The sequence below is a fragment of the Nycticebus coucang genome, unplaced genomic scaffold (assembly GCF_027406575.1).
Source record: "Nycticebus coucang isolate mNycCou1 unplaced genomic scaffold, mNycCou1.pri scaffold_46, whole genome shotgun sequence".
NCBI classification, from domain to species: Eukaryota; Metazoa; Chordata; class Mammalia; order Primates; family Lorisidae; genus Nycticebus; species Nycticebus coucang.
In genome coordinates, this window is record NW_026515579.1 from 761,172 (window position 1) to 818,289 (window position 57,118).

Sequence of the window (57,118 nt, forward strand, 5' to 3'; positions counted from 1 at the left end):
CAATAACCTAGTTTATACCTTATAGTGTGAAAGCCAAATGTCAGTGGTTGCATTACCCACAACTCTTAGGAACACAACCCTCAGGAATCTAACTCCTTAGGCTGATGTGACTACAGAAGTGGCAAGAAGAAAGGAACTCTGGGAGACAAGGATTTGCATTGCAATATGAAGTGTAGGAGAGTCTCAATGCTGGAAGACTGGATTGAGTTTACTAGAAAAGGAGGCAGTTTGGAAATACTTGATTTTACTTGTGGACACACACACACACACACTTCCTCCCTCAATCTCCGAAGGGAAAAAGCACTGAAGACAAAATGTAGACTCAATGTAGACATCAAAGGATGAGGGGGCAGTACTGACTCTCACCCACAGTCAAGTCTTGGGAAGCTCAGACACTTCCAACCCCAGGGAAGGGCTCTCACCCCTCTTCAATGTCCCTCTGGCCAACACAAGATCCTGGAGGGAAGATTTAGGAAGGGCACTAAAATCAGGACAAGCAGAGAGCCTATGCAACTCCCTATGTCTCCGCAGCACCATGAGAAAGTTTAAGGAAGAGCCAGGTTATCCCTCTATCAGCCACTTGTTTCCAGAGAGTCTGGAAGTGTTCCACTGCCATAAGGAAACACAGGGCCAAATGTTAGAGTGACTTATGCAGGGGGACAGGGAATTCGGAGACATGGACAGAAACACCAGTGCCAGTTCCTGAGTGAAGTGAATGGCTCTTATCGCAGGTACACTTGCTTGGAATCCTTCTACAGAGAACTGGACACCTTGGGAGACCTCCTGCTACCTGGTGGCTGAGTTATTCCGAAGGGAATGTACAAGATGAATTCCTCCTGCCACTTGGTGGCTGTGTTTATCTAGGGAAATCTTATAAGTCATTGCTCAGGTTGCCCCTCCCAACTATGACAGGGAACACATGCCACCCTAACACCCCCAACAACACCTGCACCCCTCTCTAGCCTTCAGAGTCCTAATTGGACAGAGGAGCAACAACACCAGGGATCACCACCTCTGCCCTCTCTACAGTACACCAAGGCCTACCACCCCCTGGGTGGCCCAATTTGGTCGAAGGCAGGCCAAACCTACATGTCCCCATGGTGACCAGGGTCATGATCCTGCACCCACCCTTCCAACTCTCACCACCACCTCCCGGACCTGGAGTCATTTCTGGGCTCCTGCAGTGGGTGTGGGATATCCCCCTTAAATCATACCGTGCAGCCACCAGTGGTCCATCCTATTTCCCAAAGCCCACCACCCACCTTCATCAAAGTTTGCTGTTCCCCAATGGCACGTGCTGCTGCTCTTGACATCTCTGAGCTGGCCTCACTGAGGGGTGGTTGCCCACATGTCACCTTGTAGTTCTTCTCTGGCTGTGGCATCTCAGTCCTGGCCCCGCCCAGGTTCAGTTGTCCATAGGTCAGCGCTGGGATCTTGAGCTGTGGCATCTCCAAGGTATCCACACCAGTGGGAAGTGGTGCACACCTCAACTTAGGAATGGCCCCCACCAGAGGCAAATCTATGTCAGTCCCGCTCAGGGTCTGTAGCACACAGGTCACCTCAGGGATGGCCCCCACTGGGGTCAACTCTGTACTGGCCTCACCCAGGGTCTGTTGTGCACTGATTACCTCTGGGATCCCCAACTGTCGTGTTTCCAAGGTGGCCACACTAGGGAGGAGTGGTGCACAGCGCACCTCCAGGACCTCCTGCTGTGGCATCTCCAAGGTGGCCCCAACAGGTTGGAGTGGTGCACAGGTTATCTCAGAGATGGCCCCCACTGAGGTCAACTCTGTACTGGCCCCACCCAGGGACTGTTGTGCACAGATTACCTCTGGGAACCCCAACTGTGGCGTTTTCAAGGTGACCACGCCAGGGGGGACTGCTGAACAGCTCACCTCCGGGACCTCCAGCTGTGGCATCTCCAAGGTGGCCCCAACAGGTGGGAGTGGTGCACAGGTTACCTCAGGGATGGCTTCCACCAGAAGCAATTCAGTGTCGGTCCTGCTCAGGGTCTGCAGCACACAAGTCACCTTAAGAATGTCTCCCCGTATGGTCATCTCTGTTCTGGCCCCACCCAGCATCTGTTGTGCACAGGTCACTTCTGGGATCTCTAACTGTGGCATCTCCAAGGTGGCCACACCACTGGGGAGTGGTGCACAGCTCACCTCAGGTATGGCTTCTACCAGAGGCAACTCTGTGTCAGACCCGCTCAGTGTCTGTGGCACACAGATCACCTCAGGGATGGCCCCCACTGTGGTCATTTCCATGCCAGCCCCACCCAGGGTCTGTTGTGCACAGGTCACCTCTGGGATCTCCAGCTGTGGCATTTCCAAGGTGGCCCCACCTGGGGACAGTGGTTCACAGATCACCTCAAGAATACTCCCCAATGGGGTCAACTCCGTGCAGGCCCCGCTCAGGGTCTGTGGCACACAAGTCACCTCCAGGACCGCCCCCTCCCAGGGCATCTCAGTGCCAGCCCCACCCAGGGTCCGTGGCACAAGTGACACCTCGGGGATCACAGGCCTTGGCATCTCCAAAATGGCCCCTCCACTGGGCAGTAGCTCATAGGTACCCACGGGGACTGAGGGCTGAGGACAGGGATGGACAAGGGAAGGACTTTCTGGACTCCCACCCCGGCCTGGGCTTCCCCCTAAGGGAGGAACCAGGCTGCGGGTCTTGCTGTTCATGGAGCCTTCAGGGTCTTTTCCTGAAGAAATAAAACTCTCTGGAAGTCCCCAAACTCTCCAGAAGATCACAGTGACTCAAGAAGTAGCGGGAGGGTCTCGGAAACCATGTTGCGGCCAGTAGTGGCGGGAGCAAGAGTGCGGGAAAGTGTCCAACCGACGTGGTGCGTGGGCTGGGAGCCGACCGGTCAACCTCCGCTGGGGCTGCAGGCCCGCAGGTGCGGGAGCTCGAGACCCCAGGAAGGAGGGCACGGGAGGCTGGAAGGATGGCATAGGACTGACAGCGGGAGATGGAGGTTGCAGAAAGAATGGGGCGAGAGGGAGGACGGGAAGGATGGCGCAGGATGGAGGACGAGGGAAGGATGTTCCTGGAGGGAGGACGTGGGACGGTTGTCATGGGAGGAAGGATGCGAGATGGACAATGGGGGAATCACGCGGGAAGGAAGGCGCGAGACTGAGGACTCAGGGAGGATGGCACGGGATATAGGAAACGGTTAGGATGGTGCGAAAGGGAGGATGCCGGAAGGACAAAGGAAGCTGGAAGGATGGAGCAGGACCAACAGCGCGAGATGGAATATGCAGAATGCATGGCACTGAAGGGAGGACGCGGGAAGGATGGCTCGGGACTGAGGACGCGAGATGGAGGATGCAGAAAGGCTGGCTCCAGAGGGAGGACACGGGAAGAATGGCTTGGGACTGTGGACGCCGGAAGAATGGCACAGGACTGAGAGAGCGAGATGGAGGATGCAGAAAGGATGGCTCGAGAGGGAGGACACGGGAAGGATGGCTTGGGACTGAGGAGGCGGGAAGGATGGCTCGGGACTGAGAGAGCGAGATGGAGGATGCAGAAAGGATGGCTCGAGAGGGAGGACGCGGGAAGAATGGCTCGGGACTGAGGACGGGAAGAATGGCACAGGACTGAGAGAGCGAGATGGAGGATGCAGAAAGGAGGACATGGGAAGGATGTCCCTGGAGGGAGGACACCGGAAAGATGGCGCTGGAGGGAGGATGCGAGATGGAGGATGGGGAAGGACGTTGAGGAAAGGAAGGTGCGGGACTGAGGACTCAGGAAGGATGGCATGGGATATAGGAAACGGTTAGGTTGGCGCGGGAAGGATGGAGCAGGACCAACAGCGCGAGATGGAATATGCGGAATGTATGGCACTGAAGGGAGGACGCGGAAGAATGGCTCGGGACTGAGGATGCAAGATTGGGGATGCAGAAAGGATGGCTCGAGAGGGAGGACGCGGGAAGGATGGTGCAGGACGGAGGACATGGGAAGGATGTCCCTGGTGGGAGGACGCTGGAAAGATGGTGCTGGATGAAGTATGTGGGATGGTTGGCGGGGGAGGGAGGATGCGGGAAGGACCACGCGGAAAGAAGGCGCGGGACTGAGGACTCAGGAAGGATGGCACGGGATGTAGGACGCCCTTACGATGGAGCGTGAGGGAGGACGCGGGAAGGACGGCACGAGGACCAAAAGCGCGAGATGGAATATGCGGAATGTATGGCACTGAAGGGAGGACGCGGGAAGGATGGCTCGGGACTGAGGACGCGAGATGGAGGATGCAGAAAGGATGGATTGAGAGGGATGACGCGGGAAGGATGGCACAGGACTGAGAGAGCGAGATGGAGGATGCAGAAAGGATGGCTCGAGAGGGAGGACGCGGGAAGGATGGCTTGGGACTGAGGACGCGGGAAGGATGGCTCTGGACTGAGGATGCTGGAAGGATAGCTCGGGACTGAGAGAGCGAGATGGAGGATGCAGAAAGGATGGCTCCAGAGGGAGGACACAGGAAGGATGGTGCAGGAAGGAGGACATGGGAAGGATGTCCCTGGTGGGAGGACACCGGAAAGATGGCGCTGGATGGAAGACCTGGGATGGTTGTCATGGGAGGGAGGATGCGAGAAGGAGGATGGGGGGAGGACGTTGCGGGAAGGAAGGTGCGGGACTGAGGACTCAGGGAGGATGGCATGGGATATAGGAAACGTTTAGGTTGGCGCGGGAAGGATGGAGCAGGACCAACAGCGCGAGATGGAATATGCGGAATGTATGGCACTGAAGGGAGGACGCGGAAGAATGGCTCGGGACTGAGGATGCGAGATTGGGGATGCAGAAAGGATGGCTCGAGAGGGAGGACGTGGGAAGGATGGTGCAGGACGGAGGACATGGGAAGGATGTCCCTGGTGGGAGGACGCTGGAAAGATGGTGCTGGATGGAGTATGTGGGAAGGTTGGCGGGGGAGGGAGGATGCGGGAAGGACCACGCGGAAAGAATGCGCGGGACTGAGGACTCAGGAAGGATGGCACGGGATGTAGGACGCCCTTACGATGGAGCGTGAGGGAGGACGCGGGAAGGACGGCACGAGGACCAAAAGCGCGAGATGGAATATGTGGAAAGTATGGCACTGAAGGAAGGACGCAGAATGATGGTTCGGGACTGAGGACACCAGAAGGATGGCGTGGGACAGAGGGCGCGGGATGGAGGTCGCGAGTAGCATGGCTCTGCACTGATAGTGAGGAACAGAGGGCCCAGGAAAGAGACCAGGGGGAGGATGGGGAGGGAAGGAAGGCGCTGGCAGCAGCTCCAGGGCCTCCTCATCTCTTGAACCTGTCCACACTCCCAGAGGCTCGAGTCACAGAAGACCAGCCCTGATGGCCCTTGGAGCCTCTTCCTTTAGGACCTTCCATCACCTCCAGCCAGGGAGGGACCTTCACTGTCATGAACACAACTGGCAAGAGAGAAAAGGGTGCTGGTAAGGTGTGGCTGAGGCTCTCAGGACAAGACACAGCTCCAGTGAAATCGGCCTCTTCGGGGACAGGCACCAGTCTGGAGGCAACAGAGCTGTGACTGCCTTTCAACCCTCTGGCCTGTACCCCTGCAGCCCTCCTCCCTTCTCACACTCCTGCCTTGCCAGGTATGATGCTGGCTGAATGCCAGACCCTTTCCAGGCAGCCACAGCTGTGGAAGGTGGTTTGGGGACATATGCTTGAGAAACGGGGTGGTGACCTCAGTCTGAGTGCAGAAGCTTAGCCTTCAGTGTGGAACGGATGGGGCACTGGTTAAGCAGAAGCCAAAACTGCACAGCACTGCCCAGACTCTGAGTGGAGCTGGCCTTGGTTTCCACATCTGCCTTGGGAAGGCAGCCCCCAGGCCCTGTGGTTCTCAGAGGGTGGGTGCAGTCCCTGAGCTGGAGCTCAGAGGAACAGAGCAGGCTCTGGGTTGGAGACCATCCCTCCTCCTATACCCCATAGTCAGAGGCAGGAAATGAGACGAAGCTTCCCCTTCCATAAAAGGTAGAAAGTTCCCTTATACTAGGGCTGTGCAAGCTTTGTGTCTGTGAGCTGGAGCAGCATGGATTGCTAGCCACCCCTTCTCTACTGGGGTGCGGAGGAGGCCCAACTTTGACCTGCCTTCACAGTGCCCCTAGATCCCACCCACCCTTTCTGTGAGCATGGGTGGGTGGGAAATGGCTGGTTCAGGTGTTGTTCTACACCCTGCTGATCACAGAATCCACTTCCTGCATGGCCACCCAGGGCCTGACAATGTCAGCTAGGACACCTTCACTTTCTGTCTGTGCTCTCTCTTCCAGGTCTTGCAGATTGTGGTCATCTCCACACCCTAGTCATGTACCCAGGCCATGCCATTTACTTTTTGGCCCCCTCTTTCAAGCAGAAGCAACAGTGTGCAGCTCCCTCCATAGCTGCATTCAAATCCCTAAGCCATGGGCACACATGCCATCAGTGGTTGGGGCTGGCCAGGGCCAGCATGCTGGGCAAGGAGGAGGCAGAAAACCAGGGCACAGCAGAGTGACAGCATGAATGAGGAGAAGGGGGAGCGCCCAGAGGCCTGGAAGGGATTTCAAGGCAGCTGGGCCAAGCCAGCCCATGCCACAGGACCACTGGAGGCACATCTGGGAGAGCCGTACCCAGCTGAGAGGAGCCACATGAAGATGCCAGCCCTACCTGCAGATCACCACATCTACTGCTTGTTGCAGCCCAAGGCAAAATGGAGTTCCTCCTGATCATGGACTTTATGGTGACACTTACTCCAGTTAAGCCTAGACTATGGTTTTTCTTTTTTTTCCTGATAATTTGTGAACTCTATTTTTAGTACATCTTTTTTTTTAATTGCCCTGTTTTGCTCAAAGTAAATAAACAATGATGTAGTTGAGTAACTTATCTTGAGTATTGTGGTATGAATAGCATTTTAGTCATTCAACACTAATGAAGTACAAATAACATTTTGTATTTATGAATGACAAAAAAATCGAAATAAATATGTAAAGGTCAACCTTACACAAGAATTTAAGATCATATATCAAGAGAGAACATTAAAATAAAACCTTTAACATCGCTCATGAAATAATGGATTTAGGCAAGGATCACCAAGGAATGTTTAAACAGGTAAAAGCTGGATGGAAAACTAAAACTAATTCACGAATCATGTTGAATCAATTGATCAATCTTGCCCATATGGGACAATCATACATATTATATAACCTCTTAAAAAGATGCTTTAGGGCGGCACCTGTGGCTCAGTGAGTAGGGCGCCGGCCCCATATGCCGAAGGTGGCGGGTTCAAACCCAGCCCCCGCCAAACTGCAACAAAAAAATAGCCGGGCGTTGTGGCAGGCGCCTGTAGTCCCAGCTACTCGGGAGGCTGAGGCAAGAGAATAGCTTAAGCCCAAGAGTTAGAGGTTGCTGTGAGCCATGTGATGCCACGGCACTCTACGGGAGGGGGGTACAGTGAGACTCTGTCTCTACGAGAGAAAAAAAAAAAAAAAAAAAGATTCTTTAAGATGTACATACCCCCTCCCTGTGTGAGCTAGAGAAACAATGAAAAGAACAGCCAAATCCAAATCCTAGAACAATGTGGAAAATATCACAAGACACATTTTCTTCAACGAAAAATCAACATAAAAATTAATGGAAGAGAACTAGCATAAACTGTGAAAAATACATAAGACATACTAGCCAGGGCGGTGCCTGTGGCTCAGTCAGTAAGGCGCTGGCCCCATATACCGAGGGTGGCGGGTTCAAACCCGGCCCTAGCCAAACTGCCACCAAAAAATAGCCGTGCGTTGTGGCGGGCGCCTGTAGTCCCAGCTACTTGGGAGGCTGAGGCAAGAGAATCGCTTAAGCCCAGGAGTTGGAGGTTGCTGTGAGCTGTGTGAAGCCATGGCACTCTACCGAGGGCCATAAAGTGAGGCCTCTACAAAAAAAAAATAAAAAGACATACTAGCCAAATGTAAGTGTGTGGATGTCATTTGAATTCAGCTTTGAATAAATAAACTATATATGAAAAATAAATCATGGAAGAAGTATTTGATGATGTTAAGCAAATATTGTTAATTGAGCAAATATAATGATGCCACTCTAGTTGTGTTAAAGGCTTTATTTATTATAAATGTACACTGAGTTATTTGTGGGTGGAATGACATATGGTGGTTGTAAGGAGTGGAATAAAGGAAACCCAATTGGCAAAAGTTGATGGAAATTTAGTACACTTTTGTCACTCAGTTGTATGTGATTGAAAATTTTTATATTCAAATATTAACATACTAAACTATTTCTTTGAACACGCAGAAGACATTTCTATCAAACTGATATGTTAGAAAATGCCATAAAGGACAGATAATATGTTGAATGGCAAATCTGGATTCTAATTGGCCATCATTGTTACAGTTTCAATCCCACAAGATGAGTTTTAACAAAAATAAATGCCATAGCAAATGTTCAGAATGAAAGAAAGCTTACTTCCTTGCAATATATGAGAGAGAACTAACAATGCTGATATGAAAACAGCATCTATGATTGAAGTCATGTTTCATATCGTGGATGCAAACAACTCATTTTTTTTTTTGTTCTCATTTCATAATAACAGGCTAGGATTGCTTAGTTCTACAATTTTTGTTATAAAAATAAACAGGCTTGTAAATTCTATTTTTAAGCTTACCTGTGATGAAACAGAATATATAGGGCAAGGTTTGTGTGTTGTCTTAACATGCAAGTCACTATTCCTCATCAATACTAGCTGTAGTATACTTTGACAACCATGGTGGATACTCAGGTAGGTAGAAGGCTCTGCTGTACAGTGGCTGGCTGTGTTATTCTTATATTTATTTTCCATCTTTTTTTTCTTTTTGTTGCTGTTTTGGCTGGGGCTGTGCTTGAACCCGCCACCCCTGGTATACAGGGTGGGTGCCGTACTCCTTGAGCCACAGGTGCCACCCCTGGCTGTGTTTTATACACACACACACACACACACACACACATATATATGTATATATATATATATATATATATAATCATAGCTGTGTACATTAATGCAATCATGGGGTAAAATGTGCTGGTTTTATATACAAATAGAAATGTTTTCATTTCAATTATTATTATATATATATAAATACATATATATATATATAATCATAGCTGTGTACATTAATGCAATCATGGGGCAAAATGTGCTGGTTTTATATACAAATTGAAATGTTTTCATCAAACTTGATAACATAGCCTTCACAGCATTTTCTTAGTTATTGTGTTAAGACATTTATATTTTACACCTAGTAAATTTCACATGTACCCTTGTAAGAAGCACTGTAAGTGTGGTCCCACCAATTACTCTCCCTCCCCCCTTTCTCCCCCCTCCCCTACCCTCTCTCTCTCTCCTTTTCCCTTCTTCCTGGGATATATTTGGGTTATATAAATAGGTTTTATCAAATAATTTGAGTACATTGTTACTTTGATACAATGAATATATTGGACACTTTTGCTTTCATTCTTGAGATACTTTGCTAAGAAGAATATATTCCAGCACCATCCATGTAAACATGGAAGAGGTAAAGTCTACATCCTTCTTTAAGGCTGCCTAATATTCCATGGTGTACATATACTAAAATTTATTGATCCATTAATGGGTCCATGGGTACTTGGGTTTCTTTTATGACTTAGCAATTATGAATTGAGCTGCAATAAACTTTCTGATACATAGATCTTTTTTATAATGTGATTTTTGGTCTTCTGGATATACACCTAGTAGAGGATGGTAGAATCGAATGGCAGGTCTACTTTTAGATCTGTAAGTGTTCTCCAAACATCTTTCCAAAAGTTCCTATTAGTTCGCATTCCCACCAGCAGTTTGAATGTGTTCCCTTTTATCTACATCAATGCCAGCATCTCTGGTTTTGGGATTTTGTGATGGGGGCTAATCTTACTAGAGTTAGATGATATCTCAAAATAGTTTTGATTTGGTGTTTCTCTGATGATTATGGATGATGAGCATTTTTTCATATGTCTGTAGGCCATGCACCTGTCTTCTTCAGAGAAGTTTCTCTTCAAGTCCTTTGCCCACCCTGAGATGGGATCATTTGTTCTTTTCCTGCTAATACTTTTGGGTTCTCTGTGGATTCTGGTTATTAAACCTTTGTCGGAGACATGCCTACAAATATCTTCTCCTATTCTGAGGGCTGTCTGCTTTCTTGACTTACTGTGTTTTTGGCTGTGCAGAAGCTTTTTAATTTGATCAGGTCCTAGTAGAGTATTTTTGATGCTGTCAATTGCCCTGGGGGTCCTCCTCAGAAAATATTCGCCCAGACCGATTTCTTCAAGAGTTTCCCTGCAATTTCCTCTAGTATTTTTATAGTTTCATGTCTTAAGTTTAAATCTTTAATCCAGTGAGATTCTATCTTTTTTTTTTTTTTTTTTTTTGGCTGGGGCTGGGTTTGAACCCACCACCTCCAGCATATGGGACCGGCGCCCTACCCTCTGAGCCACAGGTGCCGCCGAAGTGAGAGTCTATCTTAATTAATGGTGAAAGGTGTGGGTCCCATTACAGTCTTCTACACATCACCAGCCAGTTCACCCATCACCGTTTGTTAAATGGGGAATCTTTTCCTGAGTGAGTGTTTTTAATTGGCTTGTCAAAGATCAAACAACAGTAAATAGGTTCATCTCTTGGTTCTCTATTCTGTTATATATATATATATATATATATATATATATACTTCTCTGTTTTTGTGCCAGTACCATGCTGTTTTGATCACTATCAATTTATAGTATACTCTGAGGTCTGGTAGCGTAATTCCTCTTGCTTTGTTTTTATTTCTAAGTAATGTGTTGACTATTACAGGTTTTATTCTGATTGCATAATAAAACTAAGTATTTTTTTTGACATCTTTAAAGTATGATAGTGGAGCTTTAATAGGGATTGCATTAAAATTATATATTGCTTTGGGTGGTATGGACGTTTTAACGAAGTTGATTCTTCCCACCATGAGCATGTATGTTTTTCCATTTGTTAGCATCTTCAGTTATTTCTTTTCTTAGAGTTTATAGAGATATTTCATGTCATTGGTAGGTACCCACACAAATATTTCATCTTCTTTGGCACTACTATGAATGGAATAGAGTCCTTGACTGTTTTTCCAGCTTGACTATTGTTGGTATATATAAAGGCTACAGATTTATGATTGTTGATTTTGAAACCTGAAATGCTACTGTATTCCTTGAACACTTCTAAAAGTTTTGTAGTAGAATCCTTGGTGTTTGCACATATACAATCATGTCATCTGCAAAAAGTGAAAATTTGATCTCTTCTGACCCTATATGGATACCCTTGATCGCCTTTTCTTCTCTATTGGTGAATGGCTAAGACTTCCATTACAATGTGAAAAAGCAGTGAAGACAATGGGCAACCTTGCCTGGTTCCTGATTTGAGTAAAAATGGTTTAAATTTAACTTCGTTGAATACAATACTGACTGTGGGTTTGCTGTCGATGGCCAGTATCAGTTTAAGAAAAGTCACTTCTGTACCAATTTTATTAAGTGTTCTGATCATGAAAGGATGCTGGATATTATGAAAAGCTTTTTCAGCATCAATTGAGAGAATCATATGTTCTTTGTGTTTTAATTTGTTTATGTGATGAATTATATTGATAGATTTACGTATATTGAACCAGTCTTGAGACCCTGGGATAAAACCCACTTGGTCATGTTGTATAATGTGTTTGATGTGTTGCTGGATTCTGTTTGTTAGGATCTTGCTTAGTATTTTCGCATCAATATTCTTTAGTTATACAGGTTTATAATTTTCTTTTATTGTTGGGTTTTTTCCTGGTTTGGGGATGAAGGTGATGTTTGTTTCATACAATGGGTTGGGTAGTATTCCTTCTTTTTCTATATCTTGGAAAAGGTTAAGTAATATAGTTACAAGTTCCTCTTTAAAGGTTTGCTAGAATTCTGATGTGAAGCCATCTGGTCCTGGGCTTTTCTTTTTAGGGATACTTTGTATAGTTGATGCTACTTCAGAACTTGATATAGGCCTGTTCAACATTTCCACTTGATTCTGGCTAAGTCTTGGAAGGTAGTGTGCTTCCAAGTATTGGTCAATTTCCTTCGAATATTCATAATTCTAAGAATAAAGTTTCTTGTAATATTCATTAAGGATTTTTTGAATTTCTGAGGAGTCTGTTGTTATTTCATCATTACCATTTCAGATAGATGAAATTAGAGATTTTACTCTTTTTTTTTTTTTCTTGGTTAAGTTAGCCAGAGGTTTCTCTATTTTATTGATGTTTTCAAAAAACCAACTTTTTGATTTATTGATCTGTTGTATAATTCTTTTGTTTTCAATTTCATTTAATTCTGCTCTAATTTTTGTTATTTCCTTTCTTCTACTGGGTTTGAGTTTGGAATGTTTTTCCATTTCCAATTGCTTGAGATGTCCCATTAAGTTGTTAAATTACTCTGTTTATGTTCTCTTGAGGAAGGCTTGCAATGCTATAAATTTCCCTCTTAGGACTGCCTTTGCGGTACCCCAGAGGTTCTGATAATTCATGTCTTCACTGTCATTTTGTTCCAAAAATTTGGTAATTTCCCTGTTAATCTCATCTATGACTCAGTTATTATTCAGCATAAGGTTATTTAGTTTCCATGTTTTTGTATGAGTGTGCAGATTCCTTTTGTTACTGAGTTCAACTTTTATTCCATGGTGGTCTGAGAAGATGCAAGGAATCATTTCTATTCCTTTAAATTTACTGAGTTTAGACTTGTGACCTAAGATGTGATTGATTTTGGAGTATGTTCTGTGGGCTGATGAGAAGAATGTGTATTCAGTTTTGTTGGGATGAAATGTTCTGTAGATGTATGTTAAATCAAAATGTTCAATGGTTAATTTTAAATCTAAAATTTCATTGCTCAGCTTCTTATTGGACGATCTATCCAACACTGGGAAAGGAGTGTTATAATTTCCAACTATTATGGAGCTGGAGGAAATCAAGTTGCTCGTGTCTGTTAGAGTTTCTCGTATAAATTGAGGCACATTCTGGTTGAGTGCATAAATATTAATAATTGAAATTTCATCATATTGAATATTACCCTTAACAAATGTGAAGTGACCATTCTTAACCTTCTTTATTTTTATTGGTTTAAAGCCTATTGTATCTGCAAATAGAATTGCAACACTTGCTTTTTTTCTGATTTCCATTTGCCTGAAATATAGAGGATCATCCCTTCACCCTGAGTCTGTATTTATCTTTTAAGGTAAGATGAGATTCTTGTATGCAGTAGATATCTGAGCTGAGTTTTTGTGTCCAGTCAGCCAACCTGTGCCTCTTTAAAGGACAATTTAAGCCATTCACATTAATGGAGAATATTGATTAGCCTGGTAGAATTTGGGGTATTGAGTTTTTCAATAGTCCAGTGGACATTTTTAATCCTTTTGTCACTGTGGATGTTGGAGTTTGATCAAACGTTTCTGAGTGAGTTTACTTTTGTGGTGGAGGATTGTGCTTGTCATTATGAAGGATAGGTCTGAGAATGACCTTTAGAGCTGGTTTAGTTATGGCAAATTTCTTCAACATGTGAATGTCATTAAAGTATTTAATTTCTCCATCGTAAATGAAACTCAGTTTAGCTGGATACAGGATCCTGGGTTGAAAGTTATTTTGTTTTAGGAGAATAAAAGTTGATGACCACCCTCATCTAGCTTGAAAATTTTTAGCAGAGAGATTTGCAGTCATTCTAATATTCTTCTCTTTGCAGGTTACAGTTTTCTTATGTCTGGCTGCTTTCAGAATTTTCTCCTTCATATTAACTTCAGTGAAGTTAATTATGATGTTCCGGGGGATGTCTTATTCAGGTTGAGTTGTGCTGGGGTTCTGAAACTGTCTGCTATCTGAATTTCAGAATCTCTTGGCATGTCTGGAAAATTCTCTTTCATAATTTCATGGAGAAGAGTCTCTGTGCCTTGCAAAGCCACTTCTTCACTTTCAGGGATTCCTATGAGTCGAATATTAGTTTTCTTCAAATTATCCCAGAACTCTGTGAGAGAATGATTCGTTTTTGCTCTCCATTTCTCTTCCTCTTGGAGAGTTTGAAAGTGTTCAAAAGCTTTATCTTTGATGTCAGAAATCCTTTCTTCTGCTTGCTCCACTCTGTCACTGAGGGATTCTACTGTATTTTTTAGATTTTTGTGGGCTGAAAATTTTTGATTCAGTATGTCAAAATCCTTGGTGATTTTGTCTTTAAATTCCTTGAATTCTTGAGACAACTTTTGAATAACTCCTAGAATTTCTAATTCCAACTTTTCCTCCATTCTATTAATCTTGTTTGCAGTCCAAATTCTGAATTCGATTTCTGACATCTTGGCCGTCTGTTTATGAATGGGATCTTCAGTTCTGTTTGCCATATTTTTTCTTGTGGGGGTTGATCTACTCTGGTTGTTGATGTTACCAGAGTTTTTTTTTTTTTTTTTTTTTTTTGCTGTTTCCACCCCATGATTATTTTACACCATTTGACTAGATGAGTAGATAAAGAGAAGTTGGGTTGGGGGCTCCAGGAGTAGTGATTAACTAGCCCTTTGCCCAAAAGCTGGGACTGGTATCTGTATCTTTTTCCTTGGAACTTTGCCAATGACCCATGTAGTGATATGGCCTGAGCAACTGGGGACCTACTTGCTGTGGTGGGGCTAAGTGACTCTGTCTTCTTTTCAGCTAGGCTCTGTCCTACCCTAGTGAATAAGTTTCTCTGGGTTGAAGTCTCAGCTCTGGAGATATACCAACAATTAAGTCACCCCCCCCACACACACACACACAGGCAACAATTGGAACATGAAAATCAAACCTTCCCACAACCACAAAACCAGGGTACCACTTGGATAGTCCTTGGGTGATTGGCCCAGTTCAAGAGGTCCAAATCAATGTCTCAGTCAGCACCTGTCTCAGGTGGGAGTGTTCAAAAGGTCTCTGGCAACTAGATCGCAGGGGTCTACTGGCAACTCAAATACAACTTGCTCTGGTTCTCTGTGAGATCAGGAGGACCCACCCAGGAAATATATTAGTCTGGATGTTGAAGCCTCCTTCCCCCTCTTGCACCTCTGTCACACTCAGTCACTGATAACCACACAGGGCTTTGACACATTTCCCTCCAATGAGCTAATACTCCAGGAAGTTGCACCTGCCTGAATTACAGGGAGATCTATGTATTCTCAGCCAGGCTGTTGATCTCTGGCAGTATCTGGCAGGTGGAGGTGAGGCTTGACAACCTCGAGTGCTTAATGGAGGCTGTTAACTCAGTTTCAGCCCTGCGCCTGATTGATGTTACTGACAGAAGAGAACAACTTTGCAGAATTTGTTTCTGTCCCACCTATATTCCCCTGCAGAAGAGACACTGTTTGAGTTCACAAAACCTGTGACTCAGGTCCTGTCTGTGCTGCTGCCGTGTCTTGACTGCAGTTTGTGTTGGAGTGGCACAGTTAGCTGTCAGTTTCAGCCTCTGCCTGTCCTCTTTTGTCTCAGCTAATGATCCCCTGAGGGCCGGATGCATCTTATTCACAGTTTAGCAGTCCTCTGGGTCAGCCCTGCCCTGAGAATCTGCCGGCTTTGCATGCAAATATTCTAGTCCCCAGCTCCACCCAGGCTGGTACTGCCTCAGCCAAACTCTTTACTCATGGGGCCTGCATTTCAGTCCCAGATCTGTTATGCCAGTGATTTCCATGGGAGAAGATGCCCAGCCTCCTCTAGTTGCCCAGAAAGACAAGGAATGTGACTCCGGAATATCCAGGGGTGAGCCCAATTGTTGCCACTGCGGCACCTGCTCTGTGCCTCTGGGCACTGCTGCTCCTCTATGGTTCCCTCTTAGCTGACTGTCCTCTTCTTACTCGAATGCTGCAGAATCAGCACTGACCAGCATAGTCCATGCCTTGTCCACAACTCTCAAGAAAATACCCAAGAATCTGGACTCCTGGGGGACATACCTCCAGACCTCTGAGTGAGAGTGGAGGGGAGTGCTGGGAGTTCAGAAGAGGTAATAACACAGATAGAGAATATATACAGTTTTATATAGTTTTATGCCTGGGAGGAGAGTGCCATGGCACCCTAGTTGGGGAAGTAGGTCCAGTTTTAAGAGGGTCTCTCCCGTGGGATGGGAGGACTTTTGAGCTCTACCCGCTTGTTTGTATGAAGTACTGCGAGCTGTTCTCATGGGGAAGGGGACTACCATCCACTTGAAGATGGATTTTATACCTTTTGTTTGTATCCTTGGGGTCACCGCTCGCCTCAGCAGGGTTGATGTGCATTCTTCAACCTTCTCTCTTGGCTCAGCTCTAATCCTCCAGGTTACTTGCTAAACTTCTGTCCTTTAACTCTCCTCTGGATAAGAGCCTCTGTGGAAAGCTGGCTTCAGTCAGCCATCTTGCCTCGCCCCCCGACCCCCAAAGTGAAAGGTTCTTAATGTAAGGAAGAAAGATTATTGCAAGGCACAAAACAAAGGAAAATGGAATCCCCATTCTGTAGAAATCATGTGGTCTTTATTTCCATCAGGATGCAGGTGGGGTGGAATCAAGAAAGGAATTCCACACGTGGATTGTGGTGGAATTGTGGATTGTGGGGAGGTACAGGCCAGTGAATTTTATTTTCCTTTAACTCTCACTTTATTTTGAAAATTTACTCTATTAGATATTAGGCCGGTCTCAGAGACTCACACCTGTAATGTGCTTTATTTTTTTGATCCAGAGTCTCACTATGTCACCCTCAGTAGAGTGCTGTGCATCACAGCTCACAGCAACCTCAAATGTTTGGGCTTGAGCCATCTTCTTGCCTCAGTCTCTATGCAGTTGGGACTACAGGAGACTGCCACAATGCCCACCTAGCATTTCTATGTTTAATAGAGATGGGGTCTCACTTTTTGCTTAGTCTGGTCTTGAACTCTAGAACTCAGGTGATCCACCTGTCTAAGCCTCTCACAGAAGCTAGCATTAAATGCTAAGCCAACATGCCTGGCTTAGATGCATAGAAATGTAAAATGTTAAATTCAAGAGAGCTTCTTCCAGTAAAGTCGCAAGGGCCTCACTTAGCTGATCATCTTACTCTCAGAGCACTGATGTTTCATGTCTTCTCTCCTTTATTACTTCTAGCTTGTTTTCTTCCACATCTCCTTATTCCAATAAATATAATTCCAAAAAAGAAATGGGCAAAGTTTGTTTTCTTTATTTGACTTCTTGATATTTAATTTTTCCATCCTTCTTCCTTTTGGAAGCCTTTCTATTTAATGTTGCTTAGGGATTTTTTGGACTTCTAAGAACATAGTGCTTATGCAGAATAATCAGGACACTCAGTAAATAGGTTTTATAAATAATCAATAAAGATTAGAAAAGCAATAGGTTATAGTTGTTAAGGAAAACACACATGTGGATACACACATACACACACACACGTGCAGTTAGACATTTGTGTTTATACACACAGACCTTCACTGGAAGAATAAATAAACATCAGCACCATGGATCACTACTGCTGACCCAAAGGGTCAAGCCAGAGCATTTAGAAAGGGTAGTCCCTTTCTTTTCTTTTCTTTCTTTCTTTTTTTTTTTTTTTGAGACAGTTTCACTTTGTTGCACTTTGTTGAGTGTTGTGGCCTCACAGTTCAAAGCAACCTAAAACTCTTAGGCTCAAGGAATTGTCTTGCCTAAGCCTCCACAGTAGCTGGGACTATAGGTGACTGCCACAATGCCTTGCCTGGCTGTTTTTTTTTTTTTTTTTTTTTTTCCTTTGTTTAGAGATGGAGGCTCACTCTTTCTCAGGCTGGTCTCAAACTCATTATCTTGAGCAGTCCACCCACCTCAGCGTCTGAGAGTGCTGGCATTACAGATAGAAGACACCATGCTCAGATTTGGGAAGTTCTTCCTTACCATTTTCTTTAAATTTTTATTTTTAACTTGTGGTATAATTTAAGCCTACTTTCATATCTTTTAATTTTATATTTTTATGATGCATTATTTCTTAAAAATTAAAAAATAGGGTGGCGCTCATAGCTTAGTGGGCAGGGCGTCCGTCCCATGTACCAAGGGTGTCGGGTTCAAACCTGGCCCCGGTCTAACTGCAACAAAAAAATAGCCGGGCATTGGGTCAGGCACCTGTAGTCCTAGCTACCTGGGAGGCTGAGGCAAGGGAATCACCTAAGCCCAGGAGTTAGAGGTTGTTGTGAGCTTTGTCACGCTATGGCAATCTACCAAGGGCAATATAGTAAAACTCTATCTTTTCAAAAAAAATAAAATAAATAACAAAAGACCCACAATTTTTCAGTACCAAGGAAGGGCAAGTAAATAATAACAAGATGAAAGCAGGGCCAAGCATTCCCTGGCACTGTGGGCCCCGTTCCTTCAGAACCAAGCACTTTCAGGGACCCTGGGAGATATGCTAATTTAAAGAAGGAAAATACCTGCAAACCAGCTTGGTTTATATCTGTATCTATGACTACGTGTTTGAAAATATGTTTTTAATAATTTTTGAACAGAGGAAGTACCCACAGAGGTAAAAGTGCATGTGACGGTGATATGATTGGTGGAAACTTGGCAGCGGTATAGAAGATCCTCGGTGGAATTGTGCTGAGGGAGAGAATCCTGACCTCAAAAGGTGTATGCCATAGGATACCATTTCTAAATTCTAGAAAATGGAAAGCAACAGGGACAGAAAGTAGATCAGTGCTCATGTAGGGCAGCATTAGGGAAGGAATCTGATGAAGAATCAGAAAGGGCCGTCCAGAGGCCTTTGTAGCAGTGAGGTTCTTTATATTGATTGTGGGAATGTTTTCCAGGGAGCATAAAATACCCAAGTGTGTCTAATTGCACACATTAAATATGGTCACATGATTGTGCATTAGTTATCCTATGGTTAGAAGAGACTAAGAGGGTACAGCCAAGAGAACAGGTATGGAAGCTGCAAACTCACACAAGGGTGACATAAATCTGGGACATCCTGGAATCAGGAAGAGGATGGATGATATGGAACTGCCACCTCAAAACTTCCTTGAACTTCCTTACAAAAAGATTCTGTATATCAAGCTGATAAGGAGCAGGGTTTTCTGTTTCCTTGGGGACAATTTTTCTAGAAATAGATTTCTGTGAATAACAGAAAAGGTGGAGCTTCCACTCCCAGGTGGCACCTGTGGGTTCTGCTGTGTCCATGTGGCAGCAGCAACAGCAGCAGAAGCCACAGGCCAGGCCTGAGCAGCAGCTGCTGGGTTTACACCCTCTTGGGGGGTGAAAAGGAGATTTTTGTCTCACTACCCCATGGGCCTGGAGCACTGTGGGTGCACCCAGGCTGCTGTCATAGGACTGACAGAAATAATCAGCCTCATTGTCACTCTGGAGTCCCGTGATGGTCAGGGAGCCTGAGCTGCTAGACTTGCAGGCAGAGAATCTGTCAGGGACCCCTGACGATCTATTGCTCTTACCATAGATGATGGATTTAGGGGCTGTTCCCTGGAGCTGCTGGTACCAGTTCACATAAATACCACACCCGATGTTGCTGCTGCTTCCCAAGCAGGAGATGGTGACCATCTTCCCCAGGGATCCAGACATCGATGACGGCTGAGTCTGCACAGACTGGGCCCAGGACCCTGGAAGGGTGAGACACAGACATGGTGATTCTGGGTCTGGAGAGAAAAGAAGAGAGCAGGGGCCCAGGGTCTCCCCAGGGCCCTTCTCCTGGCCCATGTCTGGTCACCTGTTCAGTGAGTCAGGAGGGTGAGGAGGAGATGGGACCAGGTCATGGTGGAGACTGTCCTGAGTCCTGATTTCTGTGCCCACAGCTGAGGCACAGCTCCCCCAGGTCTGACTGTCTCCTTTTCATACCTTGAGAAGGGAGGCCCCATTCTCCATGCAAATGATCCCCCAGCTTTCTGATCCCACCCTGGGCTGTGGTCAGGCCCCTCTGCCTGAGTGTCAGGGGTGGGGCTGTTTGGTCCCAGGGGGTGGGTTGGTCAGAACTGTGATCCTGAGCAGAGGGCACCAGGCACACCAGATGGCTGATCCCAGCTCTGCTCACACCCAGACCCCCAATAACAGACCTCCAACTCCCCCTGGTGCCCAGACCCTGCTGATACAGGATCATGTGACAAAGTGATCACAGCCTCCCAGAGCCAACATTCCCCACACTGCTCTGTTCACTACATTCAGGACTTGGCTGGCAGCCTCCACTGTGTCCTCCCCAGTTGCTCAGAGTCTTCATGGTCTACAGGGCTCCTCAGGGTGAATCTGTCTCTGGCTTGCTGGGCTGATTTTTTGTTGGGACTGAGGTGGGGTCTTGATACACAGTCCTCATAGGGCAGAGTCAGGTTAGATCAGTGACAGGCTCCCATGGACACCCTTCCCTGGCTGCACTCCAAGACAGGTTCTTCCCTTTCATGCATTTCCTGTCTGGTGGCCAGAGTTCTCCTCCAGCTTTGGATCCCACAGCAATGAGGACAGCAAGTGATCTTCTCTGTAGGGATGGTAATGTGCTGGGGGCAGCTGAGCATGCATTCCAGAGAGTTCTGCGGTGGAAATCTTCACTGTCTTTACTTCTATTCACTTGAACACAACAATCATCGCTGCACTTTGACTGGTAACTGAGCTAGAAATCTGTTACAAGCAAAAAACACGGTATAAGAGACTAAGTGACATTATTTGAAGTATTTTTTTAGGACCAGTCATGGTGGTAAACACAGTAACATTGGAGATGTTACAAGGTAAATTTTAAAATTACTTGGACCTGGTTCCAGAGGAGCCTGAATCGTGAGAGCCTTTGGGATCAACAGCTCGAGATAGAGAGTGAAGGAAAAACATGGTTTGTACTCAGGAATGAGTGCTGGCAATCTGTTTTTTTTTTTTTTTTTTTTTTTTTGAGACAGAGTCTCCTATTGGCATGCCTGGTAGAGTGCCATGGCATTGTGGCTCACAGTAACCTCAACTCCTGGGCTTAAGTGATTATCTTTCCTCCACCCCACAACTGAGGTTGCTGGGACTACAGGAACCTGCCAGAATGCCCGGCTATTTTTAGACACAGGGTCTCGCTCTGGCTCAGGCTGGTCTTGAATTTGTGAGCTCAGTCAATAATGTATTGCACCCCCCCCCCGAGTGCTTGGATTACATGCGTGAGCCATTGCGCCCAACCTGTCAATATGTGTCATAAGGAGAAAAAATTAATCTCTGTCCTGAAAAAACATGCTTTTTATGTTGTTTTGTCAAAAAAATCCATCTTCTGCAAAAGGATAATCCCATTTCCTAAAATTCTAAGAAGGAACAAATGTTTGTGTATGCCTGGGAAAGTGCTTTCAGTCTATGCAGCAGACTGTCACCATGTTTTATTTTGGGAGGTCACCTGCCTTAGAGAAGGACAGCAGCACTGTCAGCTTGACATCTCCATTGCTGAGTTCATCACACTTTGGTCTCGTTACTGTGATTTTTGTGAAAGTTTTAATGCATGATGTTTTAAAAATAGGTTAATGAATATGTAAAGCACTCACCTAAATAAAATAGGTCCATATACCTACATGAAAAGATTCCTTTTACTTATGTGTGAATGTCGAACACATCAGTCATGGCGGTTGTGTTCATAGGCATAATTCTTGCATATATTTGCATTCATAAGCATAACATGATTTTCAGTCACGTTTATTCTTTTAACAGGAAGTTTTGACATTTGACTGTGTTTAAAGCATTATGAGATATTTTGTGATGTTTTATTCATTATCATGTAGAAACAGGTGCTTGCCACCTGTGTTTCATCAGCATTGCTTTGTCTTTGATGATGCAGTGTGAATTTCCAGTGAATTGTATTGTCCTTTAAATCTCACTTTATTTTTATTTTTAAAATTTACTCTGGTAGGCTGGGCTGAGTGACTCACACCTGTAGTATTTTTGTTTCCTTCTTTCTTTGTTTCTTTCTTTCTTTCCTTCCTTCCTTCCTTTCTTACTTTCTTTCTTGACAGAGTCTCAGTATGTCACACTCAGTAGAATGCTGTGGTGTTATACCTCACAGCAACCTCAAACTTTTAAGTGATTCTCTTGCCTCATCCTCCCAAGTAGCTGGGATTACAGGCACTCACCACAACACCTGTGTTTTGTTGTTGCTATTGTTGTAGTTGTCATTGTTTGGCAGACCTGGTCCAGGTTCTAACCTGCCAGCCTTAGTGTATGTGGCTGGTGCCCTAGCTGCTGAGCTAGAGGTTCTGGGCCTCACATTTGTATTCTTAGCTCTCTGGGAGGCTGAGACAAGTGGATTGCTTGACCTTACTAGTTTGAGAGCAACTTGAGCAAAAGCAAGATCCTATTTCTACTAACAAATATATTAAAATTAGCTGGGCATTGTGGAGGTCACTTGCAGTCCCAGCTTCCCTGGAGGCTGAGGCAAGAGAATCTCTTGAACACAAAAGTTTGAATTTTCTGTGAGCTATGATGATGCCATGGCAGTCAACCCTAAGGCAACAGAGTGAGACTCTGTCTCAAGAAAAAAATAACTCTATTTATTATTATTTTAGAGATAGTATCTCGCTCTACAGGCTGCAGTGCACTGGCATATCATAGTTCGTTGCAGCCTTGAACTCCTGGCCTCAAATGGTCCTCCTGCCTCAGCCTCCCAAGTAGCCAGGACTGCAGGTGCCTGCCATCATTTGTAGTTAAGTTTTTATTTATTTATTTATTTATTTATTTATTGTAGAGACAGGGTCTCCCTGTGTTGCCCAGACTGCTTTAGTTACTCTTGGCCTCAAGTGATCCTCCTGCCTTGGCTTCTCAAAGTGCTGGAATTACTACTCTCACTTGAATAAACAGGGCTTTACCTCAACTGAGCACTCTCTCACTCACAGGACAAGGCTGCCTGTGGTCTCCTCGGAGCCCATGGGCACTTTCCTTACTGGTATTTGCCCTCAGCTGTCCAGCTGAGGACAGAGCGAGGACATGGTGCATGGGTGACTCTCTCCCAGTTCAGGCACCTTCTGGGCCCAGCATCATGTGGCCAGCACAGTGAAAGGCAGGTCTGCTTTTGGCAAATAATTATGAGCACTTATCTTGTGTTTGGTGCTTTGTTTGGCAAAGGATGTATCTTGCTGAACTAGCCAGCCTTGTTCCTGCCTCCATGGGGAGCTGCCTCTTGTGCGGACACATGGGGGTGTGAGTCACTCCTGGGTGTCCCTTCCTGTCCTTCACCCTTATGGGCAGGGTGGCTAGTGGGGCCACTGTGGCACTCAGGGTCCCACAGGGGATGGAGGTTGGTAGGATCACAGGGCAGGAGGGACGAAGGAGCTGAGGGAGTAAGTGTTGGGTTAAAGTGAAGGTGATGAGAACATCATGAGCGATGAGATTTGGCTGGGGGTGGCGATCAGGGACTGAGGGGTTAGGATTCAGAAAGGAGCAGGCGCTGTGCAGGGCTGGTGTTCTAGTAATCCAGGAAGAGGAACTGTCAGATGGGGGAGCTTGCTGACTGGGGGTGCTGATCCACCTTGGTTGCTGGGCTGGCGGGAGGACGTCTGGAGCCCTGCCCTAGAGGGGTGGCAGGAGGAATGCAGGACACTGAGAGGAAACACCCACCTCCCTTCAGGACAGACTGGAGGAGGAGTTTGAGGTGGAGACCTCCTCATTGTACACGCCCTTCTGTGAAATGTCATCAGACACAAACTTGTTAGTTTGTAAATTCCTGTCAGAACATAAACATAATATAAACATAATGTTTTTGGTTTAATTAACCTGCAAGATATCAGCCAGTATATCCCTAACCCATGAAGTTTTCTATTTTTTTTTTTTTTTTATTGTTGGAGATTCATTGAGGGTACAATAAGCCAGGTTACACTGATTGCAATTGTTAGGTAAAGTCCCTCTTGCAATCATGTCTTGCCCCCATAAAGTGTGACAAACACCCCTTCCTCCATCCCTCTTTCTGCTTCCCCCCCCATAACCTTAATTGTCATTAATTGTCCTCATATCAAAATTGAGTACATAGGATTCATGCTTCTCCATTCTTGTGATGCTTTACTAAGAATAATGTCTTCCACTTCCATCCAGGTTAATACGAAGGATATAAAATCTCCATTTTTTTTAATGGCTGAATAGTATTCCATGCTGTACATATACCACAGCTTTTTAATCCATTCCTGTGTTGGTGGGCATTTAGGCTGTTTCCACATTTTGGCGATTGTAAATTGAGCTGCAATAAACAGTCTAGTACAAGTGTCCTTATGATAAAAGGATTTTTTTTCCTTCTGGGTAGATACTCAGTAATGGGATTGCAGGATCAAATGGGAGGTCTAGCTTGAGTGCTTTGAGGTTTCTCCATACTTCCTTCCAGAAAGGTTGTACTAGTTTGCAGTCCCACCAGCAGTGTAAAAGTGTTCCCTTCTCTCCACATCCATGCCAGCATCTGCAGTTTTGAGATTCTGTGATGTGGGCCATTCTCACTGGGGTTAGATTATATCTCAGGGTTGTTTTGATTTGCATTTCTCTAATATATAGAAATGATGAACATTTTTTCATGTGTTTTTTAGCCATTCGTCTGTCATCTTTATATAAAGTTCTATTCATGTCTCTTGTCAATTGATATATGGGATTGTTGGCTTTTTTCATGTGGATTAATTTGAGTTCTCTATAGATCCTAGTTACCAAGCTTTTGTCTGATTGAAAATATGCAAATATCCTTTCCCATTGTGTAGGTTGTCTCTTTGCTTTGGTTATTGTCTCCTTAGCTGTACAGAAGCTTTTCAGTTTAATGAATTCCCATTTGTTCATTTTTGTTGTTGTTGCAATTGCCATGGCAGTCTTCTTCATGAAGTCTTTCCCGAGGCCAATATCTTCCAGTGTTTTTCCTATGCTTTCTTGGAGGATTTTTATTGTTTCATGCCTTAAATTTAAGTCCTTTATCCATCTTGAATCAATTTTTGTGAGTGGGGAAAGGTGTGGGTCCAGTTTCAGTCTTTTACATGTAGACATCCAGTTCTCCCAACACCATTTATTGAATAGGGAGTCTTTCCCGCAAGGTATGTTCTTGTTTGGTTTATCGAAGACTAGGTGGTTGTAAGATGTTAGTTTCATTGCTTGGTTTTCAATTCGATTCCAAGTGTCTATGTCTCTGTTTTTGTGCCCGTACCATGCTGTCTTGAGCACTATGGCTTTGTAGTACAGACTAAAATCTGGTATGCTGATGCCCCCATCTTTTTTTTTTTTTTAGAAAGAACTGCCTTAGGTATACGGGGTTTTTTCCGGTTCCGTACAAAATGCAGAATCATTTTTTCCAAATCTTGAAAGTACGATGTTGGTATTTTGATAGGAATGGCATTGAATAGGCAGATTGCTTTGGGAAGTATAGACATTTTAACATTGTTGATTATTCCCGTCCATGAGCATGGTATGTACTTCCATTTGTTAATATCCTCTGCTATTTCCTTTCTGAGGATTTCATAGTTTTCTTTATAGAGGTCCTTCACCTCCTTTGTTAGGTATATTCCTAGGTATTTCATTTTCTTTGACACTATGGTGAAGGGAGTTGTGTCCTTAATTAGCTTCTCATCTTGACTGTCATTGGTGTATACAAAGGCTACTGACTTGTGGACATTGATTTTATATCCTGAAACATTACTGTATTTGTTGATGAGTTCTAGGAGTCTTGTGGTTGAGTCTTTGAGGTTTTCTAAGTATAAGATCATGTCGTCAGCAAAGAGGGAGAGTTTGACCTCCTCTGCTCCCATTTGGATTCCCTTTATTTCCTTGTCTTGCGTAATTGTATTGGCTAGAACTTCCAACACTATGTTGAATAGTAAAGATGACAGAGGACAACATTGTCCAGTTCCAGTTCTAAGAGGAAAAGCTTTCGGTTTTACTCCATTCAGTAAAATATTGGCTGTGGGTTTGTCATAGATACCTTCAATCAGTTTTAGAAATGTGCCACCTATGCCTATACTCTTCAGTGTTCTAATTAGAAAAGGATGCTGGATTTTATCAAATGCTTTTTCTGCATCTATTGAGAGGATCATGTGATCTTTATTTTTGCCTCTGTTAATATGGTGGATAACATTTATGGACTTGCGTATGTTAAACCAGCCTTGCATCCTTGGGATGAAGCCTACTTGATCATTGATGAATGACTTTTTTGATGATAAGCTGTAATCTATTGGCTAGGATTTTGTTGAGAATTTTTGCATCTATATTCATGAGTGAGAGTGGTCTGAAATTCTCCTTTTTGTTTGGGTCTTTTCCATGTTTTGGGATCAGGGTGATGTTTGCTTCATAGAATGTGTTGGGGAAGATTCCTTCTTCCTCAATTTTTTGGAATAATTTCTGCAGTACAGGAATTAGCTCTTCCTTGAAGTTTTGATGGAATTCTGGAGTGAAGCCATCTGGACCAGGGCATTTTTTGGTTGGAAGCTTTTTTATTGTTTCTTTGATCTCAGTGCTTGAAATTGGTCTGTTCTGGAGCTCTATTTCTTCCTGGCTGAGTCTAGGGAGAGGGTGTGATTGCAAATATTTATTCATTTCCTTCACATCGCCAAATTTCTGGGCATAGAGTTTCTGGTAGTATTCAGAGATGATCTCTTGTATCTCTGTGGGATCAGTTGTTATTTCCCCTTTATCATTTCTGATTGAGGTTACTAGAGATTTTACTTTGCTATTTCTCGTTAGTCTGGCCAATGGTTTATCTATTTTATTTATTTTTTCAAAAAACCAACTCCTTGTTTCATTAATTTTCTGAATGATTCTTTTGTTTTCAAGTTCATTGATCTCTAATTTGATTTTGGATATTTGTTTTCTTCTACTGAGTTTAGGCTTATTTTGTTCTTCTTTTTCCAATTCCATAAGATCTCTTGTGAGATTGTTGATGTGCTCTCTTTCTGTTTTTCGAATGTAGTCATCTAAAGCGATGAATTTTCCTCTCAAAACTGCTTTTGCAGTATCCCACAGGTTTTGGTAGCTTGGATCTTCATTGTTGTTATGCTCAAGGAAGTTAGTGATTTCCTGTTTTATTTCTTCCTGCTCCCATCTGTTATTCAACAGAAGATTGTTTAATTTCCATGCCTTTGGGTGGGGTCGAGCATTTTTGTTAGAGTTGAGTTCCACCTTTAGTGCCTTATGGTCTGAGAAGATACAAGGTAAAATTTCAATTATTTTGTTTCTGTTGATATTTGTTTCATGTCCCAGGATATGATCAATTTTGGAGAATGTTCCATGGGGTGATGAGAAGATTGTATATTCTTTGTCTTTGGAGTGTAGTGTTCTATATGAATCTATCAAGCACAGTTGTTCTAGGGTCTCATTTAAATCTCTTATATCTTTGTTTAATTTCTGTTTAGAGGATCCGTCCAGCTCTGTAAGAGGAGTGTTAAAGTCCCCTGTTATTCTGGTATTATCAGATATCATATTGCTCAGACTGAGTAAGGTCTGTTTCAAGAATCTGGGAGCATTTAAATTGTGTGCATAAATATTTAAAATTGAAATGTCTTCTTGTTGTATTTTCCCTTGACCAATATAAAGTTACCATCTTTGTCTTTTTTGACTTTAGTTGCTTTAAATCCACATGTATCTGAAAATAAGATTGCAACTCCTCTTTTCTTCTGAATTCCATTTGCCTGAAAAATTGTCTTCCAACCCTTGACTCGGAGCTTTAATTTGTCTTTTGAAGCCAGGTGTGTTTCTTGCAGACAGCAAATGGATGGCTTGTGTTTTTTAATCCAGTCAGCCAATCTATGTCTCTTCATTGGGAATTTCAAGCCATTAACATTTCTTGAGATAATTGATAAGTGTGGTAGTATTCTATTCGTCTTATTTTGTGATAGTCCATTGCTTAGTTTTATCTTTTGCATCAGTGTGGAGGTTAGGTTCTGTCCTTTAATTTCTGAGTTCTTATTTTGCTGCTGATCCATTGTGGTGGTCAGTGTGCAGAACAGATTGAAGTATTTCCTGTAGAGCTGGTCTTGTGTTGAATTTCCTCAATGTTTATATATCCGTAAATGATTTGATTTCTCTGTCAATTTTTAAGCTTAGCTTAGCAGGGTAGAGAATTCTGGGCTGGAAATTGTTCTGTTTAAGTAGATTGAAGGTAGGTGACCATTGTCTTCTTGCTTGGAAAGTTTCATTAGAGAAGTCTGTGGTCACTCTGATGGATTTGCCCCTGTAGGTCAACTGTTGCTTACTCCTGGCAGCTTGCAGAATCTTTTCTTTTGTCTTGACTTTGGACAGGTTCATCACAATGTGTCTTGGAGAAGCTCAGTTAGAGTTGAGGCCACCTGCGGTCCGATATCCCTCTGAAAGCAGTGTGTCAGACTCTTTGCTGATATTTGGGAAATTTTCTTTTATAATATTCTCTAGTATGGCTTCCATTCCTCTGGGGCATTCTTCTTCACCTTCTGGGATTCCTATAACTCGTATGTTGGAACGCTTCATAAAGTCCCATAATTCTGATAGTGAACATTCTGCTTTCTCTCTCTTCTTTTCTGCCTCTTTTACTATCTGAGTTATCTCAAGAACTTTGTCTTCTACCTCTGAAATTCTTTCTTCTGCATGGTCTAACCTGTTGCGGATACTTTCCATTGCATCTTTAAGTTCCCTATTCGACTGTTTCAGCTCCTTCAGCTCTGTTATATCCTTTTTATATTCTTCATATCATTCATCTCTTATTTGATTCTGTTTTTGTATTTCCTTTTGGTTATTTTCCACTTTATTAGCAGTTTCCTTCATTGTTTCCATCATTTCTTTCATTGTTTTCAACATGTGTATTCTAAATTCCCTTTCTGTCATTCCTAACATTTGTTTATAGGTGGAATCATCTGCAGAAGCTACGTCATTGTCCCTTGGTGGGGTTGTTCTGGAGTGGTTCTTCATGTTGCCTGGAGTTTTCTGCTGATTCTTCCTCATGAGTGATTTCTTTTATCTGCTTCCTTGCTCTAATTTTCCTTTCACTTCCTCTTTCTCTTTAAGTTCTCGTGCCTGTGGACGTTTTTCCACTGTTTTAGTCCTCCTCTTTAGGTCCAGAAGTCTCTCGCTGACTCCCTGTATCCTCACAGGGGTGATGATAGGCAGATCCCACCAGCCAGAGATGCCTGGAGTCCTATCTCCCCAGACTCACGGTGCCCAGATGCAAGGAAGCTGTTATTCGACTGCCATCTTGCTCCGCCTCCAGTTTGGCTTAATAATTAAAATTCAATAAATCTAATACACTATACATTAACGAAAAAGAAAGGTATATGATAATCTCAAAAGCTGCAGGAAAAGTATTTGATAAAATTCATCTTCCACGCATCATAGAAACTCTTAAAAACTAGTAATAAAATGACATGTCATCAATCACATAGGGCCATCTAAAAAATACCTACAATATATCCTTGGACCTCTGTACTTTTTGGGAAAAGACTGAATGATTTTCTGTAAGAATTGTAGTAATATGAGAGAATGATGGGAAGATGGCGGACTGAAGCCAGCTTTCCACAGAGACTCCCATCCTGAAGGAGAGTTAGGGGATGAAAATTTAATAAGTAACCTGATGGATTCGAGCAACACCAAGTGAAAAAGTTGAAGAACGCACATCAACCCCGCTGAGGAGAGCTGCAACCACAAGGAAACAAACAAAATGTACAAAATCCATCACCAAGTGGACGGAAGTCCCCACTCCCCCACCTGATCAGATTAAGGTCCCCACAAACAAAAGGGCAGAAATCAAAGGCCCTCCCACTACGCTTCACAGGAGAGACCTACTACAAACTGGACATAACTCCCTTACTAGGATGCCTAGGCATTCTCCTGCCAGGCTTAAAACTGTATAAATCTGTAAATATCCTTTGCTGGCAATTCTGAGATCCCAGCACTTCCCTCCACTCTCTCTGAGGTCTGAAAGCCTGTTTCCCAGCATTTCGCATTCTTGGGTGACTCCTAAAGGGGAGAGGACAGTCCCTGAACTGCGGCTGGTCAGCGCTAATTCTGGGGCACGGGAGAGAGGTGAGGACAGTCAGTGGAGGGAGACCCTCACCAGGGCGGCACTTCCCGCAGGCGAGGTGCAGCAGCCCTCCTTGGGCAACAATACAAATAGGCATATAACTGAGTCAAACTCTGTGACCTCACTACCAGCTGCTCTGAGCTCCCTGCTGTTCTGAGCTCCTGGCACAATCCCAGCCCTCGCTGTGTGGTCCGGAGACCTGAGCGCCTGCCATGTGGCCGGGCAGGGAACTGGGGGGAGCGGAGTCTGTTCGCTGCCCAGCGGTTCTGGGCTCCAGCTGCTCCCCCCACCGCACCCCCACTCTGAAACCTGAAGGCTTGAGCTGCAGCGGTACAACTGGGCGAGAGACTGGGAGAAACTGAATTTGCTCGTTGCCAACTGGCTCCCTGCAGCTCTGAGCCCTTGCTGGCTCTAGGCTCCCAGCGCTCCCCCCACCTCACTCTGTGGTCTAGAGACCTGGGCACCTGCCCTATGGCCGGGCAGGGAACTGGGTGGAGCCAAGTCTGTTCGCTGCCCTGCGGATCTGGGCTCCAGCCGCTCCCCCCACCCCACCCTCACTCTGAAGCCTGGAGGCTTGGGCTGCGGCGGTACCGTGGAGCCAAAGATTGGGAGGAATTGAGTGAGCTTGCTGCTGGTGGTTCTGAGCTCCCAGCACCTCACCCCACCCTCACTCTGGGATCTGGAGGCCTGTCAAACTGGAGTCCAGATTCTTGAGGGATTTGTCAGGGCGTGGACAGTGCCCGAACTGTGGCTGGTCAGTCCTGACTCTGGAACACAGGAGTGAGGCTGGGGGAGACCCACATCAGAGCGGCAGTTCCCTGAGGTGGCTGTAGCCATACACCCTGCTTCCCTGGGCAATCAGAGGAGGCCACCCCTGAATATAGGATTTGCCTGAGGTGACTCACAGAACCTGGAAACATCCAGGGTAGGGCCGACTCAGAGAACTGAGACTTCAACCCAGAGTAAGTGCTTCACTGGGGTCAAACAGAATCCAGCTGACAATAAGTCAGAACCACTCAGCCCCACCACACCAGTCAAGGCCCCAGTCTCTCAGGCTACAACACTGAATGGACCCTCAAAAGAACCCTAGGGGAAAAATCAAAGGGAGTAAAACAACCATGGGGTGGAATCAGCGGAAAATCTCCGGTAACATGAATAACCAGAATAGATCAACCCCCCCCAAGGAAAGAAATGGTGGATGTAATTGAAGATCCCATTCATAAACAACTGGCAGACATGTCAGAAATCGAATTCAGAATTTGGATTGCATACAAGATTGATAAAATGGAATTAAGAATCCGAGGAGAAATTCAAAAGTTGTCTCAAGAATTTAACGAATTTAAAGACAAAAACACCAAAGACGGGGGGCGCTTGTGGCTCAGTGAGTGGGGCGCCGGCCCCATATGCTGAGGGTGGCGGGTTCAAACCCAACCCCGGCCAAACTGCAACAAAAAAATAGCCGGGCATTGTGGCGGGCGCCTGTAGTCCCAGCTGCTCGGGAGGCTGAGGCAAGAGAATCGCGTAAGCCCAAGAGTTAGAGGTTGCTGTGAGCCATGTGACGCCATGACACTCTACCCAAGGGCGGTATAGTGAGACTCTGTCTCTACAAAAAAATAAAATAAAATAAAACCACCAAAGACTTAGACACACTGAAGCAAGAACTTGCAGCCCTGAAAGATATGAAAAATACAGTAGAATCCCTTAGTAACAGAATGGACCAAGCAGAAGAAAGGATTTCTGACATTGAAGATAAAGCCTTCGAACACTCCCAAAATCTCAAAGAGGAAGAGAAATGGAGAGCAAATATGGATCATTCTCTTAGAGAGCTCTGGGATAATTCGAAGAAGGCAAATATATAAATAATAGGAGTTCTGGAAAACGATGAAGTGGCCTTGCTGGGCACAGAGGCCCTTCTGCATGAAATTATGAAAGAGAATTTTCCAGACACGCCTAGAGATCCTGAAATTCAGATAGCAGATAGTTTCAGAACTCCAGCACGACTCAACCCCAATAAGTCATCCGCCAGACATATCATAATTAGCTTCACTAAAGTCAACATGAAGGAGAAAACGCTGAAGGTTATCAGGCGAAAGAAAGCCATTACCTACAAAGGTAAGAACATTAGAATGACTGTAGATCTCTCTGCTGAAACTTTTCAAGCCAGAAGAGGGTGGTCATCGACTTTTAATCTCCTAAAGCAAAATAACTTTCAACCCCGGATCTTGTACCCAGCTAAACTGAGTTTCATTCATCTATGATGGAGAAATTAAATACTTTAATGACATTCATATGTTGAAGAAATTTGCCACAACCAAACCAGCTCTTCAGGATATTCTCAGACCTATCCTCCATAATGACCAACCCAGTCCTCTACTACAAATGTAAACTCACTCAGAAACTTTTGATCAAAATCAACTTCTACAATGGTGAAAAGATTAAAATTATCCACTGGAATTTTGAAAAACTCGATACCCAAAATATCACCAAACTTATCATTAATCTCCATTAATGTGAATGGCTGAAACTGTCCTCTAAAGTGACATAGATTAGCTGACTGGATACAAAAACTCAGACGAGATATCTGTTGCTTACAAGACTCACATCTTAACATAAAAGACAAATACAGACTCAGGGTGAAAGGATGGTCATCCATATTTCAGGCAAATGGTAACCAGAAAAAAGCAGGTGTTGCAATTTTATTTGCAGATAGAATAGGCTTTAAACCACCAAAGTAAGGAAGGACAAGAATGGTCACTTCATATTTGTTGAGAGTAATACTCAATATGATGAGATTTCAATTATTAATATCTATGCACCCAATCAGAATGCACCTCAATTCATAAGAGAAACTCTAACAGACATGAGCAACTTGATTTCCTCCAGCTCCATAATAGTCAGAGATTTTAACACTCCTTTGGCAGTGAGGGATCGATCCTCCAACAAAAAGCTGAGTAAAGAAATCTTAGATTTAAACCTAACCATCCAATATTTAGATTTAGCAGACATCTACAGAACATTTCATCCCAACAAAACTGAATACACATCAGCTGATACTTCTCATCAGCTCACGGAACTTACTCCAAAATCAGTCACATCTTAGGTCACAAATCTAACCTCAGTAAATTTAAAGGAATAGAAGTTATTCCATGCATCTTCTCAGACCATCATGGAATAAAACTTGAGCTGAGTAACAACAGGAATCTACATACTCATACAAAAACATGGAAGTTAAATAACCTCATGCTGAATGATAGCTGGGTCAGAGATGAGATCAAGAATGAAATTGGCAAAGTTTTGGAACAAAACGATAATGAAGACACGAACTATCAGAACCTCTGGGACACCGCAAAGGCATTTCTAAGGGGGTAATTTATAGCGCTGCAAGCCTTCCTCAGGAGAATCGAAAGAGAGGAAGTTAACAACTTAATGGGACGTCTCAAGCAACTGGAAAAGGAAGAATACTCCAACCCCAAACCCAGTAAAAGAAAAGAAATAACGAAAATCAGAGCAGAACTAAATGAAATTGAAAAGAAAAGAACAATACAACAGATCAATAAATCAAAAAGCTGGTTTTTTGAAAAGGTCAAAAAAAGAGATAAACCATTGGCCAACCTAATCAGGAAAAAAAGAGTAAAATCTCTAATCTCATCAATCAGAAATAGCAAAGACAAAATAACAACGGACTCCTCAGAAATCCAAAAAATCCTTAATGAATATTACAAGAAACTTTACTCTCAGAAATATGAAAATCTGAAGGAAATGGACCGATACTTGAAGCTCGTCACCTTCCAAGACTTAACCAGAATCAAGTGGAAATGTTGAACAGGCCCGTTTCAAGTTCGGAAATAACATGAACCATACAAAACCTCCCCAAAAAGAAAAGTCTGGGACCAGATGGATTCACATCAGAATTCTACCAAACCTTTAAAGAGGAATTAGTACCTATATTACTCAAACTGTTCCAAAATGTAGAAAAAGAAGGAAGACTCCCCAACACGTTCTATGAAGCAAACATCACCCTGATCCCAAACAGGAAAAGACCCAACAAGAAAAGAAAATTATAGACCAATATCACTAATGAATATAGATGCAAAAATATTCAACAAGATCCTAACAAACAGAATCCAGCAACATATCAAACAAATCATACATCATGATCAAGTTGGCTTTATCCCAGGGTCTCAAGGCTGGTTCAATATACGTAAATCTATAAATGTAATTCAGTACATAAACAAAGTAAAAAACAAAGATCATATGATCCTCTGAATCGATGCAGAAAAAGCTTTGGATAACATCCAACATCCCTTCATGATCAGAACACTTGACAAAATCGGTATAGAAGGGACATTTTTTTTTTTTTTGGCCGGGGCTGGGTTTGAACCCTCCATCTCCGGCATATGGAACCGGCGCCCTACTCCTTGAGCCACAGGTGCCACCCAGAAGGGACATTTCTTAAACTGATAGAGGCCATCTACAGCAAACTGACAGCCAATATCATATTGAACTGAGTTAAATTGGAATCATTTCCACTCAGATCAGGAACCAGACAAGGCTGCCCATTGTCTCCATTGCTTTTTATCATTGTAATGGAAGTTTTAGCCACTGCAATTAGGGAAGAAAAGGCGATCAAGGGCATCCACATAGGGTCAGAAGAAATCAAACTTTCGCTCTTTGCAGATGATATGATTGTATATCTGGAAAACACTAGGGACTCGACTACAAAACTCTTAGAAGTGATCAAGGAATACAGCAACGTCTCAGGTTACAAAATCAACATTCATAAATCAGTAGCCTTTATATATACCAACAATAGTCAAGCTGAAAAAAACAATTAAGGACTCTATCCCATTCACAGTAATGCCAAAGAAGATGAAATATTTGGGAGTTTATCTAACAAAGGATGTGAAAGATCTCTATAAAGAGAACTATGAAACTCTAAGAAAAGAGATAGCTGAGAATGTTAATAAATGGGAAAACATACCATGCTCATGGCTGGGAAGAATCAACATTGTTAAAATGTCCATACTACCCAAAGCAATATATAACTTCAATGCAATCCCTATCAAAGTTCCACTGTCATACTTTAAAGATTTTGAAAAAACAATACTTCGTTTTATATGGAACCAAAACAAAAAAACCTCGAATAGCCAAGACATTACTCAAAAATAAAAACAAAGCAGGAGGAATTACGCTTCCAGTAGATGTCTGGAACAGAATAGAGAACCAAGAGATGAACCCACCTACTTACCATTATTTAATCTTTGACAAGCCAATTAAAAACATCCAGTGGGGAAAAGATTCCCTATTTAACAAATGGTGCCGGGTGAACTGGCTGGCAACCTGTAGAAGACTGAAAGCACTAACCAAGATAGACTCTTACTGGATTAAAGACCTAAACTTAAGACATGAAACTATAAAAATACTAGAAGAGAGTGCAGGGAAAACCCTTGAAGAAATTTGGTTGGGTGAGTTTTTTATGAGAAGGACCCATTGGCGATTGAAGCAGCTTCAAAAATACACTTTTGGGACTTGATCAAACTAAACTGCACAGCCAAGAACACAGTAAGTAAAGCAAGAAAACAGCCCTCAGAATGGGAGAAGATATTTGCTGGTTATGTCTCTGACAAAGGTTTAATAACCAGAATCCACAGAGAACTCAAACGCATTAGTAAGAAAAGAACAAGGAATACCATCACAGGCTAGGCAAGAGACTTGAAAAGAAACTTCTCCGAAGAAGACAGGCGAGCAGCCTTCAGACATATGAAAAAATGCTCATCATCTTTAATCATCACAGAAATGCAAATCAAAACTACTTTGAGATATCATCTAACTCCAGTGAGACTAGCCTATATCACAAAATCTCAAGACCAGAGATGTTGGCGTGGATGTGGAGAAAAGGGAACACTTTTGCACTGCTGGTTGGAATGCAAAAAATACATCCCTTTTGGAAAGATATATGGAGAACACTTAGAGATCTAAAAATAGATCTGCCATTCAATCCTGTAATCCCTCTTCTGGGCATATACCCAGAAACCAAAAACCACATCATAACAAAGATATTTGTACCAGAATCTTTATTGCAGCCCTATTCATAATTGCTAAGTCATGGAAAAAACCCAAGTGCCCATCAATCCTCGAATGGATTAACAAATTGTGGTATATGTACACCATGGAATACTATGCAGCCTTGAAGAAAGATGGAGACTTTACCTCTTTCATGTTTACCTGGATGGAGCTGGAACATATTCTTCTCAGTAAAGTGTCTCAAGAATGGAAGAAAAAGTATCCAATGTATTCACCCCTACTATGAAACTAACTTAGGACCTTCACATGAAAGCTATAACCAAGTTACAACCTAAGAACAGGGGGAAGGGGGAAAACGTGGGAGGGAGGGGGGAAGTGGGTCGAGGGAGGAGGATTGAAAGGATCACACCTGTGGTGTGTCTTACAAGGGTACATGTGAGGCTTGGAAAATGTGGAATGTAAATGTCTTGGAAAAGTAACTAAGAAAATGCCGGGAGGGCTATGTCAACTAATGAGGTGAAAATGTGTCAAATATTCTATGAACCAAGTGTATGGTGCCCCATGATCATATTGATGTACACAGCTATGATTTAATAAAAATAAATAAATAAATAAATAAAAGAATTGTAGTAATATATGTCATAGCTTTTATAATAATGTAAGAAAAAATAAGCATAAAGAATAGAAGGAAATGAAGTGAAATTGTCTTTATTTGATGAAAATATTATTGCAATCATAAAAAATAGAAAGGAATACTTCTATGCTTCTATGGGAAAACTAGTAGAACTAATAAGTAAATATAGTAAAGTTATATAAGAAGTGTAACATTGCAGATTTTATTTAAAAACAATTATCATTCATCACGTTTGGCACACTTTAAATGCCTAGTAATAGATCTTCAAAACCAAAAAGATAGCATGGGCCTCTATGCTGAAAACTACAAATAATTGTTAGAATTAAAACCTAGGGAGGCGCCTGTGGCTCAGAGGGCTAGGGCACCAGCCCCATGTGCCAGAGGTGGCAGGTTCAAACCCAGAACCACCCTGCCCAAAAAAAAAAAAAAAACTGTCAAAAAAAAAGATAATTTTAAATAGATGGAGAGGTAAAATACATTTATAGATTGAAGGAATAAATATTGCAAAGACATTCATTCTCCCTATGAGATCTAAAAATTAAGTTCATGACCTCATCCTAGAAAAAGTGCTACATACCTCGTTGGCGAATATCACTGTGAAGTTCTCCTCTTGGGAATCTGTGCACTGATGCCAGTGCCTACTCCACCCTACAAAGCAATTTTGGAGCTCTTTCTGGAATGGCCATTAGAGCTGACATCCTGTATGTCTTGAATGTCACCAAATGTCTTCCTTTCCATTTTTTTTAATCTTCAGGTAAAGAAAAAAGTCACAGGGAACTATGTCAGGTGAGCAGGGAAGGTGTTAATACAGTTATTTGTTTATTGGATAAAAACTCCCTCGTAGACAGTGCTATATGAACAGGAGCATTGCTGTGATGCAAGAGCCACATCTTTCTCATGCTAAGGTTTTCAGTTCAGATTTTCCAAACTGTAAAAGTGTTCCCTACTCTCTACATCCAGGCCAGCATATGCAGCTTTGAGAGTTTGTGATGTGGGCCATTCTCACGGGGGCACTTAGGTGATATCTCAGGGTGGTTTTGATTTGCATTTCTCTGATGATTAGGGACAATGAGCGGTTTTTCATATGTTTGTTAGCCATTCATCTGTCTTCTTTAGAAAAGGTTTTATTCATGTCTCTTTCCCAGTGGAGTAAGTCTCCCTAAGAATGGATTCACAAGGTGCGGTATATGTATGTCATGGAATATTATTCAGCCATTAAAAAGATGGAAACTTTACATCTTTTGTATTAACGTGGATGGAGGTGGAATACATTCTTAGTAAAGCATCACAAGAATGGAGAAGCAAGAATCCAATGTACTCAATTCTAAAGTGAAGGCACAGATGAGGTAATACAAGGGGAGGAATAGGGGAATGAGGGAGCAAGGAGAGGGTACGAGGGAAGACTGTGGGGTCATGGTGTATGGCATACCTCTTGGGGGTGGGCTAAAATTATAAGAGAAACTTTACCTAACAAATGCAATCAGTGTACGTTTATATCCTCAATGAATACCAAACAATAATAAAAAAAAAAAAAGATTTTCCTAACTGTTTCTCTATTGGTCTTTACTTGGTCTGCTGTGCTTCTCACAGTCAGCTACCAATTTTGATGTACAATGCAACGGATTTTTGCAGTCTTTTCATCATTAGTTCTGCTTGTTACTGGCCACCCTACACTCTCTTCATCAGAGACACTTTTTCTTCCTTCTGAAAAATGTTTAATCCGAGCACTGTGCCATGGAGACATTACAACCACTACAAGGCGAGAAATGTGTACAAACCTGTCCGAGCCACAAATATCAGATCCCAGTTCTAGAAAACTGTAGTCAGAAGGAAGATTCCTTAAAGCCAACACTGACAGAAATCTGGAATCTACATTTCTTTTTGTATTACTCTAGCTCTCTTTCTAAGGGAAAAAAAAAACTATTTTAAGCAAAAGAGTATGTGGGGTAAACTGTGCTCCTGGTAAGATTACTCATTCTGTAGAAGAGGAATTTCCGAACTGACAGTTCTGAGGGGGTCCCGGTGAGGATCAAAGTTATGCATAAGTATGGGGCGGCGCCTATGGCTCAGTCGGTAAGGCGCCAGCCCCATATACCGAGGGTGGCGGGTTCAAACTTGGCCTGGGCCAAACTGCAACCAAAAAATAGCCAGGCGTTGTGGTGGGTGCCTGTAGTCCCAGCTACTTGGGAGGCTAAGGCAAGAGAATCGCTTAAGCCCAGGAGTTGGAGGTTGCTGTGAGCGGTGTGAGGCCACGGCACTCTACCAAGGGCCATAAAGTGAGACTCTGTCTCTACAAAAAAAAAAAACAAAAAAGTTATACATAAGTAAAGAAGTTCCAGACACACACAAATACCAAGGGAGGAGAATGTCTCCCCGCAGTACCCAAAATCTGAGCATGTGGAGTGAGTGGCCGAGTGTATGGATTTCGAGGAGTAAATAAATAACTCTGCTAAGAGTACATGCCAGGGAAGGTGGCCTGAACTTCCCAGAAGGCTCCGCCAGGGAAACACGGAAGGCGCCAGGAGAGGCACAAGGTCAAGTCCTGGTTGAGAATAGACTGAGCAGGAAGCCGCTGGGTAATAGAAGGGGTGTGTCAGGGCCCTGAGAGGCCTGGGAAGCAGCCCCGCCACGGCCCCCCCACCTCCTTTGCCGGCCTTGGACTGAGTGCCAGGGCCTGCCTCTGGCAAACGCTTCATTTCCCTTCCGTCTGGGCCCGCGCAGGCCCCCACATTCGGGGCTTCAGCTTTTGGACACAGCACCACCTGCCTCTGTTTCAGGTCCCCCCGCCCCCGCTTCGGCTTGGCGCCCTGGGACTCCTTCCCTCCAGGGCCTTCAGCCTGGCCCCCTGCCTCCCACCCGCTTCTTTTACCTGCTCCAGGAGCGGGCGCGGGGCGTCCAAGCCCGGGCGTGTCGTCGAGCGCACAACGCGGCGCCGCGGGTACACAACCTTTCCCGTCGCCACTGTTGTCTCCTGCGTGGCGCAGGACTGGCGAGTAGCTGCCGCCACTGGAGGAGACGCGCAGCAAGCACGCCTGGCGGGGAGACTCTGCCACTCTCCGGCTGGCCGTGGGGAGAACATCCTCACAGGAGCCAGCAGGTAGAAGGCAGGTGGGCGGCCGAGTGGGGAGGGGTCTCGAGTTGCAGGCAACGGCTGCCACAAGTCGCCCAGGTAGATGGCCGCCCTCCGCCTCCCCCTCGCCCGCCAGCCGCGCACCACGACCTCTTGTTCGTCTTCAAGCTCTGCCAGGGTGAATTGGCCCGCCCAGAGGGGCGACCCGGGCGACCCGAGCCCGCGGGCAGTCCCACGTCTCCCACTCACCCAGAGGAGCGAGTCCTGGCCTGGCGTACTGCGGCATCGGCCCCTCTACCCCAAAGGCCCGACCAAAAGACTGTCATATCTCCCCCCTTGCGGATCAGAGGGGTCACGAGAGGAGCACACCTCTTTGCTCGATTCTTAGGGAAAGCAAGAGCTGTTTCGCGCTAGTGAACGTTAGCAACAGGGGACCCTGAATTTCTGCCAAAATAAGCGGGACAGTCCATCGCAGCTGTTTCTAGCCCTAGTCACTCTTCCCATCCCAAAATCAAAACAAACACAAGGTCGTACTCGCTGGCTGAGGCGAGGGAGGAAATAAGAGCTGGCGCAGGCCCGCCAGCTCGCAGGGTCCCGGCTGCAAGTTGGGAGCGGACGGCCTCGCTGGAGCTGTTGTCCCCGGTGGCCGAGGGGAGGGCCCGCGTCCTCGCGCGCTGCACTTCCCGCGGGGGCCTTGCAGATGCGCGGCGCGCTGCCCCTCTGCGCGCTCCGGCGGGTGACTTGGCGTGGCCACCTCGCAGCCAGGCGGGCGGGGAGACAAAGGGGCGGCGGCAGATGGAGACTGCCTAGTCCCTACGCGCGCTGCCTGACGTGCGGGCTGAACATGCTGGTTGAAGCACAAAAATGTGTGCGCGTTTGCATGTAGAGCTGCTGGCCTTTGCCCCCAGAGCTGGGGCTTGAATTTTCAGCTGCCAACAGAAAGCAACGGTTTCCTCTTCCCTTTTGCGACATTCCACCAAACTTGCTCCATTCTCCGCCCCCTCCAAACTTTGTTCTGCCAGGTTTATTTGTTCTGTGTTCTGACGTGAAATGTTCAGCGTTTTCTGTGTACACAAATGTTTCACTCTTGCTTTCAAGGGGAGAAAGGTTCCTGGTGAAACGTGTAATGGTGTTGCCTCTATTTGTTTCCTTCGTCTGTAATTACTTTCGCAATTACTTTTTACTCTACTTTCAGTGTTTTTTCATAAACTAGAGAAACAAAATAGCTTCATAACAAAATGGTCCTTTGCATCAAAGACACAGTTCATTTGTCAGTGTTGTTAAAAAAAAAAAGAAAGTTTAATCCATTTGTACACTGCCATTTTCTTTATGGCATTATCCCCATAAATTTGGAATGACATGTCCCTGATTTTACCTCCACTCTTGTTCCAAGTGCACTGAGAAATTTATGAATGTTTGTTGCTGTAATTCGAGTCACAACATTATCATGAGAGCACACAAAAACATGCAACCATAATAAACACTACTCAGCTAGACACTGCCAAATGTCGGTGAGAACACAGCCATACAACACTGACATATCCAAGTTAGGAAACTTTACCAAGTTGTTTTTACAGTGCTGTCAATGTAAGCACATGGTGGCAAGTTTACGAATATAATTGCCAGACCATATGGACACACGGCAAGGCCTATCAAATTTTAGCAAAATATTCTGAAACAAATACAGACAAGTAAATCTGAAGTTTGTATGGAAATATCCAAAAGGATCAACAAACAGCATTATCCAATAGAAATATACTGTGAGTGACATAAAAATTTAAATTTTCTGGAAGCCACGTTATAAAACTAAACCATGAAATTAATTTTAATAATACATTGTATGTAACCCAATATTTAAAATATTATCATTTGAATTAACAGGTGTTCCATATTATAAAATTATTAATGAAATATTTTATGCTTTTCTTTATACTTACACCGCATCTTGATTTGTTGTATTTCAAGTGCTCGTAGCCACACTGTGCAGATGGCTACCCAGCTGGACAGCACAGGTCTCAAGTACACAAATCAGTTTTGAAGGAAAAGGAGAGGAGAAGAAAGAGAACAAGAAAGGGAATGACGAGGAGATGGAGAAAGAGAACAGGAAGGAACAGGAGAAGGAGAACAGGAAGAAAAAGAATGAATGTTAAGGCTTTAAACCTTTCCTTTCTAAGAGTGGTCCTTGCACAAGGAGAGGCAGATAAATTGGAAGAGAATTAAGATTCCAAAAATACAGAAATGTCCCACATGGATCCGTCAAGGGACTTTTAACAAAAATGATAAGTCAATTCAGCGGGAAAGGACAATGTTTTATAACAAATGGTTCTGGAACAAGATACTTACAATTTGAAGAAATAAAAGCCTCAACTTCTACTTTTCTATGCAAGAATTCTTTTGAGATGTAAGACTGCCAGATGTAGACTCGGAGCCATAAAGCTTTCTAAAGGAAACGGAAGACTGTCATCCTGACTCGGAATAGGCCGACATTGCTTGGGCAGGAGACAAAGCAGTAAAGACAGAGGAGGGATGGATAAATTAGACTTTGTCAACATGAAAATAAGCATTGAAATAAAACATACGCTGTTTTGAAAATAAGAAGGCAAACCAAGGACTGGGAATAAATAGTCTCAACATGTTGATGCAACAAGGGATTTGGTGACACTGAGAGGAACAGAAAAAACAGGAGGGAGTAAGTTCTTTCTTTCTCCTCAGCCTTTCTGTCTCCCTGCAGCAATTTCTGCTCAGAGCTCCCAAGACAGAGAAAGCTGGCAAAGGAGAAATACCGGCTCAGTGTCCACCCACCAACCGGACACAGAGGGTCTGAAGCTGTGAGACGAGGGCTTCTACATGTATCCAGCACAGATAAAATTATGGTGCACCCTACATGGGGCAGCAGCTTAGAGTCAATGAAGAAAAGCTGTTTATAACTATATGCTGTCTTGTAATATTGCATTATTAACTGTATGTAATTCCATTACCATTTTCTCCTAGAGGATATACACATAATCATTTTCTTTTTATAATAATCAGGAATAAGGAAAGCACTATAATGTGGTTTAAAAGAAAAACTCAGCATGATATGCAACGTGTAATTCTGCCCTCCACGTCAGAAACAGAGGGGGTTTTCATGAGGTAACAGAACCAGGGAGGGACCAGACAGCAGTCCTATGTCCTGGTTATGTATTTTTATTAACCAAAGAAACAAGGCCCATTTGTCACTTTGGCCGTCCAATAAGCGTCAGTCACTATCTCTTGTTCTTCCCTTCACATTTATTTTCCCCTCTTCTCTACTCATACTTTCTTCTCAGAAATGGCCTTAGGGGTGAACGGAGAGCACACATGTGACTCCTACCGGCTGTGGTTCCCACAGGCTGTGAGTCAGTTTTTTATTAAACCATCTGAATGTGTCTTTCTTTCCCAGAGAAAGCCCTTTGCAGGATTTTAACAGATAATTCCCTATGCAAATATAACTGTGAAACATCAAAACCAGTTATGAAGAAAGGCATGAACATAGTTGGCTGAACATTTTAATCTACCAGTAAAAACAACATTTTTCAGAGACTTCCAGGGAAATGTAAGGATGTGAAAAGCCTTCCTTCATCCTCTTTTCATCCCAGTCAGTGACCCCGTGTGTCTCTCTCCAGTTTCCACAGCGGATTAACAGAGCATTAGAAATGTTGGAGATAATTTAGAAACTAATGATGAAAATATTTGTTAGGGATAAAAGAGTAAAGATGCTTAAAATTACTGATTGGAAAGATAATCTAGGATGAAAAGCAAACAACCCAAGATGCAAAGCAGAGAATGGCATGAACGAGATTAGCAAAGTAGAAAAGTGTCGGATCCAGCAGACTGAAGGGCACAGTGAGTTCGCACTGCCTTGCCTGTCTTTGCAACCAGCAGCAACATAAATACACTAATACAAGTATAAGGTAAAAATATAAATGCAAGTGTCATCTATTCACGTGCAACAAATCTGTCTCATTCCTAAGTTATCATCTGCTAAAAACTTGAGGTGGCATTAGAAATCTTGTCTATTTTTCATGTATTTTAACAGCAAGACATCTGTAATCAAGATGGAGAATTGAGCTGCCATAAAATACCTCCACCCCTACAACAAACATAAACAATTGATAAATGGTATTGTGGGTTTCTTTCACAATATGCAAACACAGATTAAAGTTCAAAAACTGTATATGAAATATCCAAGTGCTGGAAATAGAAGGGTTTCCTCACTCACAAGGGCACTTCCTATGTATGTTTGGGAATTGAAACCAGGCATCTCATAGTCAAAGGAAAAGACAGAACTGAGTTTTCTGTATAAATAATTCTTCAGATATGAATAGAAAGTGGCATTTATAACCATGCAGAACCCTTAGCCTGTGGTGTTCCACAGGTGGAAATTCTCCTTCTTGAACCACCTGTAAAATAAGTACCTAATGTAGAAACCTGGAAAAGACTCCAGGTCTTTATTTAAGAATAAAAGAGTTAAAATACATTTATTTTTATTTCTATTTCTCCCACAAAAAATGCACTAAGTGATTGGGAGTATGTTTCCTTTCATTGTCACTATGTCATAAAGTAAAGAATCCTGAAATAAAAATGGGAAAGGAGATAATGGCAAAAATTTACTAATCAATTAAAGAATTTGAACTATGAAAAGCAGGATTATCGATACTTCTGTTCTGGGAGGGAGAGAGGGAAGAGCTGTTTGTGGGGACAAGAGACCATCTGATTGTGCCACAAATTCTCAAAAATATTCTGGAATTTTCTTTTATTATTTATTTATTATTATTATTTTTGTTTTTTGCAATTTTTGGATGGGGCTGGGCCTGAACCTGCCACCTCCAGTATACAGGGCCGGCACCCTACTCCTTTGAGCCACAGGTTCCGCCCAATATTCAGGAATTTTCAGCAGAAGTTTCTTACTCCTGTTCCATAGGAAGCACCTGCTGGGACCCCACACAGGCCCTTGTGCCAGGGACCCTAGCAGCCCCAGAGGGGACAAGTCTGCAGAGTCCAGAGAGGGAGGGATGGGCCAACCGTGGAGTCTTGGCCAGTTGAGGGCTCCCCAGCTCTGAGTATCTATCCTGTAGAAACTTCTCCCACCGCTGCTTTGGCAACTGGGCAAACTCTTCCTTGGCAGTGGCCACAGCCCGACCTTTATGTCATCTTGGTCACTCTTGTGGTTCAAACATGTGAGATAGATCCCGACTGGGAACAGCAGAGCTGTGATCCCCGTGCAGCCCTTCCTGAGGTAGGGCCACCCTCTGTGGAGTGTTTGGCAGGTAGGGGCAGCCTGAAGGGACGCCTGTCCCAGGAGAGCCTGTGATCTGTTCTGGAGCTGAGGAAAGGATGTCAGCGCAGAGCACAGGGTCTGTGTCTCCGTGCAGGCGGCTCAGAGGAGAGGCCACCTCCTCAGGATTCGGATTGTGAGGGGAGCTTCCTGTGGGGACCAATGCTCAGAGACAGGAAAACAGACATGCAGGGGGCTCAGCCCCTTCCAGAGCCAGGCTGGGAGAGGAGACGGTGGACATGAGTGGGGGCTCCGGTGTGAGATAGGTGTGGTACTGAGAGAGGAGAGAGTGGACATGGGCGCGGGGGCTCCGGGGGTGCGAGGCTGGGAGAGGAGACCGTGGACATGGACACAGGGACTCTGGTGTAAGGTGGGCGTGGGGCTAGGAGAGGATATGGTAGGACACGGACGTGGGGGCTCTAATGTGAGGTGAGTGTGGGGCTGGGAGAGGAGACGGTGGATACATACGTGGGGGCTCTGGTATGAGGTGGGCACGGGACAGGGAGAGGAGACGGTGGACGCAGACATGGGGTCTCCGGTGTGAGGTGTGTGAGGGGCTGGGAGTCCAGCGGGATGATGTGCGGGGCCCTCGGCAAACGCTTCTACTCACTGGAGATGCTTGCTCCTGGCTCGCCTGTCCCCGGATCTCCTATGGGAGACTCGGGTCTGGGGAAGTTCTGGGATAGAACTTGAGACACAAGGACCAGGGTGTGGACATTTGTGGGCAGCTGGAGAAAGACACAGTGGAGGAAATAAGACAGTGTTGGAATAGCATGTGAACCTGGGGTGGGACACAGAAGACTGGACCCCAGGAAGTGTAGAAGGAGGAGACAGTAGAGGGTGCCGTGGGTGGAGTCTCTGCAGAGAGGCCGACATCCTGCAGCTGACACAAGGGAGGCTGCCGAAGAGCAGGTCTGGGGGCTCATTGTGCACGTGTCACATGTGACCCTGGTTGATGGTGTGGAAACAGGTCAGCACAGCTCAGATGATCCGGGACACAGGGATTCATTTTCGTCTTCTAGAGGAATATTGGAGTGCAGGAAGTAATCACCTGATGGGAGACTTGGGAGGAGTCCTTCATTCATTCACTTAAAAAATATATGGTTAGGTGGGGGGTGCCTGTGGCTCAGTGGGTAGGGCCCCGGCCCCATAAACTGAGGGTGGTGGGTTTGAACCCAACTCTGACCAAGCTGCAACAACAACAACAACAACAACAAAAAAAAAATGCCAGGCATTCTGGAGAGCGCCTGTAGTCCCAGCTACTCAGGAGTCTGAGGCAAGAGAATCACTTAAGCCCAGGAGTTGGAGATTGCTGTGAGCTGTGATGCCATAGCACTCTACCAAGGGTGATAAAGTGAAATTCTGTCTAAATAAATACATAAATAAATAAAACATATTTAGGGAGGGCCTAGCATGCACCAGACACTACAAATGTACTTGAAGTCCCAGTACAGAACACAAGTGATTGGAGCAGGAGGAGCTGGACCCAGGAGGGTAGTGGCAAAGGCTGCAGAGGGCACCCCAGGCCTGAGGACCTCATCATTTTCCCCAGAGGAGTTGACGTCTAGGAGTCAGGTGGCCCTGAGTTCACTCCCCCAGAAGACAGCTCAGCTCTGCATCCCTAGACTCCTGCAGGGACCGTGGGTTCCCCCAGTTCTCCTTCAGCCTCTGCAAGTCCCACTGGGGGAGAATTTCTTACATTCAAACTGCCCCTGCACCCTGACTCCCTCCAATGCTCCCAGTCCCAGGCTTTGTCTCTGTTGCCTTGAGAAGGAAGAGGAGGATGAGATTTCAAATGACGTGTGGGGTGAGAGATTGTGCCCCTAGATGGCCCAGGGGTCCCAGGAGATCCTGAAAGCTACAATCACTTCACTTCACTGCTCAGGAGACTCCCTGATGCTCAGCTCCCTGCCAACCTCCTGAGGGCTCCCAGCTGGCAGGGCCTGACACCCTCACCCTGTGATAGCCCTATAGCGCCCCCTGTTGGCCCCATGTTTCTTGACATCACCAGGGCAGAGACCTGCTGGGTCCCCTGAGACTGCACAGGTGTATCTGTGGTTGTGCTGTTCAACTCCCCAGGTGTAGGTGCTCAGGGTGGAGCTGGGGATACCAGCGGGGCTGTGATTAGAGACTGCAGGAGCCACGTGATAAGCAGACAGCAAGCTCATTGATATCATTTACACTGAATTTTACAAAAAAGTAAGTTTTATAGATCTCATCTGCACCCAGTGGATTTATTTATTCCACCACTGAGTGGAAAAACCATGGCCTTTGTTCAGGGAGGTGTCTTCAGTGTATTTTATTCAGGGTATAGTTTTCTTTGTTTCCCATTCTCAATGCTTTTCCTCTCCCCCTCAATTATAACAGAAGTTTTGTGACCAGTCCTCATCCTTTCTAGCCCGCTGAGCGTACTCATAGCAGATACTTTTCTTCAGTGCAGTCAGGGGTATCTGGCTGTTTTGTCTGGTTCCTTTCGACGAACATAATTTATGAAGAGCTGCGCACCAGGGGCACGGGTCAAGACCTCACCCCTTTTCATGGCTGAGTAACATTACTTTGTATATGTAATATTTCAGCATTCCTCTTACAATAATATGAACAATTCAATGCATTCCTAATGAAAGGTAAACATTGTGTTGCAGACTGTGGTTGTTTCTTCCACAGCATTAGGTAACACAGTCTCTGAACTGATATGGCTTAGAATACCACTGAGCCTTCAAAACACTAATAAGCCCCCAATGTTATCACTACTGAGGGTGCAGAAGATGGTGAACTTCTGTCCCAGAAACCCTAACAGAGAGCTGGGCTGAATCAGGATACAGGTGGCCGAGGACCCTGCAAAGGGGGAGGGGCACAGAGGTCAGTGAGAACAGACTGGAGCTTATTCCCAGGGAGGAGAAAGAAGTCATTATCGCAGGTGACATCCAGGAGCCCTCCCTGAATCCCCTGAAAGCAGCTACCTGTGGAGTGAGGGAGGAGTGTGAGAGGGTTTGGAGCCCAGGCCATGGTGGGGACACCCCAAGTTCTGCTTCCTGAGCCCAAAGCCAGAACTATGCCCACCAAGTCCTCTTCTCTGTCACCTTGGCCTTAGGGTGGGCACTCTCTATCCAAATTCCTCCCTTTCTTGGAGCTGCACAGAGCCCCTCCTCCTAACCTCACACTGGCCATGCCTGGGAATAGAGACACGTACCAGGTAGAGGGGTCCACCTCATGAAGGGGTAACCTGGGGGAAGCACATAACTGATCTCTGTTCCCCTCCCTTTTCATAGGGTCCTCGGCCACCTTTGTTCTCACACAGCTCAGCTCTGTGTTTGGGTCTCTGGGACAGAAGATCAACACAGGAAGAAAAGGAGAGGGAGGAGCTTCTGTGGCAGAGAGGAAGCCACCATGGGGTCTACACAGAGCTCTGCCCTTCAGGGAGACCTCAGGGACCCTGCAGGAGGTCATGGGATGATTGGCTGGGGGGTGAGGCTGCCTGACAGGCACAGAGAACCTGTGGGGTCTGACCAGGCTCAGCATAGTCAACCTCATCTCAGTGAAGTCCCTGTGGGCTCCATGCCTGCCGTCTGTCACCTACACTGTAACTTCTGATTTGGGGCAGTCCCTGCTTCATCCTCTATAGATAGCCCATAGCCCCCTTCTCATTAACAGATTCCCCACCCCCACCTGCCCTCCCTGCCCTCCCTGGTGCTCTGGTCACTCTGGGTGGGGACATAAATGTGCTTAATTACCTTGCTGCTGCTGCTGCTCAGGTGTTCTCAGTGGGGGCAGGGGGCATTTCAGGAATTCCATACAGGGTGGGGTGGGGAGGGTCATTCCCTCATTGCTCCTGGGGAAGGAACCTGCCTCTGAGCTGCACTTGCATGGCACATGTGTCCTCTGCTGACACCCGCCCCCCACCTTCTCAAGGAGAACAACTTACATGTATAAATATAAACACAACAGAAACTTACACAACCTCATGTACTTACTGGTGAAATAGTTTTGGTGATTTCAGGCCAAAGAAAATTTCAACATGGTCATGATCTCTTATACCAATGTGATTTTATGTTATATTCTTAGTTAAAGTGCAGATATGTGGTGAGTTCATAAATATATAATCTATGCATTCTGATATTGTATCAGTGTTATAAACTGCTGTGTTTTAAACTGATTTAGAAGGTATTAAGAGAAAATAATTTTGATCTATTACTTGTACATGTGACAAATTTCAAATTCATTATACACACAAAACAGAATACCATCTTGTCTTTTTGGCAGATAACTAGAGAAATTAAGGGACAAAAACAACACAGAGATTCCCATTAGGACTGCAGATGGGAGGCAGGTGAGGAATTGTGGGAGGGGAAAGGACAGGAGCTGGGGTCCTCGGGGCACTGTCCCCCATGGGGGTGCTGACCTGTGTCCATGCCTGGACTGTGCAGACAGCAAGGAGGGTGAGGAGCAGCCCAGGATGTGATGGAGACACCCAGAGCTCTGTCCTCAGTTCCTGTGCAGAGGCTGATGGCTCTCCATGCTTTTACACCCTCTGAACAGGCCAGGATGGGACTTGTCATGCGTATGAACTCCCTAGGATAGGTTCTTGGTCAGGTGGAGGGAAGTTCAGCTTCAATATTAAGTCCTGTATAAATTCACTGAGATTCCATTAGGATTGGGTAGAGATAACTTGACATCAAGACAGAGCTGGCTTATGTTATCTCACCAAGCCAGTCCTCAGAGTCTCTGGCTGAAACTCTGAAAGGAATCTTTCAAGGTTGTAGGGGAAAAGCCACAGTCTAAAGCCCCAGCTCATGAGTGAAGGCCTGGATGGCTCCAGATCCTGGGGATCCACCAGTTCTAATTGCCAAATAGCAGAAAATAGTCATGGGAAGGAACCGGTGGAAGAACTCTGACAACATGAAAAGTCAGAGTAGATCAACTTTCCCAAGGGATGACAAAGGAGATACAACAGAAATACCAACCATAGAGAATTGGCTGAAATGTCAGAAATAGAAATCAAAATATGGATGGCAAATAAGATTAACAGAGTGGAGGAAAAGATGGAAATACAAATTCAAAAAGTATTTCAAAACTTGTTTCAAGAAATTAATGGATTCAGAAACAAAGTCACATATGGACATAATGAGAAAAGATGTAACAGAGCTGGCTCGGGGCCTGTAGCTCAGAGAGTAGGGCAGCAGCCATATACACTGAGGCTGGTGTGTTCAAGCCCTGCCTGGGCCTGCTAAACAACAATGACAACTGCAACTAAAAAACAACCGGGCATTGTGGCAGACACCTGTAGTCCCAGCTGCTAGGGAGGCTGAGGTGTGGTGTGATGCCATGGCACTCTAGCAAGTGCAACATAATGAGACTCTGTCTCACATAAAAAAGAAAATACTAAATACTATAACAGAGCTTAAAGACATTTGATGCTCTCAAAATATAGTAGATAATGTCAGTAACACAGTAAGATTCCCTCAGTAAGAAAGTTGAGCAGGCAGAAGAAATGATCTTGGAAATTGAAGGCAAGTCTTTTGAACAATACTATGCATTCAAAGAGGCAGAAAAAAGAAGAACAAGAACAGAATATTCCCTGAGAGAGTTACGGGATCATTCCAAAAGATCAAATATCTGAATTATAGGGACTCCTGCAGGAGAAGAGGATGGTCCTAAAGGCACAGATGCTCTACTCCAAGACATTATGGTGGAGAATTTCCCAAGCATTGCAAGAGATACAAAAATTCAGATAGTAGTTTCATAATGCCAAGCATGACTCCAGCCAATACTATCCTTTTAGATTTGAAAAGGTTGGATTCTGCTTTTTCTAGATCAAGTTCTCCAAAGTCATTCATGAATTTTCTTAACTTTTCGACTCCAAAACAATAGAAATCAACTCAGACACCCTGTCACCTTTATCTGTATGAACAGTGACAGTCAGGCCATCCTGAGAGTTCAGATACCTGGTCATGTGACCCAGGTTTCTTACGATCATATCTTCACTCAGTCTCGGTTAAGAACAGGCTTCTGCCATGATTTAGCAATTATGAATTGGGCTGCAATAAACATTCTGGTACAGATGTCTTTGTTATATTGTGACTTTTAGTCTTCTGGGTATAAACCTAGTAAAGGAATTATAGGATTGAATGGCAGGTCTATTTTTAGGTCTCTATTCTCCAAACATCCTTCCAGAAGGAACGTATTAGGGTGCATTCTCAACAGCAGTGTAGAAGTGTGCCCTTTTCTATCGACCCACGAATGGACTAGCAAATTGTGCTGCATGTATACCATGGAATATTATGCAGCCTTAAAGAAAGATGGAGACTTTACCTCTTTCATGTTTACATGGATGGAGCTGGAACATATTCTTCTTAGCAAAGTATCTCAGGAATGGAAGAAAAAGTATCCAATGTACTCAGCTCTACTATGAAGCTGAATTATAGCTCTCACAAGAAGGCTATAACCCAACTATAGCACAAGACTATGGGGAAAGGGCCAGGGAAGGGAGGGGGGAAGTTTTGTTGGAGGGAGGGTAACAGGTGGGGCCACATCTACTGTGCATCTTAGAATGGGTACAGGTGAAACTTACTAAAGGCAGAATACAAATGGCTACATACATTAACTAAGAAAATGCCATGAAGGCTACGTTGGACAGTTTGATGAGAATATTTCAGATTGTATATGAATCCCGCACATTTTACCCCTTGATTGCACTAATGTACACAGCTATGATTTAACAATAAAAAAAGAACAGGTTTCTGTCTTTTGTGTCTTGGTCCCCATCTGGGTCATTCACTGAACACGTCTGTGGTGTAGCCAGCAGTAGTACTGAGTCCTCTGGCCAGGGCCTGAGAGGGACAGGACAACTCCATCCCCAGCAGGGATCTTGGTGACTGGGTGGGAGCCCTGTAGTGTTTGTTCTTTGTATCATGAATCAGAGTTCGGGGACTTGTCCAGACTTCTGGTGACCCTGTGTGGACAGGGACTGCTGGTCCCCTCACTAGTTTTGGAGTCACTCTCTGTAGGACACAGTGAGTGTGGGATCCTGATTCACCAGAGCCTGAGAACTGGACTCTAAAACAAAATGGACACAAGTCAGGAAAGATGAAGGACGGAGGGACCACTCCAGACGTCTGTCTCTGAAATCTCCTTGAACTTGGGCAGAGTGTGGAGGGTAAGAAGGAAGAGGAGGGAACTCCAGACCATGTTGTGGACTCCCCCAAATCCATACATCATATAGTGTCTTCTGGATTCTGGATGGTTCTTTTATCTCCACCTCAGTTCCCTGGGAGTTGGTGTTTTGGCACTGTGTTATGCAAATCTATGTCCTTTACCACAACCACCACTGCCACCAGCCAATTCTGTTTTTGGTCCTGGGGACAGCTCCTCTGTCATGGAGGCTGGCCTGATTGTGAGCTCTGAGCTTGGGTCCTGGGTGGAAGCACCAGCTGTCACCTCCAACTCAGGCAGTGAGTGTAGACCCAGGTGAACCTGTGAGTTTATCTCAGGCTATGCTTACCTATGAGAAGATCCCCAGTGCCCCTTGGTGACATCCTTAAATGAACATTAATAGGCTTCTCTAGGAGCTAAAGATAGCCCTTTCTTTCTTTCAACAAATAAATATATATATTTTCTATTTTCAACTTCAATTTTCCTCAGGTCAGGCTTGGTGCATGTAGCACAGTGGTTAGGGTGCCAGTCAAATACACCGAGAGGACCCACTGGTGGGTCCAAACCCAGCCCAGGCCAGCTAAAAAAACCAAACCAAACCAAAACAAACAAACAAACAAAAAACAATGGCACTGCAGCAACAACAACAAAATAGCTGGGCCTTGTGGTGAGCGCCTGTAGCCTCAGCTACTTGGGAGGCTGAGGCAAGAGAATCACTTAATCCCAAGAATTTGAGGTTGCTGTGAGCTGTGACACCATGGCACTCTACTGAGGGTGACATACTGCAACTCTGTCTCAAAACAAACCAAAAAAAAAAGCTTCCTCAGGTCAAACGAGATTTACAGCTTTTCAGCTCCCTTCTTGTTTTCACTTTATGCTCCTGTGTGAGGTGGAACTTGGGCAATGACAGATTCTCACATGTTACCAGCTTTTGGGTCTCTCCTGAACTTTCTATGTAAAATTCCATCTACTGTATTCTTCAGGATTTTATTTACATTTGGGTTGCTTTTATAGCTTATTTTTACTTTCTGATATTTTTCCCTTTTTCATTTATAAAAGAATGTTTGTAACTACTCATCATAGGGATCTTGTAGTTATTGCTTTAAAACTCTGTCTCATAATCTCAGCATCTGAGTTATTTCCGTGTTTACCTGTGTTGATTTTGGGCACATGTGACAAACACACATGCTGCTGACACTTTCCTGGGGAAACAGGAGCAGTGATTTGCACAGATATGACCCCTTCAAGAGGAGATGTGGGATTAACTGCCCACTAGACTCTGTTGTATCTCAGTGACACCAGAGAGGGGAGGGGACAACTGAGTGACAGTGACCCTGACTCCCTCCTGCTGTGCAGTGTTCTCATCACCAGGTAGGAGTCAAATCTTTGCTTCTCACTGGAAGCCAAGGTCCCCACAGTCAGGGTCAGGGTGGGCATTCTGTAGGGCTGACTTTCCTGCCTGGTCCCACTTCATACTTCGTGTTGGGGGGAATGAGGTTGAAGTTCAGCTTCTCGCTGGACCCTGCCAAAGTCACACTTGTGTGTGGTTTGGATATAACGAGCTCCCAGTAGTGCTGCCCTGCTAAGCCTTGTTGGTGCTAACTGGGGTGAAGGTTTGGTTCATTACTGAGCCCCAGTGACACTGCCCAAGATGGGCCATCAGAGTATGGCCCCCCAGCACAGGGGATTGTGGACAACAGGGTTGCTGAGTCACCACAACCTGGGAGCTGCTGGTACCAGACAGAAAGTTGATACCTTGCTTTGCTGCTGCTGCTGCTGTTAAAAGGAATGGAGGCCACAGACTTGGGTGCTACAGACAGCTGAATCAGCTCAGATTTGAGTCCAGGACCCTGAACTTCAGGACAGACACAGACAAGAGGGGTGGATCTGTGGAGAGAGATACACCAAGGGTCCCTGATCCTTTCACCCTCAGCCTGATGCCATGCCTCAGCCCCCTGTGCAGTGATTCAGAAGGGGGAGAAGGAGAGGCTCCCAGGGTGGAGACCCCCACACAGCTTAGCATCCTGAGTCTCCTAATGGGTCCTGGGCCCCCCAAGATAATCTTATGTACTCCAGCAGCCTGGGGGGAAGAGGCATCCTTCGTGCAAATATACCTCCCACCCCAGAATTAGCCTGCCCCACTCTGGGTCCTGCCTCTGATCTTTGTCAGAAAAGCTGCCCCTTTCAGGAGTGTGCCTCTTGAGGCTGTTTTGTGGCTCCCCAGGGCCCTGTGAGGACACAGCTGCTGTGTGGGCCAGTGACCACAGGGCAGAGAGCTCAGAAAAGGCCCGGCGGGGCTCCCACCTGGGACCAAAGCACAGGCCTCAGCAACAGGCCACAACATCCCCAGCTGCCCAGACCCAGACCTGCCCGTGTGTCATGTCTGCCCCTCTGGGCACTGTGTCCTCCCACAAAGGATGCAGCTGGGCAGTGTTCATGCCCCACACACCTTAATCCCTGGTTTCTGCATAGTCTCTTCCCCCTGGGCTCCTATGCCTGATCCCTGGATGATTTACAGGATGGTCCTGGGTCCCCAGGTTCCCTGGGGGCATGAACAGAGGAGGAAACCCAGTGGGAATAGAGCAGTCCCTCCCTCCAGGGCACCAGAAGCTGCTCCTCTTCTTCCTCTCTGGGCAGAGAGGACCCTGCTTCCCAAGTGTCCTGGACCTGCTCTCTGGCCCAGCCTCTCCCTTTGGACCCCCTCTTCTAAGCCCTCACTGAAACAGATCCCATAAAGATAGGTGAATGAAGGAATGAATGAATTTTGTCAATCCCAGACACACATTCCAGGGTGATGCAGACATTGAGTGCAATTTTCAAGGAGTGGAAGGAGATGGGCCCTGGGACCTTCAGGCTCCTGATCCTTCTCCCTCCTCACTGGGCACTGAGAGGAGATTAGCTCCTTTCCAGGGGACCTCCCACCCTCTAATCCCACCCTACAACCATGGAGTCACCGCCATCTGAGACACAGAAGGAGGGAACAGTGCCTGGGACAGAATACCTGGGCTGTGAGGGGCCCTCAGGCAGCCTTGAGTCCTCACCTGCCCTGAGCCTCAGTGAGAAGAGGGAGGGAAGAGAGGGAGGAGTCCAGGTGTGGGGAGCACCTCTGCTCTGCTCCCTAGGCCCCTGGTAGAGCCCTGATGCCCCAATCTACTCACCCACCCATAGAGTGGGGGGCTCTTATAGCCTCTGGAGACAAAAGTTCTACTTGCACAGAGAAGCCAGTGAGGGAAAGTAGAATTCTCATTTACCCCATGAAGACGAACCAAGCCTCAGGCTTTCTGGCAGCAGTGACAGAAGAATCCACAAACTAAAGCAGAGGTTGGTACAAAGTGGGGACATGGTAGGTATGGATTTAAGAGATACATCCCTGTGTTACTCCCCCATGGCTGGGAATCTGTGGTGTCATTGGGTTGTAATCGGCTCTAACAGCTATGGTCAGCCTGACCCTATCCCTAGAGATGAGGAGTTGGTGATAAAGGAGAATCAGGCTAAACCTTTGAATATCCAACACTCCTGTCTAGTCACAAACTCAGACTTTGTTTCTGGGAACCCATAGTCACCAGCCTTCATGGTCACTACAAGATTCATGGTCTGTGACACTCTCTGTGCAGTAGAAACTAACCTTGAGATGTGAGTACATCATGAGCTACACAGAGAGGGTGACACGGGCACCCTCTCTGTGAGGGTGTTTCTGATGTATGTATCAGTGTATATTATCAGTGATGGAAGCTAGCAATGGAGTTTCTGGTGTTTCTGGTCCCTGATGTCCCACAGACCCACAGTCACAGCTCGGACTATTGAAAAGCTCCAATGAAGCAGGAGAGGGGAGGACAAAGGTCAGTGTCTGTGGTCTCAGGGAAACCCACCCATGGGGTTGGGTGTGGGATATTCCTGAGTGGGATAAGCTGTAGGAAAGACATTCATGGGACCTACATTCCCCAACTCCCCTAGAGCAGGCTCAGCAGCTCCCACCAGAGGTGGAGCCTCCCCTTCCCCTCTCACCTCCCACCAGGAGGTTGCTGCCTCAGCCACACATCTGTCTTGCACACCCACCCTCTATCCTGATGTGACACCTACAGCTGCAGGAACCCATGAGTGAGCCAAGCTAGCTGTGTGCCTGGAATTCCTCCCTGGCCCATGTCCTCAGCTACATTTCACATACCCCTGCCTGGGACATAGGGAGCCTCAGGCAGCCCTAAGGACATGTGACTAAAAGGGAAGTGGAGGTCTCTGCTGTGATAACTGGAAGGGTATAGTCCATGCTGCAGGACTGTCCACATGCTGAGATGGTCCTTGGGTACTGACCAACATGTGAACCAAGAGAGGCTTGTGTCTGCTTTTCAAGTAAAAAAGGGTCAGACCCACAGACCCTGGATTCATCACATGTGGATAAAAAGGCAACATTTCAGTGTCATCAGGGGGCTTTAGATTTTGCTTTTGGTTTTTCTGAGACTTTAGAAACACTTGGAGAGAAATTGAGAGTAGAAATATTTTAAACACCAAAGGTACTCCCAAGTAGTTTGTGCATAGCAAACCTATTTCAAAATTTGAAAATTGTCATAGAGAAAGCTCCAGAGAAAGCTGAGGTTTTTGTCCCACTTCCTCATATGCTTGTATCACTGTGGCAATACCATTTCTGTAATAGGTCTGACAGTAATAATCAGCCTCATCCTCAGACTGGAGGTTGGAGATGGTTAAATAGAAGTCAGCGTACAAACCAGAGCCCAAGAAGCAATCAGGAATCCCGGCTCCACTGCTAGAGCTTCCATCACTGATAACATACATCAGGTACCGAGGGGCCTTCCCTGGCTGCTGCTGATACCAAAACATGTAGCTGCTGTGTGCACTGCTCAGGGTGCAAGTGAGCTGAGGATCCCAGGGAGGCAGATGCAGAGGGTGGCTGAGTTGGTATAGGCTGGGAGAGGGACCATGGAAACACAGACAGCCATTATGACCTGGAGGAAGGACAGGAAGGAAGTCCTGGCATGGATGTGGGAAGTGGGCTGGGGGTTTCAGGGTGCTGAGGAC

At 45.1% G+C, this 57,118-nt stretch overlaps 1 protein-coding gene across 1 annotated transcript; it reads right to left on the reverse strand.

The window, feature by feature from the left end:
- Window positions 1–5,083: 5,083 nt before the first annotated feature.
- Window positions 5,084–39,928, reverse strand: LOC128579344 (uncharacterized). Its single transcript, XM_053581489.1, has 4 exons — window positions 39,892–39,928; window positions 39,442–39,723; window positions 19,419–19,583; window positions 5,084–5,416 (listed from the first exon to the last, which is right to left on the reverse strand). Exons 1-4 carry the CDS (start codon window positions 39,926–39,928, stop codon window positions 5,283–5,285), a joined length of 618 nt encoding a protein of 205 aa, XP_053437464.1. The 3' UTR covers window positions 5,084–5,282.
- Between the last annotated feature and the right edge of the window lie 17,190 nt (window positions 39,929–57,118).

Coding starts and splice junctions, on each gene's coding strand:
- LOC128579344 (XM_053581489.1), bottom strand. CDS start 39,928: ATGCCGCAGTACGCCAGGCCAGGACTCGCTCCTCTGG. Junction 19,584..39,441: donor CGCGCCCGCTCCTGGAGCAG/GTAAAAGAAGCG, acceptor TCACCCTTCCAG/GGTCCTGGGCCCAGTCTGTG. Junction 5,417..19,418: donor CCCTAAATCCATCATCTATG/GTAAGAGCAATA, acceptor CTCTCTTGCCAG/TTGTGTTCATGACAGTGAAG.